This window comes from Gobio gobio (genome assembly GCF_949357685.1).
Source record: "Gobio gobio genome assembly, chromosome: 16".
Lineage (NCBI taxonomy): Eukaryota > Metazoa > Chordata > Actinopteri > Cypriniformes > Gobionidae > Gobio > Gobio gobio.
The window spans coordinates 28,411,727-28,470,445 of NC_137109.1; the positions used below are offsets into that span (position 1 = coordinate 28,411,727).

The 58,719-nt window shown below is 41.1% G+C and overlaps 1 protein-coding gene and 1 long non-coding RNA gene across 5 annotated transcripts; one reads left to right on the forward strand and one right to left on the reverse strand.

The window, feature by feature from the left end:
* Positions 1 to 25,416: 25,416 nt before the first annotated feature.
* Positions 25,417 to 58,304, reverse strand: mtnr1ab (melatonin receptor 1A b). 3 transcript variants are annotated; one of them, XM_079838418.1, is made up of 3 exons: positions 57,846 to 58,280; positions 34,227 to 34,394; positions 26,504 to 29,143 (listed from the first exon to the last, which is right to left on the reverse strand). In XM_079838418.1, exons 2-3 carry the CDS (start codon positions 34,297 to 34,299, stop codon positions 28,275 to 28,277), a joined length of 942 nt encoding a protein of 313 aa, XP_079694544.1. In that variant the 5' UTR covers positions 34,300 to 34,394; positions 57,846 to 58,280; the 3' UTR covers positions 26,504 to 28,274. The 3 variants fall into 3 exon arrangements, 2 of the variants coding, with proteins under 2 accessions (XP_079694543.1, XP_079694544.1); XR_013818128.1 differs by lacking the exon at positions 34,227 to 34,394 and having other exon boundaries at positions 26,552 to 27,057; positions 27,843 to 29,143; positions 57,846 to 58,187; XM_079838417.1 differs by lacking the exon at positions 34,227 to 34,394 and having other exon boundaries at positions 25,417 to 29,143; positions 57,846 to 58,304.
* Positions 52,308 to 56,161, forward strand: LOC307139428. Of its 2 annotated transcripts, none has more exons than XR_013818129.1 (5): positions 52,308 to 52,578; positions 53,367 to 53,419; positions 54,072 to 54,238; positions 54,795 to 54,965; positions 55,643 to 56,161. It is a non-coding gene; the product is annotated as an uncharacterized lncRNA (long non-coding RNA). The 2 variants fall into 2 exon arrangements; XR_013818130.1 differs by having other exon boundaries at positions 54,795 to 55,030; positions 55,643 to 56,159.
* Positions 58,305 to 58,719: the final 415 nt, after the last annotated feature.

The window sequence follows — 58,719 nt, forward strand, 5'->3', positions numbered from 1 at the left end:
ATATATATATATATATATATATATATATATATATATATATATATATATATATATATATATATATATATATATATATATAAAACTATTCTTTTTGACATCTTGGAGTGAAAACATAGACTGAACTTGAGGCCAAAGGTGATCTGCCTCCCGTAGCTCACAGACATCTTCCTCTGCTTCGGCCATCATCTTCCGACTAAACGTGCGCTAATTATAAGCGGGTGATGCGTAGCCACCTCTCGCGAAGCAGCCTCTCCAACATTTCACGAGACTTGCGAAAGTCATATTAACTTATTTTTAAATATATTATATAATTATTACCATTTGACAGTAGCGGAGGAACGCCACCGAATGTAACAAAGTAAAAGTACAGTTTTTTCACAAGAAATTTTTTTCACAGTTTTTGTACTTGAGTAAGAGTAAAAGTACCCATCTTTAAATATACTCTAAAAGTACAAGTTACCCAAAAAATTTACTCAAGTAAATGTAACGAAGTAAATGTAATTCGTTACTACCCACCTCTGGTACACATTGACTCTGCAGAAAGTTGGCGACGTCTGCGCACTGTGTGCCTCAGCATGCACTGACCCCGCTCTGTCATTTTACTTGGCCTACCACTTCCTGGATGAGTGGCTGTTGTTCCCAATTGCTTCCACTGTTATAATACCACTAACAGTTGACCGGTAAATATTTAGTAGTGAGGAAATTTCACGAATGGACTTATTGCACAGGTGGTAACCTATCACAGTACCACGCTTGAATTCACTGAGCTCCTGAGAGCGACCCATGTTTGTAAAAGTTGGCATGCCTAGGTGCTTGATTTTATACAACTGTGGCCATGGAAGTGATTGGAACACCTGAATTAAATGATTTGGAGGGGTGTCCCAATATTTTTGGCAATATATTGTATATTGGCTAAAAGGCATTTTACAATTAACAGCACTGGGACTGTTCACCGCTTGCATTACTCAGCTGGTCTCTGCGCATTCTACACAGGCTGCATTTCTCCCAGTGAGCAGCAATGGCGGAGGAGTGCTTGAATTGAATCAAGTTCCTGCCATTAGATTAAAAAAACAATTGGTCATGGTGTAGTGTAGAGATAAGCTGCATTTCATTGGGATTAATGCAGTGAATTAATATTAGTGGCATTGCATTACTAGCAGCAGTTTTTGTCTCTGGCGGAAGAAAGTAGTTCTACACAAACCCTTAAAACGGAGCTAAAAAGTACAGCCTTACCCATGGTAATATATATATATATTACCATGGGTAAGGCTGTAGTTTTGATGTTTATGAATCCTCATTGGCATATAACTCCTGATGGTTAGTGAGGTTAATGCATGCTGACTTCACATAAATGTCTCCTCTTCCAGCTGGGAATATGCCAGCCGACCGCCAGGCATCACGTTTTATTCTTAGCTGCCGCCTCTGTTGTTTTCTTCTCTATGATTCTCACCCAACTTTACTTAAACAACCCCCTATCTTGCTGTTGCTTTTTTACTTCACTTCTAAATGATTGATTTACATCTATCTGATCTTTTATATATATAATAATATAAGTTTATAATGCAATAAATTAGAAAAAAAAATAGCAAAAAAACAAACAAAAACAAATTAACCCTCCATCGAAGGTATGTCTAATGCGAGTGATACTGAGGGAGTGATGGCAAATTTGCTAATCAATCTCTCTATATTTTTCACCTCTTTTTGAAAGTCGTGGAAATGTTATCATGGATTTTTTTCTTTCTTTTGCTATTGGATCAAATAGGAATTAAAAAAAATGGCTGCCCTCTCCCATTCACCGCTATGGCAGTTTACCCAACCATGATAACTTCTGCTTCCAAGAACCCCGGTGTCATGACAAATCGACAGGATACTCTTAGCCTCAAAGAGTGTTCCGAAGCACTATTAGAGATAATGTGGATTTAATGTGCATTAAGTGTATAACGCTTTGGCATTTTTCAGAACTGGAACAGTCTTGTGCACTCACTTCCTGTTGGTAAACAAGCTCTCAAGTGGCCAAGACCACAAGTGTGGGTTTTTGTACCCAGCAAGCATTAGCCGTCATTTCATAGTCTCGGTTAGCTATAGACCCGGCTATGAGTAACCCACTTCTAGCCAAAATAACATTTGGTTACATGTCGTTTTTGCCAAATAAACTTGTGAGATGTATGATATTCCATCATGTAAGCAAAGTCAACAGTAAGTACAAGGTGTTTAGTTTCATTTCTTTGACATGTTCATGTTCTAGATGACTAGTCTATTCTTGGGCTATGGTTAGACCAGTGGTCCAGTTTATTTTGATATCGTCATTTTGTGTCATTTTTTGGCCAGAGGCTAGAGACTACAGCCAGTAGAACTGGAGCTAGTTCCGCATGTTTTCAACCCACCCATAGGGCTGGGATCTCACTCACAGAATGTAAATGCGCACGGCCGCTCGGGTATTCATAACGGAGCGGTGCGGAGCAAAGTCAGTGTTTCAACTGTTCAATGAATTCCTACAGTATGAAATTTAAGCTTCCATAGGCATGATCTGAAAACCCGCGAATGACTGCCGCGCTTACCTCGGCTCTGCTCAGCTCTTCACGCTCGTGATGAATGAAATCTGACTCCTGCTACGTTTGTGCCGTGACTTCCGTTCGGCTCACTCACACTTTACTGAAAAGACACGTTTAGTTCCCTTTCAGTCGGTCACGTTCGACGTACGTCGGAACTGACCGACGAATTGGGATCTGATCTCAGAGACCAATCTACTTCGAGTGTATTAAAAACGAGCCAATGGAGATTGGCATGCGATCCACGCATTCCACGCACCGCCCCGCAGCGCGGGTATAAATAAGGAAGTGGAATGCTTGATCATTGCCTTTTTTTTCGGAGCCGAACAGCGTCATTGCTGTGTCTACGAAGAGTGTTATTCGAGTCTCGTGAGAAGGATTGCTGTTCCAGTGCGGGTGTGACGGCGCTTTTCAGCGGGTGGCCGCTTCAGAGGAGATAAAGAGCTGGTTTTGTTGGTTGGCTGGGCGTTTCCATTTCTGAGTGCTCACGCAGGCTTGCACTATCTGAACTGCGTGAGCCGCGGTCATCTCCCTGAGTGCTTCAGCACTGAAAGAGCGGTTTTCCTTTTCTAAAAGAGCAACACGGTTTGACCCTGCGTCTTTTTCAAGATGTCATTCAAACCGTGTGTTTCTGGATGCGGTTGTTTCCTGTCCTCATTTGACGGCCACGATCTCTCTCACATATAAACATGTGTGATTGCGTTCGTGGGTGATCCATGCTCTCTCAGGAGAGCATGGTCACGTCGGCGCGTTGTTCGTCTCACCTTTCTCGTAAGGGCTCGAGCGTTCAGCGCGCCGTGTGCCGTCGAGCGCCGGCTGACAGCGGGTGTTGCCACGGCAACCCAGCGCGTCACTCGGCACTCTCAAGATGCGCGGTCCAGACTATGAAACCTCAAAGGGGGTTGAGTCCCTTTCCTTATTCCCTGATCTAGTTTCTTTTCTGGTGCATCAGAAAAGGACTACTTTAGCTAATAAGCTTTGGTGGACCTGAGGATTACAGTGGGGCATCCCCGCCGGGTACATCTCTTCGGGCCCCCACTCCTCTATCGCATCATGAGCATGCCGAGACTTTGTTCGTGGGTGGTTCATGTTCTCTCATGAGAACATGACCACGTCGGTGCGGTGTTCGTCTTGCCTTTTCATAGGGCTTGAGCGTTCAGCGCACCGTGTGCCGTCGAGTTTGACGGCCACGTTCACTGTTTCACATGCCTGCTGGTAGCTTACAGATGGGATTGCTGGTCCTTTTAAAACAAGGAGACCTAATGTTTCATTTGTGGCTCTGGCAGAGGACAGATGTCAATTGCTGCATCGGAGAGAGGGCTGTTATGCACTGGAAATGATGATGCTGAGTTTCCCACTATAATGGTGTGTGCTTTTGCTGAATCAGATTCATAGTTGACAGCCATGCTTTCCCGGGTGGCTGAGGCGTAGTGCAACGCTTAAATCGCCTTGCCTACCCCCGTGCCTTTTTTCCCGGATGGGCATTGGAAAAATTAGCAGTATGGAACTATTTGGTGTCAAAATATGGAACACCAAAAGGGCCGAAATCTGTATAAATTTTTCCCTCTCTCACTACCCTCTGTCCTGCATGTACGAGGGTAGTCCCGACCCAGGGGTTATGCAGGAACTGCGTGCGGTGGTGGACCTCGCTCTCTGGGCGACGGAAGTCACTGCACGCTCCCTGGGTCAGGCGATGTCCACACTAGTGGTCCAGGAACCTGGGGCTAAACCTGGCAGATATGCGTGAGTCCGACTAAGTTCGGTTCCTTAACGCCCCTGTCTGTCAGGCTGGCCTCTTCGGCGACGCCGTCGAGTACTTTGCCCAGCAGTTCTCGATGGCCTAGAAGCAGACAGAGGTGGTTTAAAAAAAAAAATAAAAAAAATCCTAATTCGCAGCACCTCTGCCTGCTTGTCGCCGAGGGCGCCCCCCCCTGCGTCCGCCTCTGCCCCTGCGAAACCCAGGCAGCAGCCTCCATCTGGGAGGCAGGGTGCCGGACGTAAGGGAGGCGCCCAACCCACTCAGGGCTTGCTAGTCTACAAGCAAGCGTAAGGGCAAGCGGCCCTGAGATGGGCAGCCCAGGGAGAACAGGAGCTGCTCCGAGGGAGCTGGTGTCCGCACCCCTCCCTCACCCCCCCGGAGGAGGACCGGGGGCCCTGACTGGTGTCAATACTCTGCCGCTGGCTCTCCGGAGTCCAGCGGTACCCACATTTTCAGAGCAGTTTCCTCTCTCCCTGGGCCCCAAGAGGGCCAGGTTGGCAGTGTGCGACGCCCCCGGGCCTTGTCACTTCTTTCCTCCCCTCCCTTCGCCAGGGGGCAGCAGTGTGGGCACCGAGAACGCCCCCGGGCCTTCTCACCCACACTCTGCCCCACCCTGGAATACTCAGACAACACTCCGGGCCGCCTCCGGGCCTCCCGAGTCGGGTCTGTCTATTCCGCCTCGCTGCCCCACCCCAGGTACGTCTGTGGTGCCGTTGGTCCCGCTTGTGTGGTCTCTGGGCTTCGGCCCCCAGGCCGTCTCGCTGGCTCATCCGTACCATCAGACTCGGCTACGCGATTCAGTTCGCTCACCGGCCTCACAAGTACAAGGGCATCCTCTTCACCTCCGTGCGAAGCAGCGATGCTCAGGTCTTGCGGTCAGAGATCGATGTCCTACTGGCGAAGGACGCGGTCGAGCCGGTTCCTCCAGCCGATATGAAGGCGGGGTTCTAGAGCCCCTACTTCATTGTACCCAAGAAAGGGGGTGGGTTACGGCCAATCTTGGACCTGCGTATCCTGAATCGGGCCCTGCACAAGCTCCCGTTCCGGATGCTAACGCAGAAACGCATCTTCGAATGCATCCGTCCCCAAGATTGGTTCGCAGCGATCGACCTGAAGGATGCGTACTTTCATGTCTCTATCCTTCCTCGACACAGACGTACCTACGTTTTGCGTTCGAGGGGAAGGCATATCAGTACAAAGTCCTGCCCTTCGGGCTGTCCCTGTCGCCTCGCGTCTTCACGAAAGTCGCAGAGGCAGCCATTGTTCCGCTCAGAGAACGCGGCGTTCGTATCCTCAACTATCTCGACGACTGGCTCATACTCGCCCAGTCTCGGGAGCAGTTGTGCGAACACGGGGACGTGGTGCTCAGTCACCTCAGCCTGTTGGGCCTTCGGGTCAACCGAGAGAAGAGCAAACTCTGTCCCACGCAGAGGATCTCTTATCTCGGTATGGAGCTGGATTCGGTCAGCCAGACTGCGCGCCTCACGGAAGAGCGGGTCCGGTCGGTGTTGAACTGCTTGAATTCGTTCAAGAACAGGACAGCGGTCCCACTGAAATTTTTTCAGAGGCTCCTGGGGCATATGGCATCTGCAGCCGCGGTAACGCCGCTCGGATTGCTTCATATGAGACCGCTTCAACACTGGCTCCATGGCCGAGTCCCGAGGTGGGCGTGGCAGAGCGGCCAGTACCGGGTCCCCGTGACTCCTTACTGCCGCCAAACTTTCAGCCCATGGTCCGACGCTTCGTTTCTCCGGGCCGGGGTGCCCTTAGAACAAGTGTCCAGGCATGCTGTGCTCTTCACGGATGCCTCCTCCACGGGCTGGGGGGCCACTTACAACGGGCATGCAGTTTCAGGTCTGTGGACGGGACCTCAATTGCATTGGCATATCAATTGCCTCGAGTTGTTAGCGGTACACTTGGCACTGCGCCGCCTCAAGGGGCCGCTACGTGGCAAGCATGTACTGGTCCGTACGGACAGCACTGCGGCCGTTGCGTACATCAACCGTCAGGGTGGTCTACGCTCCCGTTGCATGTTCCAACTCGCCCGCCACCTCCTCCTTTGGAGTCAGAAGCATCTGAGGTCGCTTCGTGCCATTCACATCCCAGGTGCGCTGAACCAGACAGCCGACGAGCTCTCTCGCCAGTCGACACCTCCGGGGGAGTGGCGACTCCATCCCCAGGCGGTCCAGCTGACATGGGACCTCTTCGGAGCCGCACAGGTAGACCTGTTTGCCTCTCCGGACTCGACCCATTGCCAGTGGTACTATTCCCTGACCGGGGGCACCCTCGGCACGGATGCACTGGTGCACAGCTGGCCCCGGGACCTGCGCAAATATGCGTTTCCCCCAGTGAGCCTTCTTGCACAGACCCTGTGCAAGGTCAGGGAGGACGAGGAGCAGGTCTTGTTAGTTGCGCCCTACTGGCCCAACCGGACCTGGTTCCCAGAACTAACTCTCCTCGCGACAGCCCCTCCTTGGCCGATCCCCCTGAGGAGGGACCTTCTTTCTCAGGGACGGGGCACTCTATGGCACCCGCGTCCAGACCTCTGGAAATTCCATGTCTGGTCCCTGGACGGGACGCGGAGGTTCTAGGTGGTCTACCACAGGCAGTGGTGGACACCATCTCTTCTGCTAGAGCCCCCTCTACGAGGCGCCTCTACGCTTTGAAGTGGAACCTGTTCGTTGAATGGTGCTCTTCCCACCGGGAAGACCCCCGAAGGTGTTCGGTTAGTGTCGTGCTTTCTTTCCTGCAAGATGGGCTGGAGCGAAGGCTGTCTCCCTCCACCCTCAAAGTGTACGTCGCAGCAATAGCGGCGTATCACGACGCAGTCGAAGGTAAGTCCATAGGAAAGCACGACTTAATCGTCAGGTTCCTCAGAGGTGCGAGGAGGCTAAATCCTCCTCGTCCAAACTCGTTATCCTCTTGGGACTTAGCTCTAGTGCTCAGAGCACTTCAGAGCCCTCCCTTTGAGCCTTTGCAGTCTGTGGAGCTTAAAATCCTGTCAATGAAGACAGTGCTTCCGACGGCATTGGCCTCCATCAAGAGGGTAGGGGACCTGCATGCACTTTCGGTCAACGAATCGTGCCTAGAATTCGGGCCGGCCAACTCTCACGTTGTCCTGAGACCCCGGCCTGGATACGTGCCCAAGGTTCCTACCACTCCCTTCCGGGACCAGGTAGTGAACCTGCAAGCGCTGCCCTCGGAGGAGGCAGACCCAGCCCAGGCTTTATGTCCCGTCCGCGCTCTTCGCGCTTACGTCGACCGGACTCAAAGCTTTCGGACCTCAGAGCAACTCTTTGTCTGTTACTGAGGCCAGCAGAAGGGAAAGGCTGTCTCCAAGCAGAGGTTAGCCCACTGGATAGTGGATGCTATCGTCTTGGCTTACCAGTCCCAAGACGTGCCTTGCCCGTTCGGGTTGCGAGCACACTCAACAAGGAGTGTTGCTTCTTCCTGGGCGCTGGCTCAAGGCGCCTCGCTGACAGATATATGTAGAGCTGTGGGCTGGGCGACACCTAACACGTTCGCTAGATTCTATAGCCTCCGTGTAGAGCCGGTATCTTCCCGCATCCTCGCCCCCAGTGGCCAGTAGCGCTAAGTGCCCGTTCTAAGTGTCGGCTTGCAACGCCACTCCCGCCCTCTGGGCCGGATACGTGCGTCTATTTTCTCCAGTTGTGTTCCCCGGAAACGGCTAACCCTGTCGAGCTCCTCCGTCACCCCTGCGGTGCCAGACGTTGCGGCCGTCTGACACCAGGCCTGCACCCGTATGCTTGTGAAACGTGTGTGTAGGCTGGGTTCCATATGTAGCGGTCCCCTCACGGCTACCCCATATGTGTATTCTTCCACGGTACCAGCTACCCTACTCGGCTAGCCCCGTGTCTTTCCCTTGACAGAGCCCGCTCTGTCGTCTCTGGGCGTGTTCTTTCCCCCCTGGGACCAGGCTGGAACCACCCCAGAGACTGCCATATGTTGCACTACCCTGCCAGGTTAGTCCTTATGTGTATTCTGCCACCTAGCCTTCTACGAAGGACGTGGCTCCGCAGCGTACCATCTCCCGAGACGGGCACGCTTTCCCAGCGTTATCCAATAGTCACACTGAGTGGGTCTTGCAGAAACAGCAGTGACTGACCTCCCTGCTTGGAGCCCTGACTTCCGTACCATCTAAGACGGTCCAGTGCGCTCAAGCAGGACGCTGGAAGGGCCAGCGCCCTGGCGTTTTGGTAGGGATCCCAATTCGTCGGTCAGTTCCGACGTACGTCGAACGTGACCGACTGAAAGGGAACGTCTCGGTTACGTATGTAACCCTCGTTCCCTGAAGGAGGGAACGGAGACGTACGTCCCGTCGCCAGGTGCTGTGCTTCCGCTAGGGGGCCGAGTCACTAGTTCGGCTCCTCAGCAGAAAAAGGCAATGATCAAGCATTCCACTTCCTTATTTATACCCGCGCTGCGGGGCGGTGCGTGGAATGCGTGGATCGCATGCCAATCTCCATTGGCTCGTTTTTAATACACTCGAAGTAGATTGGTCTCTGAGATCAGATCCCAATTCGTCGGTCAGTTCCGACGTACGTCTCCGTTCCCTCCTTCAGGGAACGAGGGTTACATACGTAACCGAGACGTTTTTAATTGTATTCTCTAACTGAATGAAATTATTTTATTACTATGAAAATCAAAACAACAGTGGGGGCGGTGTCATGGTGGGCAAGTGATAACCAGTAGCCGTGGCTTTGGGAGTGGGCTTTGGGAGTGGGCTTGTTGAGCAGCGAAGCAAGTGCATTCTGGGAGTTGTTGTCTTTCATCCACGAGACAAAAATACATTTTCTGTATTTTCTCTGTCTAGAAGGCATCAAATTCAAAAATAATTTCACATTTCTGCTACATACAGTAAGCTAAATGACCCAGTTTAAATACACATTCATCTTCCCAGCACTGAAGGACCCCTTTAACCTTCCCCTCCATGGCCATAGACTTCTAAACATATCAACAGGTTCTAAAGCTTATGAAACAGCTGCTTTGTGTCTAGTCCTGTGTAATGAGGTATTTCTGGAGTCAGCTGAAATGCCTGCCAAACACCCTTACGCTTTGATGCATGGCAAATAATGGCGGCTAACCCATCAGTTTATTTAATGGGTTTGGTGGTGATGATAACATGATGGTGATTTTGTAATAGTTTAGAGGTGCTGTTCTCTTGTTTATTTGCTGTTTAATTGTTTGGTAAATTCATATCGTCGTATCCATAGACAGTTTCATTGAAAGCTCATTTTGCTAGCAGTGAAGTACCCCTTTAAAGGTTTATGATATTTATGAGGATCTATTGACAGAAATGCAATATAATATACATAACTATGTTTTTAGTGCTGTATAAAGACCTTACCTAATGAATAGGACTGGGACAAAAAATCGATTCACCTAACTATCGCAATATTTTTGTTCACGGTTTTAAAATCGATTTTTTTAATCCCAGAATCGATATTAATTCAAATTAAATTGCTTTATTTTAGCCCTTGCTTGTAGACGAGGTAGACAGAAGTTACCCACTTTTCTTCCAACAGAGGGTGAAATGTGTCATTATCCATGAGTGTTAAGTGACGTAATATCCCTTTCAAGTTGACGCGTGAAAGCGATGTGAGACTGAATGCATTGAAAAGACCTCACACTACTTCATATGCTGAGAGAGAGATAAAACAGTAGAGCTGCACGATTAATCTGTAAAAGATTGGGATCTCAATTCAAACACCCATGCGATCTTATTTCAATTTGTCTAAATCATAACGCAACATTCAAATCTGTGTTGGTGCTGCCGCTGATCCAGAGAAAGTTATGTATGAAACGGCTTCACAAACAGTCTTGTCAACTTCATAGTATCATTATTTCTGAGATACAATAGTTCAAATTATCATTGTTTTATTTGAGCTATAAACTATGATGTCTATGATAGCAAATAAAATAGTTATCACATTTTGAAAACGGTGCTTCAAATAACTATTTCATCGTTTAGGTAATAGTTACGACTGTAAAAAAAAATTGACAGCTTATTTCAGAGAATGTACTGTATGATGTTTCATAAAACTCAGAAAGATGTGATGAATTGTTTTTTTTAAATATGACTAATCCTATACATCATGTACAGTATAAATGTATGATTGAATTTTTTCCCCATGGATTAGTGAAAAAAAAAATGGGGAAAAAATGCTTCAATATGCTATATTGAATCGCAATACTTGTTGAATCGTAATTCTTAAAAAATTGCAATACATATATCGTATCGGCACCCAAGTATCGTGATAGTATCGAATCGGGAGATGGATGTATCGTCCCAGCCCTACTAATGAACCGTTATGTTTTTATTACCTTAGAATGAGCCATTTCTATCTACATACCAGGTCCCCTTACAATGAAGTCACCATTTTGTTCTGGAATGTTTCTAGCCCTAAATGGACAAACTGCTCTACTCCCTGATGTCTCAGACGACATCTTTGTCCTGTGTCTGACACCGTAGCTTCTCTATATGTGCTTCGAAAGGGAGCGGTGAGCAGTTGCAATTCGCAATCTTGCCGCAAGATGCTACTAAAATTTACACAGTGCACCTTTAAATTAAATTGTATTAAGAACGATAGCACAAGCATACTTTTCATACATTTACTTGGTTTAAAAAATCGAGGTCATAAAGTGTCCATGTGATTAACATGTCCATGTGATTAACTACCTGTGGTTACTTTGATAGGACACCTGCGTGAATTCGAAGAAACTTGCCTTCACATACATTCACAAAAAAAAAAAACCTTCAGAACAGCTGATTTAAGGTCATATCAAGGCTAGATTGTTCTTAGAAAATGTTTGTTTTGTATGTAATGCAATGACATTCAGACGCATACGTGTCTGTAGGCCACATTTTTGGGCCACTGTATATATTTGTTTATGTTTTGCTAAGTCTTTAAGTTCAGTGCATATTTCCTCCAGTCTGGCCCAATTAAATTGTCATGCAAGCACATTGTGTGCAAGTCTAAAAATACACAGTGATAAATGAAATATGTCTTCTGCTGTTTCTAAATAATGTACTGTCTGGTTTAAGAACACTACATCCAAACACTTCATAGTGTGCACCAACTTCATTCATCAAACTCATGACCAAATAAAAGGCATGAACAAAAAAAAAAGAGGCTTCAAATGATTTTACAGATAATTAATGTCACCTTATGATGTTTTATGAATTTCTGGATCACCAATTTTCCATTAAACTTTTCCCTGGATTTTCTATACTTACTTGCAGATGCAAATGGCAGCTAGTTCTTAAGCCTCTAGATTAAAGTCGCCATGAAAAAAAAATTGGAATAGTCTTTTCTTCTCTATTGTAATGAAAAAAGTAGGGTGGGACTTGATTTTGTCCATTGGGAATTGATTGGCCGCAGTAAACGCCTCATCAGAGAAGAAATGTTGTTGCGAGAGGAAGGGTTTTTATTGATTAAAGATTAGGAGGGCACATGAATAAAACAAACTATGATGTTCACTGGTAAATCATTTATAATAAATGCAGCAATATTCCATAAAAAAATAAGAATCGTCCATTTTGATTACTTGGTGAACCTTATTGTTCTGAATGTCCAGTTGTTCTTCTCAGAATGTTCAATTGAATCATCTCACTTTGAGGTCAGATGAGCATCTGGTGGACCTTTGGCTTTCACGTGGCATTGTAGAGAATTTTCCAGTCATTCTGCAAACAATGTTAGATTGCATTAGAGATGAATGCCTCCACTTGATATACACAGTGTGTTAACACAGTGGTTTTATGTGCTCCAGTTCACACAACATGAACCTCAAATATCCTTGTGTAAAGATATTGAATTATTAATTTTGGTTTACCTACCGAGTACACTATTCATGCCCAGTGTTGAAAAATTAATAAAACATTGTAATATTTTCATTTCATAAGAACTGTGTGTTCTCTTCACCACAATGAAAGGATAAGTGTGTTTTCGCCTGCTGTGCTCATTCCTCCACTGTGCAAAATACATAAAACAAATATTGGCTTTGAAATCCGCAAAGCATGGTGAAATTAAAGAAGAGGTGTGGTGATGGAGCTCTACATGATTGTTTGCACTTGATTTCTTCTTGTTTCTGTGAAACAAAACAAATGAAAAATAAAAAAGAAATGTGGTTGAGTTTGTAATGTGGTTTTCAAAAGAATTTGAACTTGCATGTTTCAAAGCACATTACTTCCAATTTTTGGTAAGTTTTGTTGTTATATTCTCATTTGCTTGTATTCGGAGAGCTAGTCATAGATTGACAATATCTGAAAAAATTATATATATTATATATTGAAAAATCTTGAAATTTCCCCATTTATTGTTGTTGTTGATAATATAATTAAGTAATTTATTACTATTATAAATGTTAATAATAATAATTATATAATATATAAAATACTACATAAATAAAAAATATTGATTGTCAACATGTCTGTCAATATCCAGCAACATAAACAAAATATATTCATGAACAACACTGTGTTATATTACCATTCACATTTTCAGTTCAGTTACCAGACTGACAGGAATGTTATTGTTTTCACAGTAAATGTGGAGAATTAAGGGAGGAATTCCAAAGGAAAGCATTTAACTGTGAAATAACAGCAAAGTAATTGCATTTCACACTTGTTTCTTGCATATGCCCGGAAAGAGGCTCCATCCGCAGTTTAGGCCTTAAGATAAGGAGCAGGTTTGAAATTCTCGAGAGCCTAACACAACATGACTCTCTGAAACCCCTCTCCATAGCCAGACACAAAATGTAAATGTTGCTAACTCAGTTATTGTTTTCTGCTCTGTGGAATAGTAATCCATTGTTCCTTCAGCTGTCCAATGGCTTCATGCTGGACTGAGACTTGCTGATAGCAGAATCTTGACTCTGCAGAGAGACACAAAAGCATGCGTGCACAAAAAATACAAGGCCCTCATTTCCCTCGCCTAAACGCACATAAACAGTGGGCTTTATCAAAATGCTGAGCTCTGGACTTGAGCAGGTTCACAGTTGAGTCTCTCTGGTGAGTCCCACTCAATTGCCGCACACTCAGGCCCTGAAGGGAAGAAAAGTACTCATTGGCCACAGACACGCAGGTCCATGTGGCCATGTGTATGCATAAGGTCAACAAGATGCTTAACCCCTCTGCTGCTAAGGAAAATGATCACCTCAACATTCACGCAGACTACTTTAACCCTTAAACGCATGACTGTTTCGCCAATCATTCTTACATATTTGGGTCTTTAGTGACCCGGATCTATATCTAACACGGATGGATCTCTACCTGTCGTGATAATATAAAAACTCTCCTAAAATTAGATTAACAATTACTGAAGAATAAAAAGCATATGTTGTTACCTTTTGAGAATATGTTTGAGATCGTGAATATGAGCCCATTCGCAATCTCAAACTTCTCAAAACTATAATTTTCAACATCTTCAAAAATCTATATTTTGATCGCTGACAGCTTCTTCACCAGATTCACCTTCAAGTGACAGTGACACTAATATTTGATTGTGTTCAGTACTTGCTCGGCAGTAAATTGCTGAGCCATTTCAAGTTTTGCTGGTGATACTTCCTATTCTTTTGTTCCCTTTCGAAAGGGAACTCGCGCTGCGTCAGCTTGACGCTACGGGGAACGCCTCCAGCGTGACAGGTGTCTGAGCTACAATCGAATCACATCAGTCCTACTGACCGGCGACAGCCGATGATGTCATCAGGGTGCGACCAGGAAGTATATAAGGGCGCCTCTGCCAACATGACACCGCTTCTTCGTCTTCAGTGACTGTCTTGTCTGGTGTACTACATAGAAAAGAATCACGTTAGTTGAAGGATGAAGTGCGCACAGAAGACGCGGCACTTTAGAAAGTGCGCGGATCCGTGTCCGAGGTATCTGACGCCTGAAGACACGCATAATCTCTGTGTGTACTGTCTGGGGGAAGAGCACGCGCGGGAGGTTCTCGAGGGAGCCTCTTACGCGAATTGCGAGCGTTTTCCCATCCGAACGCTCCGCTCTCGCCTGGCCCTCTTCTCGAGGGAAGAGGGGCCAGCGTCTGGGGACGGTCCTGCTCACGCTGAAGCTGAGCGGCGACGTAGGTCCTGGGGTTCCCAGACGGACCTGGCTCGTCGCCTGGAGGAGGGTGTGGTCCTCACAGACGATCAGCCAGGTCGCGAGGGGCGGCTGGCGGAGGAGGAGTCGGATCTCTCCTCCTCGTCAGCTGATGCTCTTCCAATCGAGCAGAGGATGGCTGGGCAGGGTGGTGATGAATCGGTTGAGGCCGAACCCTCTCAGCCATCTTGCCCCGTGTATGCGGAGTTGATGGATGTTATGGAGCGCGCCACCAACAGGCTGGAGTTACATTGGCGGCGTGCTAGGAGAGAACCTGAGCGTCCAGGTCGACTGGATGATCGCTTTCTCTCTGGCCATAACCCATCACCTCTGGGGAGCCTTCCATTCCTCCCCGATCTGCACGGGCAGATCGTGGGGGCATGGAAGAACCCATACTCGGCCAGGATAATTCGGCATCAGCGTGGAAGCTTCGCTGATGTCGAAGGATTGGCCGAGTCTGGGTACGTGTCGATGCCTCCTATCGATGAGACGTTTGCGAACTATCTCGCATCGGGGAGGCCATCGACACTTAGAGCTCCCACCCTGCCGTCTAAAGCGATGAGAAACACCTCGCGCTTGAATGGCAGGGCGTACACGTCAGCGGGTCAGGCCGCTGCAGCACTGCACACCACTGCGGTGCTGCAGGCATACCAGGCCGACCTGCTGAAGGATCTTGATCAGGGGGAGGGCCTACCCCCTGACGCGATGGCTGAGCTCCGCCTCACCACAGATCTGGCTCTCCGTGCTTCCAAACAAACGGCGGTCGCCATTGGGCGCTCAATGGCGGCTATGGTAGCTACGGAGAGGCATCTGTGGCTGAACCTTGCGGACATCGGGGTGAAAGAGAAGGCCTTTCTCCTCGATGCCCCGGTTTCGCCCTCTGAACTCTTTGGCACCTCCGTCGAGGCGGTGGTGGAAAGATTCAGAGAGGCGAAGGCGCGCTCAGCTGCATTTAAATCATGCATTCCGCGGAGATCCGGGGCCGCACCCAGGCAGGCGGGAGGCCCTGGTCCGTCATGGCCCGAGGACCAGCGACAGGACCAGCGAGCCAGTGTCGCCTCTCGTGCGCCCCCTCAGTGGCGGAGTAGGGCGCAAAAGAGGCGGGACTCCCGCACTAGGAGTCGGAAGGACGCTGGAGAGCGAGGTCGGTTCCAGCGAAGAAGACCACGCTGGGACAGGTCTCCTCCCCCTAGGGCGCGCTGAGACTAGGGAGGCGTCCTTCTCCTAGTTCTTTCTCCCCAGGCGCTTTTACACCAGGCCGGGCGGGCCCATGATGAGCGGAGAATCCGTCAGACTCTGACGGCCTGCCTGGCTTGGTGCGTGAGTGCGCCTCCCTCAGCCCCGTGGTAGTATTACACCTAAGCATTCATATGGGAATAAAGCTTGTGGGTCGATATCATGGTGTGCCGCAGGAGAGTGGGTAAGTCCCCTATAAATGGGAAATTATTTCATATATTTCTGACTTATGCTCCCTGCTGAGGGCTTCGGGGATCGCTGGATATTTCTAAAAGGGCCTGTAGTTCCCCTGTTAGGTTGGCTAGAACGATTACCAGTTGCTTAAGCTTGGTATAATTGAGCTAGTAGTGCTAGTGGAGGCCAGCAAATACTATATATGCTACACGCTGTGTGTGCTGTACACCTCTTTATTTTTCCCAGTTCTAAAAATGCGTTAGAATTAACGCTGGGTTTGCTGCTTTTTCCTGAGGGTTTGTAGCGAAAAAAAAAAAAAAAAAAGAGGGGCTTGTTTTTCTGAGGAAAGGCTAGGCATTTTTTCTCCTAGTATTAAACTACTAACTGGTAGCGGCCTCAGGGTAAGGCGGTCTGTTTTTTCTCTCAGTATAAATTTCTGGAGAATGCAGGATCAGACTATGCTAGAACTACAGTTAGATCTAGGGCCAGATCTATGTAATGACTGGCACTTTACTCAAGTGCCCTTTTTGCTATAATGCAATAATAGTGGCCCTGTTCGGGATCTCGGGTATAGATCTAGATTGGCCTAGGCTTTCTAGGGATTACGGAGTCGCGCGCCAAGAAGCGCTAGCGCTCCGGGTAGCTGTTCCTTTTTTGAACTTAGCTTTATTATTTGTCCCTAATGCAGCCTCCTCTTACGCAGAGTAGTCCGGCCAAGGCCCGCCCCCTTGCCTGCGTTCTGGGGCCTTTGCTAGTAATGCAGGTTGGTGCTGTGCAGAATTGATAGCGACTTAGCCAGTAGTCGTGGGGCAGGGTTAAGGCGTTTTTTCATGCAAGTACGAAAATTCCGTATGCATATTCAACCCGGCCCTCCAGAGCTAGTGTTTAGAGGCCGCCAGTTTTTTGGCAGGCGCTGGCCTTTTTAATATAAATTTTCATGGCCAGTTGGTCGTACTCCCCTGACAAAGCAGGGTAGATTTGAGTACCTCCACATCCAGCTCTGTATCATTCTGCCTCACCCATGGCTCGGGTTGAGCAGCACTTCACAACCTTTTTGTTTATGTAGGTTTGGTTGTAAGCTCCCTTGTAGCCAGAGCATTTCCATGGCTGACGCCCTCACATGGTATGATAGGCGCTATTAAAGCTAGGACCTTCGTGAGGTGGGTGGCGTATGTGGTACTCCCCCCGTTTAGGGGGTACAGGGCATTTGGTTTGCCGAGTACCCTGCTATGGACAATGTGATTAGGTTCCAGTGTTTGTAGGCGCTGCCGATAAGATTGCACCATTGTACAGTTGGCTCCAGAAGGAATTGGAGGCCTTCGGGATGGGTCACCCAGCTAGGCTGGGATGATTTTTAGGCCAGCTGGCTGTGAGTAGCCAGCTGGGGCAGTCTTGGCAGTAGACTCCAGGTCAGGTGGTAGGCCTCAGAGTTAGGCCTCCTTGCGAGTGAGTCCCGACGTTTGGGGAGGTTGGCAAATTACTAGCTGCAACCTTGAACATAGGTAGTCAGCCTTGGTAGGCCTCTGCAAAGTTCGGCCCCTTGTGTACACTATATATATTACTCCCCAACGATGTCGGTTTCAAGTAGCAGTTCCCAACTATAACCCTTGTCAGCAGTTGGATGTTTATTTTTGTCAGCCAGCAGAGAAGCTACTGTCAGCCCAAGGTTATAACATTGCAGTTTTTCACTCCTGTCACCAGGAAGCTGTCCCTGCAGGCCTGCTGTGAGGTGGTAGGCCCCATTAGGCCTCCCTGGAAGCAGGCTCCCATTCGCCAGTCGCTGTGTCAGCTAGCATGGGCTGCTAAGCTGTTGTTGGGTGGTAGGCCGCATCAGGCCTCCCTAAGACTGGTCGTAAGGTAGTAGGCCTCACCGGGCCTCCCTAACGGCATGTTCCTGGGCTCCAGTCACCTGAGAAACAGATAGCACGGGTCGCTATCAGGTAGTAGGCCTCACTAGGCCTCCCTGAGGCTTGCTATCAGGTAGTAGGCCTCACTAGGCCTCCCTGAGGGCGAGTTCCCGAGTCAGGATACTCGGCTAGCTGGTGTAGCTTGACCTTCAGGTAGTAGGCCTTCACTAGGCCTCCCTGAGAAAACGAGTCTCCGTTTTCCAGCTACTTTGACAGTCGGCTTCAACTGCTATCAGGTAGCAGGCCTCGCCAGGCCTCCCTCTAAGCGAGTTCCTGAGCATGACCTCTCAGGCTTCTCTGGCATACACTGGGCCTCACTAGGCCTCCCTAATGGGGCTTTGGATCTCAGTTCAAAGACTTTTGACTGGCATGATGCTGACAGCTAGTGGTCACCCTAGCGCGACTGGTGTCGCTTCTGCTACTTGGTCCCCAAGGAGGGGATTTCAGCCTGCAACCTGGTTTACCTACCGGGCAGCCCCCTTTAAGCTCCCCTCCTTTCGGAAGGGTCATATGTGAGCCAAAGCTGCCTGGGCCTGATCGGGTGGTCGTAGGCCCCTAGGGTGGCCTCCCAATTAGATCAGTTTTTAGGCCAGTCTGGCCTCCTGAGTGTTTCTATCTGATAATAGCTCAGTAGATCCTAGGATTGAGCAGATTACTCCCCTCGCTGGCAAGGGTAGAAAGCGCTGTGCTGAGTGCTGCTCTCCGGGATTCCCGTCTCTGAGATCCGGTCCGAGGAGGCCACTGCCATTCTGCAGTCCCTGGGACTGGATGCCTCTTCAGGAGGCGAGTGTCCAGAGGCTCTGTTATCGAACAGACAGGGATGGCCCGGCTGAAGTGCCCGTTGAAAAAGGCACCAAGCTAGGCCTCCTTGGTGGCGGTAGTGGCTGGCTGGGGCGCCCTAGGGCCCCCTAGCCACATTCCCTTAAAGGAGCCCCCTTCTTTCGAATGGGTTGGATCCGGGCCTTTGAGCGGCCTGGGTAGAACTTCTCTAAGTGTTCGAAGCTTCCTACTCGGGCTTATAGCTTGGGCTATGACCGTAGGGAATGCTGTCACTGACAGCCTTATGTGACCAGAGGGGGAGTGGTTCAGGCATTTCAGTTGAATTTGTTTGTTCTGACAATGGTCACTGCCAGTAGGCATGCACTCCCCTCGGCATGGCGGTGTTGGTATTTCGTTCCCCGTAGCGTCAAGCTGACGCAGCGCGAGTTCCCTTTCGAAAGGGAACGTCTCCGGTTACGTATGTAACCTAGGTTCCCTGAGAACAGGGAACGAGACGCTGCGTCGCTTTGCCATGCCTCAGGGTTTGCCTGCCGGACAGTCCCTGAAGACGAAGGGCGGTGTCATGTTGGCAGAGGCGCCCTTATATACTTCCTGGTCGCACCCTGATGACATCATCGGCTGTCGCCGGTCAGTAGGACTGATGTGATTCGATTGTAGCTCAGACACCTGTCACGCTGGAGGCGTTCCCCGTAGCGTCAAGCTGACGCAGCGTCTCGTTCCCTGTTCTCAGGGAACCTAGGTTACATACGTAACCGGAGACGTTTTCTGCCTGCGGTAACTTGTGGAATAAATGTGAATTGCATTAAAGATTATCAATCAATTAGGGTAGAGTGGGGGAAAACGCCCCCTTTAAGGACTGTGTAACTTTTCTGTGAAACAAAAGTTAAATGTGTCTAGAATAGTTATCCTAGTTTTCAGTGATAATGACATAAATTATAAACCAAGTATGAAACCTATCCAGAGTTTTCATGTTATTAGATTTTTAATTAAATATTTTTTTAAATATAATGCATACCAAGGGGGTGTTTAAGGGTTACAACATGCCCCCCAGGGTGGGGTAAAATGCCCCCAGCCTGACGAAGCAATTTGCTTTATGTTTACAGCAAAACAGAGTACAAGCATGTTTTAGCTTACCAAAATAAATAGGAACATTTATTAATGAACCATACTGAAAATCAACCTTTTTAAAAATATTGTTAGCTGATGCTAACTGGCTGGCTAACTAGCTAGCTGATGCTAATTTGGGGTCATTTTTAAATATAAAGTCCAAATATTTTTATCCAACCTAGTTAGACTACATTTGATGGAAAAACAAAGAATGTGATGTTCAGAACATGGTAACTCCAGTAATTATGATGGGAAGCAATGCCTCCATTGGGGCATTTTACCCCAACTGGGGGTGTTTTACTATGCGTTTAGACCAGGGGTCTCCAAACTCGGTCCTGAAGGGCCACTGTCCGGCAGAGTTTAGCTCCAACCCCAAATAAACACACCTGAACCAGCTAATCAGTGTCTCAAAAGGCCCTAGTAAAACACCAACTGGTTCAGGTGTGTTTAATTGGGGGTTGGAGCTAAACTCTGCAGGACAGTGGCCCTCCAGGACCGAGTTTGGAGACCCCTGGTTTAGACTGTTTGAAAAAAAAAAGATGTAATTCTGAAAAGATAATTATATTTTCCTTAAATTGCATGTAATCCTTAAGTACAGGACTTGCTATTCTCATATCATATATAACTGCTTTAAAACACTTTTTTTTCTTACTGTTAAAATTATATCAATTTGTGAAAATCCGTGAAATCCGTTTTCTCTCAGGTACGTCACCAGTGTAAGCTTTGCAGTCAAAACTTCTACATCACTCTGGTCAACGTAGTCCATAGCAACAACAAAAATGCATATTGATTTTATCTAGTGGTTATTTTGGGAAAAATAGTAGGGAGGGATGGGGGGGGGGTTCATTTCTAAAGAGGGGGGTTCTAAAGACCCAAGGTTTGTATCTAAGGGTTAAAAGGTTGAATAGTGTCGTTGCTATATTGAGGAACCCTTAATTGACCTGTACAAGGAGGTATTATATAAAATCTTTGTTCATGGGACTGCAGAAGTTTTTGAGCCAATTACCTCAGCTACATATGTGACTAATCATTCTGAAGCTGTCGAAATTCAGCGACAACAGTGATTGGCTGATGGAACCACAAAACGTGAACAATTCCAATACCCTCATTAGTAACTATCTTGGGCTGTTTTTTCCATGTACTGGGCAATTTTGGGCAATTTTTCTTCCATAATATTTATTTTTTCAAACTAGTGGAAAGAAAACATCCAAAACACATTGAAGTTATTTTCATTTGTAGATTTTAAAGGATTAGTTCACTTTTTCACAGTATTTTACTCACCCCCATCTCATCCAAGGTGTTCGTGTCTTTCTTTCTTCAGTCGAAAATAAATTATTTTTTTGAGGAAAACATTCCAGGATTTTTCTCCACATAGACTTCAATGGCAACTAAAATGTTGAAGATCAAAATCAATCCAGTTTCGAAGGGCTTCAGAGGCTCTGCACGATCCCAGACGAGGAATAAGGTCTTATCTAGCGAAACGATTGATTGTTTTTTCTTTTCTTTTCTAAAAACAACTATTTAATTGGAAAAGATTCTTTTTGAGAACCAGTTAAGTGTGTAGTTACCAGCATCTACCAGCAGAGGCTTAGTGCATTATACTAACCAGGCAATCCTTGATCCTTGACCTAAAGAAATCAAGTTGATTCAACCATATTAAATAATATTTTTACTTCAATTAAACCACATGAAGCATTCCTGACTAAGCAGAAAGATTTATTTAATTCTGCATCTAATAAACTCACTGTATGACACCTCACATATCCTTTTTGGCATGATGTGCTGTGAAAATTACTATCAATTGTATTTCCCCAGTAGTGGTTCCTTTATATTGCCGGTGTATTGTGAAAATGATTTAATCACGCTTCTTTTCATTTGCGTTTGGAGGTGGGGATAGTCTCATCACTTCTTGAATCCCTCCTCTGAGAACCAGCCTGAGATTCAAATATGTCATCATAATGTAATCCAAAAAATAAATATATATATTCTTAGTAGGTGGGGGTGGCTAGTCTATGGCTCATCCTTTAAGATCATATTTAATCTGTTCAAGTTCATTAAGATGAAGGGTAGGGGAAGAGACGCCCGGGAAATGAGGGGGTGGGGGTTCTCAAAGGCTGCCTGATCCCTCGTCATGCTCATGCAGAGACATGCGTAATTACTTAAGCTTTAACCGTTTTAAAGGCACTTTTCGCAGAATGTCCAGAAATAACAATCCGTGGGCTCGTAAGCAGGTCAATGCAAACAGTCTCCGGTTTGCTCTGAAATAGCATTGTGTGATTCTGCTCAAAATATGCATTGGAAGAGCTGGATGAATCACAATGTGATAGGCTCATGTATGTGGCTGTGCATGATAAGTGTTTCTAGGGTAGAAAAACAAATGTTGTCAAAGCTCATTATGTGATGTGCTGAAATTTGAAAGCTTGAATAGCAGCAAACAGGATGCATATCAGTGTGTATAAGACCAGTGGGAAATGAATGGATGTTCTGTCTCTATGGAGGGTGTCCAGCAAAAACACTAAGGTTTTATTATTCCTGGGACTGGGATATGTTAAAATAATACTGAAATAGTGTTTAGTTAAAATATGTAATATTTGAACATCTTCATTATCCATTAGCATGATGGCAAAATCATGCGATCATAATTTTATTTTACAAGCCACTGAATCTTTAGCTTCTCAAGGTTTTAATAAAATATAAGTAGGATACTTAAAAGGGATAGTTTGAGTAAAATCCTCCAAAATGTAAATTCTGTCATCATTTACTCATAGTCAAGTTGTTCCAAACTTGTATGTTTTTCTTTCTTCTGCTAAACACAGAAGATATTTTCAAGAATGTGGCCTGGTATGGGTACCATAAACTGTTTGGTTTCCCACATTCTTCAAAATATCTTCTTGTGTGTTCAGCAGAAGAAAGAAATTCACAGGTTTAGAACAACTCGAGATTGAAGAGTGAAGCAAAATGTAGTTCCCTATCAGTCAGTCCTGTTCGACGTTACGTCGAATGAGTGACGCATTGGAGTCTTACTTGGGAGCCCCATCACCTTTTAGCGGATAACACAATGGGTCAATTGTCAAGTGAGATTTGCATGGTAAGCCACTCCCCTGGACATACAGGTATACAGTATAAGCTTACCAGCAACTCACTCATTCAGCTTTATGCTTTGGAGCCGAGCAGTTGTATCACGGCTCTCAGCCATTTTGCCTTCACATTGACTGGGAGGCGCTTCTTCAGTTGGAGAAAGGTGTGTTTTCACCAATGGTGGGGCAGCCAAGAGTCACCAAAGGGGCAATTTGAGCGGGTGTTGATGCAAGAACCAGGCTGGCCTCTTCGCCGACACTGTCAAGGACTTTGCCTCTGTCCATCATGGCCTCCTAATCATCCCCAAATACTGATTGGCTTCATCACTCTGTCTCCTCTCCATGCGACGGCAGCCATATTGTGCCAGAACACCCACCACACTCCAGCTTATTGGTGGAGAGGAGACAGAGTGATATAGCCAATCATTTTATGGGGATTATAAGGAGGCCATGATGGACAGAGGCCAATGGGCAAATTTGTCCAGGATGCCGGGGTTACACCCCTACTCTTTTTCAGATGGACATCCTGGGATTTTTAATGACCACAGACAGTCAGGACCTCGGTTTAATGTCTCATCCGAAGGACGGTGCTTATTGACAGTATAGTGTCCCTATCACTATACTGGGACGTTAGGACCCACACAGACCACAGGGTGAGAACCCCCTGCTGGCCTCACTTTTTTGCCCCTGCTTGCCTCGACACAGACCGTTCCTATGGTTTGCTTTTGAGGGTCCGGGTATGCCAGTACAAGGTCCTCCCATTCGGGGTGTCCCTGTCTTCACGAATGTCACAGAGGCTGCCCTTGTCCCACAAAGGGGAGTGGCCGTTTTACATTCTTTACTATCTCGACGACTGGCGCATTCTAGCTCGCTCTCGAGATTTGTTGTGCGAACACAGGGACCTGGTGTTCAGGCACCTCAGCCATCTGGGGCTTTGGGTCAACTGGGAAAAGAGCAAACTCTCCCCTGTGCAGAGTGTTTCTTTTCTATGGAGTTGGACTTGGTCAACATGACGGTGCATCTCCTGGACAAGACCTTGATGGCAGTGGCATATCAACTGCCTTGAGTTGCTAGCAGTACTGCTGGCTCTGCACCGGTTTCGACCATTGCTGCAAAACAAGCACGTTTTGGTTCGGACAGACAACGCTGTGACGTGGCATATATCAACTACCAGGGTGGTCTTATGTCACAACTCACCCACCATCTCCTGCTCTGAGGTCAGCAGGGACTCTGACGCTCCGTGCCATTTACATTCTGAGTGAGCTCAATCGTGCAGCCAACGCGCTCTCACAACAGCTCATGCTCCTGGGAGAATGGAGTCTCTACCCCAGCTGGTCCAGCTGATCTGGAGTCGATTTGGAGACACACAGTTAGACCCTCTGCACGGATCCACTGGCACACAGCCTACGCAAATATGTTGCCAACTCGAGCCAACTCGAACAAACACTGTGCAAGGTCAGGGAGGAAAAGGAGCCGTATTTGATGCACTCTACTGGCCCACCCAGATCTGGATTTTGGACCTGAAGCGCCTCACCACAACCCCTCCTTGACAGCCCCTGATGAAAGACCTGCTTTCTCAGGGACGGAGCACCATATGGCACCCATATACAAATCTCTGCATCCTCCATGTGTGGCTTCTGAACGGGACGTGCCAGACTTAATTGGCCTACCACCGGCAGTGATAGGCACTATCACTCAAGCCAGAGGCCCCTCTACTAGGCGAGCTTATGTCTGTTCATTGATTGGTGTTCTTCTCTCTATGTACCAATGTAATGCTTGATCAGCTCTGTGCTTTCCTTCCTGCAGGAAAGGATGGAGTGAAGGCTGTCTCCTTCCACCTTGAAAGTGTATGTTGCTGCTATTGCAACACATCACAATGCAGTAGACAGTAGGTCTTTGGGAAAGCACAACCTGATCATCAGTTTCCTGAGAGATGCCAGGAGACTTAATCCTCCTCAGCCATGCCTCATCCTCTATTGGGATCTCTCTGTAGTTCTTACAGCCCTGCAGAGAGCACCCTTTGAGCTGCTACAGTCAGTCGAGCTAAAGATCCTGTCTCTTAACATAGTGCTTCTCACTGTGCTCATGTCTATCAAGAGGGTGGGATACCTGCAGTCATTTTTGGACAATGAAACATGCCTGGAATTTGGGCCAGCTGACTTTCACAAGTCCCCGGCTTGGATATGTGCTCAAAGTTCCCACCACTCCTTTCCGGGACCAGGTGGCAAACATGCAAGCACTTCCCCGGAGGAGACAGACTCAGTCCTTGCGCTGCTGTATTTTGGAAGTATTTTCCACATATGTCCCTTTCCATCTGGACTCTGCACGCTTCTCCAGTGTTATCCAACCAGTCCTGCCTGCATAGGGTAAAACAGAAAGGAACAGCAGCTATCAACTTTCCCCTTGGAAAGCTCTTTCCTTTCGTCCCACCAGGTACAGAGGTTTGTCCAACTTACAGGGGGTGCTGGGAAGGGTCAGCAGTTGTGGCGCTTTCTATAGGGACCCCAATGTGTCAGTCATTGGACATAACGTCGAATGTGACTGACTGATAGGGAACATCTCGGTTACTGTTGTAACCGTCGTTCCCCGAAGGAGGGAACTGCAACGTTACGTCCTACCTGCCACCTGTTTGTTTGTTTGTTTATACTTTATTGATCCTTTACAGGAAATTACATTGTCATGGCAGCTTCAATACACAAAAACACAGCACCACTCTTAAGTCTTTTTTAACTCTTAACTCTGTACGATCTACAATATGAAAATTGAAAAGAAATAATACATACAAATTTACATGAATAAGAAATTAACATGAACACACCAGGATAACAAAGGTGGAAATGATGATATGAGTATGATACAAAAAGAAATGCTGAAATCCAGGACCCCGGGATCCCAGAACCCCCATCTCGACTCCTCAACACAAATCTGAATGAGTGAGTTGCCGGTAAGCTTGTATACCTGTATGTCCGGAGGAGGGGCTTGCCATGTAAATTTCACTTGCCAATGTCCATTGGCCTGTTTTGTTACTACTCAAGGTGATTGGGCTCCCAATTAAGTGTGACCCCAATGCATTCCTTCAGGGAACAAGGGTTACCACATTAACCGAGACGTTAGCAACACAAGTTTTAAACAAAAAGTATCCACATTGAAGCGGTTTGGTATCTTTTTAAATTCATAATTATCCGATGGTATGTTTCTTTTTGTACTTATCTATCTGGTGCAAAACAATGAGCATCTTGATTAGAGTCACAACATTAAGCTTAGACAGATTACAATAAATCCAACCAATAAAACGGAACAGCTATTATCCAAAACCCTGTGTGGCCTGCATGGCATCAGCTGAAAAGGAAAATTGTTGCAAAAGAAATGAAAACAAACAAGATTTTCCCCACCACTGGAACCGTATAGCCTTGTGGGCAGTGTTTAAGCCTGTGGTGCAGTTGCATTGTGGGTAACATGAGTTTGAGTCATGACTTGAGGTCATTTCCGGGTCATGTTTCCTTCTCTCCTCTCCCATTGCTTCATTGTCTAATAAATGCAGAAATGCCAAAAAATATAAAAAAGAATGTGCACCAATTGTTCACGAAAACCATAAACATGCAATGAAATTGTAAATAGGATTTATTTTTGATTAAATGTTGACTTTTAAAGCAGCTGAGCTACTGTCACGCTACTGAAAAATGTAAGTTAGTAGCGTCGCTACCTCCCTAAAGCTGTTTAATGTTGCTTTTAATGAACCTCCAAGTCTCAATCAACATTAAAAAAACAATAATAGTAAAAAAGAATGGAAAAGTTTAGCCATTTCTCTTCTTCTATAGCTTTTAAGCAAGCATACATCTTGTTTTCATCTCAGTTTATTAACATTGAAAATTCAAGGACAAGCAAATATGTTCCATTTTGTTGCTTTTTATGTTGTAAACAAGAAAGTAAGGTACTGTGTTGAACATCTGCCATTGATTTCACATCATAAAAATGGTTTACAATAGTATATTGAACTTGATCTAAAATATGGATAAGTTTTTTAAGATTAGACTTATATTGGTTGTCATTAAATGCACTCCATCCAGTAGTATATCAATGCAATCTGTTGAATAAATAAATCATAAGAGCTGTAACAGATGAATAAGATGCTGTTTTGCCACATGAATGTCTAAAATAAAAAATAATTAATTAACCATTTTGTTCACACTTCATTAGATATGCATGTTATACAAGCTTAAATCTGTCATATAGGAACTGAAAGACTTTCCTTTCAAATATGGGACAAATACTGTTTAACACATTATTTGTCCTGCACTGGCTATCTGACCATTTAAAACCAAGGCTATTAAGAACTAGCCTATACTTAAAGCTGCAGTCCGTAAGTTTTGCCTCTGTGTCGCCATCTCTGTTTGAAACCTGCAATTGCAGTTATTTGCAGAGTTATCATCTGTACGCCGATTAATCTAACGTTTTGAGGAGTATGTGCGGCTGGCTGGCTGGCTGTCAGTGATTGTCACTGCACCGGTGTGGATACTGTACTTCAGAATCACAGATTCTACGTCTTGGAGTATGACCTAAATAAGAATTTTCACCGGAAAATTTAATCTGAACAAATAAGTAACATGTCTACCACTTTTGGGACCACAACATAAATCGCGCTACCAATGGTGATTAAATCTAATGATCGCTCATATCACATCAAATTATTATTATTATACTTTGTTCTCAAATTGTTAATGTTAACAGCATTAGCATTGCGTGACTACGTGTATTTAGTGTTTATTAGCGTTACCTGTAGATTTCAGTTTCTGTTCAGTCTAATCTTTTGCTTTGACTACGGGTGAATCTCCAATTGTCACTGATGATGTCATTTGGACCTTTCTGGATTACAATCCGCCAACAAAATTATACATTTAATTATTACAGCTGCTGTGAGAAAAGGCTTTAAATGATCCGCTGAAGAACATGCTCCATGTATCCACCATACCACTCTAATTATAACACATTATTACAAGCTTACCGTTGTTAATGGGGCTAAGGTAAGGAGATCGTTTTGAACACTGGTTTGTTGTGTACTTGCTCGAAATTGATTTTGGATAATTTTTAACCAAAAAAAGTTACGGACTGCAGCTTTAAGTAAAATAAACAAAGTACAAAATATTATTTTGCAAATGCATTATTTGGCATGTGCTGCTGACAGCCTCTAAAGACCATTAGAAAATACCTAAACCTAAAAAAAACAATATGATAAAGATCATAAAATTACATTGTTGAGCACTTAACAGCTTTAAGGGCTATTCATCTGCTCACTTGGCACCATGTTTTTCCATGTATGACAGTGCATTGGTTTGTAGAAATAATTGTATAATGTCCTGGAAAAAAAAAAGATGTACCTGCTGTATATAAAAAAGCCTAACATTATGATCTAGTAAACACTGAGAAAAAGCAAGATATTTGCAATGCACCCTCTTGAAAAAACAACAGGTACAAAAAATACAGACTCCTGTAATCAGGTTATAAATATCGGTTATAAATAGTTGTAACTATTTATGCAGCTGAAATGCTTATTTGGTTTTTGTGTCCTTTTCATACCGAATCTACTTTGACTCGGTTGTTGTTTGTCATTAAAGGGGATGGCTTGCTTTTGACCCGGTCTGCAGCATCATTTGAACTCTCTGGGAAGAACATCCTCGCAGTGCAGAGTGAGATAATAATTTTTTTGTACTCTCTTCTGAAGTTCTGGTTCAGCAGTCCGTAGACTATGGCATTAAGGCAGCTGTTGAAATAGGCCATAAAGTAACTGGATACAAAAAACCACTCCGGGATGAGAGGCGCGACCCGCCCTGGGTCAATGGCGACCGCCAAGCCGATGAAATTGAGAGGGGCCCAGCAGACGGCAAAAAGAACAAACACCACAAACATGGTGACGAAGTTCCTTATGTCGTGCGGCGTGAGTTTGGGCCGAAACTCGGGTTTGACACGTCTCCTCACCTGAATCACCAAGATCCAGATCCGCAGGTAGCAGTATGACACAATCATGATTGGAAGAATAAAATGGAAGAACACCACAGCGATGGTATACGCTGAGCTGGCCGACTGAGCAAACGTACATGAGTAGACCCTGGGGTCGTACTGCAGGGAGCCTACGTAAAAGTTTGGCACTATAGCGACCACGGTCAGTATCCAGATGAGAAGGACGTAAAAAAGAGAGTTCTTGTCACTGTATATCTTGTCATACTTGAGGCTGTGACAGATATAGCAGTAGCGATTGATGGCAATGCCGGTTATGTTAAATATAGATCCAATCACGCTCAGTCCCATCAGGAATCCACTGATCTGGCAGTCGACAAATCCCAAGTTCCATCCATTGTGGAAAATGGAGACCAGCACGAGAGGATAAGGATAGACTGCTACAACCAGGTCAGCTACTGCCAAGCTCACCACAAATATGTTCCCTGCAAAACAATGAGATAAATGCAATTACAGGCACAAAGCGACATTGTAAAACTGGGGAAAACTTCCAAGCAAAACAGTTTATTACAATTTTCAAAATGCAATTTATTCGGTTATTGAATGACATGAGGGTAAAAAACAATATTGTAGCGAGAGGAAATAAAGAGGTTTCATATGACTGCCATGTGCTCGCCATCTCTGTATGACGACTTTCAAAAACAAAGTTTAGGCGCTTTTCAGGAAGGATGCCAGTATACTTTTGCAGCATGACCTTTATTGCATGTAATTAAATCATATCTTTCCTAAGTCCGTCAGCTGCTTTCACTATTAAAAGGATTTGGGTTGCATCTGTTATTGTCACATGACACTTAGCTCTCAAATGAATACCTCTTAGAACTTTTGGGCCCCATGTTAGAAGAGCTGACACTAGCTGGTTTTAAATATTCAATTTTCAGATGTTTGTCCTTTATTCATGTCAGGTATGTAGGCTTCATACATAATTACAAACATTTATACCACTTGAACTTAGTATGATTCACTGACTCTAATTACGCCAAGAACACCTTGAATACACTTGAGTGTACGCATCTTTATAATTAATTTATAAAATCATTTTCTTCAAAATAACTTCCTTACGTTCAAAACTTTCTTTCTTACGTTTTTAGGTACTTTTTTGTTGTTTTCAGCAATTAATATGAGACTTGTTTCTTCTGCGTATAGAGACTTTTGTTTTGTTTTTTTTGTCCCGGAAGGAAGGAAGAAAGAAAGAAAGCAAGCAAGAAAGAAAGAGAATCAGGCAACTATTCATTTAATGGCACAACAAGAAGCTTGGGTCCCACTTTGTATTAGATGGCCTTAATTACTATGTACTTACATCAAACAACAAGTACAATGTACTTATTATGTTCATATTGTATTACAAAACACTATTGCTGATATTGAGGTGGGATACGGGTAATGTTAAGGACAGGTGTGGTGGTATGGGCAAGTTTAAGGGTAGGGTTAGGTGTAAGGGAAGGATCAGCGCTGTAATTATAAATGTAACTACAGAAATGAACTACAGAAATGAACTACAGATTGCAGGTAATTTTTCACATGTAAGTCCAATGTAAAAACATGTATGTACGCAATAAGTGCATTGTATCAAATGATTAATTTAAATGTTAGTACATAGTAGTTAAGGCCACCTAATATAAAGTGGGTCCGAAGCTTGTTATACATAGGGAATAACACATTTTAAACTGTCTAGAAGTGTATTTTCTATTTTCATTCAATACTGTTTTCCTTGTGGCTCATTTAAAAAGAAAAGGCTAAATACTCTGATTGTAAATCAATCAAACTAAAAGGACTTCGAGTTCAGATGTGGAACACAGCACTCGAATATTGGCATTTTTATCTCATATGCTTGTGAGAACATTCTGTGCAAATCTTGGCCTGAAGGATTGCCAAATAAACACATTCATGATTTAGGAAATTGAACCCAATGTTAAGAGGAATCATCAGTGCAGAAGACCGTTCCAGAACATTTCTGTGACGTCTCAACGGCTTCTCTATTTTCAACTGTTGTGTTCCTGAAATTTTATTTGAACTGAGGACAACTAGCAGAGGGAGGGGAAATATGAAGCGAGATCTTGAAAGCCCAGCAGGGGCCCTGTAGCATGGACCACAAATCTTCCGGCAGAAGTCATCTCAGTTGTAGACTTCATGCGAGACGTCATTATTTTGAGTGCACAACTGCAACCAAGAATTCTGGATGCTTTATATGATTACAGCTGGAAGGAGACAAGTGTTCTGTTTTACAAATGTTGCTAAGTATCTGATCTGTTGTCAGTGTCAATGGAAAATGAGCTGTTTAATTACAGTGTGTGTATAGTCATGCTTCACCATGTCATAGTGAGATGGCATGCTAGTTGTTAGCTGAAATCTGAATTTTTGTCTGTAAGCACGTCAAACCGTCAACATGGTGTCATTAATAGTCATAATATTTGGATGACAAGTTCTAATTTGTTTGGACTGACACAACAAAATGCAAAATTGAAAATAATCATCATGTGATCTTGTCTGAGAAAAAATGATAAAAAATGTGCAAAAAATATAAATGCAGCACTGATCCATGTGTATCTGAATGCCGAGCCATTCCACATTAAGAGGCAAACACTCTGAGACTGTAGAGTAAAAGCCTTTACAAGCACGTCACTTCTCCCTGGAGAGTTTGTTTGTGCCACTAATGGCATCTATGCTGCAGGGCAAACCTTTGGTTATGATTCTTCCACACCACCTCACATACAGTGAGAGAAATTCACGGCCAGATTCATAGGATCCTTTGAGAGCCAGAAGAGTGCAAAGAGAATTTCTCACTCAGTTAACTCTTATACATCCAACTGTTTATGTGGCTGCTTTCTACCTCCTTTCCGCTGTGCACTATATGATTAAATTAGCTCGCGAGATTTATTGATTACATTTACCTTCATGCATTTGGCAGATTCTTGGCAAAGCAGCTTACATTTGAACAGTTCTTGCATCACCACTCTTGACTGTTTGAGCTACATGAAAGTAAGCAAAATTCAAGGGTTCTTGAATTGAACATTTTCAATCAGGAACATATGCTACCATGGGGTCAGTATGATCTTTTTTCTTTATTTCTCTAAATTATATTTCAGGAAGGGCACATTAAATTGATTAAAAGCGACAGTTGTAATGCTTAGTTTGTGCTTAAAGACTTTTAGTCCATATTACATATGCATTGCTTCACTTCACTTCACTCAATAACTTCCTGTGTTTGAGTTTGTTTTCTTAGTTATGGCGTAGTCTCACCTGCTTCTAGTTTAGGTCCTCGTTTTTGTTTATAGCCCTTTCATCAATATTCCTTTGTCGGTTCTTTTCTTACTATATCCTAAGTTTGAGATTGACAGTAAACTGTAAAACGGTTATTTTTGTATTGGATTCCTGTGTTCCTGTGTTTTTGGTTTGCTTTAATAAATGCAGCATGCGATTAGATACATGCATCAACTTCTCTTCTTCCACACCACTGCACCCTGACAACGACATTTAAAAAAAAAAAGACATTTATACTGTTCTTTTCATAAAAGATTGCTGAAAAAGTGTATCATGGTTTCCTTTAAGATATTAAAGGTCATACATTCTGTCCTTAAATACTCACCCTCATGTCGTTCCCAACCCGTAAGACCTTCATTCATTTTCTGAACACAAATTAAGATATTTTTGATGAAATCCGAGAGCTCTCTGACCCCTCCATAGACAGCAGTTTAATTAACACTTTCAAGGCCCAGAAAGGTATTAAAAACATTGTTACAATAGTCCATGTGACTCCAGTGTGTTCAACCTTAATTTTATGGAGCGATGAGAATAGTTTTTGTGTGCAAAAAACTAACAAAAATAATGACTTTATTCAACAATTTCTCCATGTCTGTGTCAGTCTCCGATGCTGTCAGCTCCTGTGTCAGCATCACAAGCATGCGTCGTGGTGCTCACGTGAACACCTTCGGCCAATGGTAAGCCGGCGTGCTGGTGTAGCTCTGATGCAACTTGGAAGCGATGTATTGTATTTACTACGTCAACAGCGCAGGAGACTGACACTGATGTGAAAAAAATTGTTGAATAAAGTCGTTATTTTTGTTTGTTTTTTGCACACAAAAAGTATTCTCCACACACTTCATAAAACTAAGGTTGAACCACAGTGTTAATTAAATTGCTGTCTATGGAGGAGTCAGAGAGCTCTCAGATTTCATCAAAAATGTATTTGTGCTCCGAAGATGAACGAAGGATTTGGATTTGGAACGACATGAGGGTGAGTAATTAATGACAGAATTTTAATTTTTGGGTGAACTAACCCTTTAAAGCAGTAAAACTGTTTTCATAGATAATAATTATACATGTTTGTTGAGCATATTAGAATGATTTCTGATGGATCATTTGACACTGAAGACTGGAGCTATGATGCTGAAAATTTAGATATGCCATCACAGGGATAAATTACATTTTAAAATGTTAAAACAAGTCTTTTAAATTGTAATAATATTACTGTTTTTACTATGTTTTCCTGCCTTGGTGAGCATAAGAGACTTCCTTCAAAAACATTAAAAATCTCACAAACCCCACATTTTTAAATGGTAGTATATAAAAGCAAGTACTTTCTTAGTTAAAGCAAACAAGTTCATAATATTTGATTAAGCACATAACAAAAATAGATGCAAAGCAATCAAAGAGCAGAGAAAGCAAGATGAGAAAATGCATTTAAATTGAATGAGCCAGTAGCCTGACTCAAATGACTTCCATCTGACTGTTGTCTGTGAGCAACCCCTTTTAGCTTGAAAGCACAAATTCACTCACTGTCTTGTGTTAAATAAGAGTGCAAAAGTTCCCATGCAGAGTGCAAAGAGATAATTACAAAATTTTTCATTGACTACCTGCAGTGTTTCATGCACCGCTATTTCCCCGCTGCTGAATCTACAGTAGCATGGCAAAATAAATTACTGTATATTTTATTAGCAGAGTCGTGAGCTTGCAGTATGAGTTGTGTGATGAGATAAATAAAAAGGACTGGGTACTGCAAAATTATGCCAAGACAGTAGGTCATTCAACTGTGCTATAAAAAAAAAAAAACACATGCAGCACAGCGTGATCACTGTCTGATGAATAACTCTTTAGCTTTGCTCAATAAAACACTGAAAAAAAGAGTATTTTACTGTGTATTTACTGTGTAAATTAGATGATTTGTGTCTTTTTTTTTAACCACAGTGTATCTTACTCGTTTACTCTTGTTTACATGTAAACAGATATTTCCTCTGAGCTGGACAGGCTACAGGATGCAGAGGTTAATGTATTTATAGTAGTTGGAGATGGTAATGAAGACTAAATGGTTACGCGCAACTTGTTCAGCAGGAAATGTTGTAGAACATGTTCACTATCAACACAGTGTCATTGAGATGAAATGAATTTAAGCCCCGTTAGACGCAGCTGGTAGATGCTGTAACTACACTATCTAGATCTAAGAAGCATCTTTCTCCAATGACAGCCGTTCAAAAGCAGCCATTCAGTATTCAGTATTTAACTCTTTTTCCAGACCATGATTTGTTTTTGTTGGGCTCTTAAAAGAGTGAAGTGGATTTATATTGTTCTCATCTGCTGCCTTTGACATCACAGCTCAGGTTAGTCACTAGTGAAGTGTTCATGTGGAGACATCAGTCAGTCAGCGTTGTCACATGACATTTGCAGTTCAGGTGATTCAGAATCCTGTGAATGCAAAACAAGGGATTCAACACTTCTGTGAACTCAAATACAGATGTCAGGGTTTGTTTATTCAGTGAAGAACTGGACATCAAATGTCACATTTCAAATAATCAGATTATATTAATATATTATGCACTTGTTATGTGTTAACTCCTCAATAAAACATTAATAGCCCAAATGCAAAGACTATATATTATTAAGGCACAACCTCGTGCGCATTCAAATGTTTGACGTAATTTGAGATGGAACAGTGCTAAGATGGGAACACAAACAAAAAGGAGCTGAAATCTCATGGTTTCGGGAAATAATTTAGTATTCAGGATGTTTCAGGAATTGCAGACAAGTTCTTTAGGTGTCTGTGACACCATGCACTGTGAATGTAACGGTCTGTCAGAAACTGGAAGTCTGCAGATACACATTCATTCTTCTTTTAAGGTAGAGACCATCAGTGACAGTGGCGTTTCTTATAAAGCACCAAATAAACTACATTAAATAAACATGAGAAAAATTCATAGTGTAGATGGTCAGGAGACAAATTTAAGTTTGTAGTGCAGCAAATTGGCACGCCAAGGGTATGCATACAGTATACAAATATAAATATTAATATAATAATTTTAATAACATAATAGAATGCATACCCTTGGCTTGCCAATTTGTTGCACTGCATACTATATAATGTATATACACAAGCATAATATTAATTTGAATACTGTGGCCTTGATTTATCAAGAGTCAAATACAGCAAAAGACAAAAGCATTGATGTGCATTTGCACTTTATCTTTATTCATAACTAAAAGAATAATTCAGCACTCATTACAAAGGACAATGATTTGTATTTGTTTTCAAAACTAAGCTTTCTTCTCTAGTGGAAAAAAACGGTAACGCTTTAGATTACAGCCCGGAAAGTACTGCGTAAGTAAAACAAATTTACAGCGTAACTTTCGGAAAGTAAGGTATAAGGGAACAACATGTAATATTTGGGGAATAAAGGGGTAACTACCAGGAAAATTAACAAATTAACAAAAGTATCTTTTAATTAAGGGGTAGTTACAGGGTAAGTGTGAATCTGGGGCTGTAAATTAAAGTGGTGTTTGTTATGTTTCATGTAGTTGCGGGGTAAGTACAATAAAAACATGCACAATCTTATATCACCTTTATTTGAAAACAACTTTCAAAACAGATTTACAACACTTATTGTTGATTTATCTTGCTTGGCTTCATCCTCCTCTTGTTCCTCTTCTTTTTCGTTCTTGCCACAGATGAATCTTAAGAAGGAATCCCATGTTTCTAGCTATTCTGTATTATGTATGAAAAGAAAATGAAGCTTATGCGCAAGTTCTGGCAGGAAGATTCAATGTTACGTCACTTATCACATTCAGACCTATCCAATCAAGTCATAATTCTCAGAGTATAAAAGATCGGTAATTAACACATGTCTGAGTTCACAGATGCTGACGCCAGCATTGCCTCCATCCTCCCCACCACCACCAGGTCGGTCCCTGTCTATACCTCCCGGGGGTCGGCTGCTCCCCAGCCTTCATCTTCAGACAGGAAATGCAGAGTCCGTTACCCTCGTGACGAGCGCTACGGACGGGGCCTACGCCAAAGAACCTCTAATTTAATACTTGCTGGTCTGTTAATAAACTAATGGTGTTATCATACTTTATCTGGTCTCCCGAGTCTTCCTGGTAGAAATACAGTACACCCAGAAATGTCCTCATCATTTACTGGTCTTTTACCCTCATGCCATCCCAGATGTATACGACTTTCTTTCTTCAGATGAACGCAGAAAAATAAATAATCTCTGCTAATGAAAACTCATTTGGGTTATTAAAAGTTGAAGCATCAAACAGCACATACAGCAATAACTACAGTAATCCATATGACCCCAGTGGATTAACCCCTAGAAGTCTGAGCTCTTTTGGGGCCCTTTAGAAGTTTTGAAATACTCTGACATTTGTGCTTTTTTCAGTTGCTTATAAACATATTAATGGCAAAAGTGTAATTACACTGTATTCAGCACAAACTGGGCTTTTGAGAGAATAATGTTAATGCGTGGTTTTTGAAAATTAAGGCCTCAAAACACACAATAGACATGTGTCCACAAGACTTTTGACTAATGGGTGTTGTTGCCTAGAGTTTTTGCTTCAAACTGATGCGAGAATCATTGAGCCTACTCATTCACATAAAACAATATATTAATTTAAATTTTTTAAGACATTTTTCTTAACAAAGGCCGTATGTGAGGAGGCGTGAAAGATCATGAATAATGCTGGGTATCACACTTGAGTAACATAATGACCGCATAATGACCTGCATAATGAATAAGCTTCAGGTATGTGACTGAGAGGGAGCAACAGCACAAAGGAAATATATTTTTTGTAATTTATTTAGAATGTAGTCAACAAAGGCCTATTGTATTTTAAATGATCAAAAGATTTGACTACACTGCAAAAAAATGCTCTTCTTATTTAGTATTTTTTCTTGTTTCCAGTCCAAATATTTAAAATTCTTAAATCAAGATTCATTTACTAGATAAGAAAAATTTTCTGGGGGAAAAAATCAAAATGAAGGGAGTTTTTGCTTAAAACAAGCTAAATTATCTGCCACAACAATTTATGATTTATTAAACCAATTTATTAATGTTTTTACAATGTCTTCTGAAGTGAAACAATAAGTGTTTGTAAGAAAAATACCAATATTCAAAACTTTTTAAACTGTAGACTATCCCTTCTGACTAACAGTCATCAGTGAGTGCATGAGAGGGTTAAGTGCATACTTGACTTAACTTACATGGATATGTTTTCTTTTTATTTATTTTTTATTAATGCTAATGACAGTATACAAACAATAACATTATGATAAAAGCAATGACAAACAAACAATATGCTTGAGAATGTCATGAAAGCTTGAAGCCTCACGTTGCTCTTTACTCATGCACGCACAGTTGTTCGAAAGTGAAAATATTAGTAAATAATGAGAGCATTTCTGAGTGTCCTTTTTTCTTACTTTATATTAGGTGGCCTTAACTACTGTACTAACATTTAAATTAATCATTTGATACAATGCACTTATTGTATACATATATGTTTTTACATTGTACTTACATTTTAAAAATACCTGCATGTAATTACATCTGTAGTTAATTTCTGTAGTTACATTTATAATTACAGCGCTGACCCTTCCCTTACACCTAACCCTACCCTTAAACTTGCCCATACCACCACACCTGTCTCTAACTTTACCCGTATCCCATCTCAATATCAGCAAAAGTGTTTAGCAATACAATATGAACACATTTTTGGATGTAAGTACATAGTAGTTAAGGCCACCTAATTCTTTAAATAAATATTAATACAGAATAGCAAAAGACATGGGATTTCTTCTTAAGATCCATCAGTGGAAATAATGAAAAAGATGAAGAGGAACAGGAGTAGCCAAGCAAAAGAAACAAAATGTATTGTTGTTTTTCAAATAAAGGTTTCTGAGTGATATCAGATTGTGTACGTGTTTTTATTGCACTTACCCTGTAACTACATGAAACAAGAAAATAACAAGCACCATTAATTTAATTTACAGCCCACAGATTCACACTTACCCAGTAACTATGGAATAAAAAGCACCACTTACCCTGTAACTACACAGATTATTACTCCTTAATTAAAAATATTTACAGTATAAATATTTTGTTAATTTTCCTGGTAGTTACGCATTTATTGCCCAAATATTACATATTGTTTCCTTATACCTACACATACTTAATTTATAGTTACACTATAATTACAGAAAGTTACACTGTAAATTCAGTTTACTTACGCAGTACTTTCCGGGCTGTAATCTAAAGCGTTACCAACAAATCTATACCAAAATGTATTTAAAATACATTTATTTCATACTAAGTATACTACAAATCCATTAACATAATATGACATATTGTTTGAGACTTACTGATATAAATATTATAATTAAACTTTATTTGGAGTACTTCTTTATAAGCCTAAAATGTGTTTTAATATCACTATTAGTAAGTATAGTATGATCTCTGTATAATATCAATGTATAATATGTCTTTAAATGCAAGATATTTAAAGTGTACCTAAAGTATACTTGCAATAATTCCACTTTAGCACAATCAAATATACATTTGTATACATTTAATCATTACATTTACTTAAAGCTGCAGTCCATAACTTTTTTTGGTTAAAAATGATCCAAAATAAATTTTTGGGCAAGTACATAACCAGCCAGTGTTCAAAACTATCTCCTTGCCTTAGCCCCATTCACAACGGTAAGCTTGTAATAATGTGTTATAATTAGAGTGGTATGATGGATTTCCACGGGAAATTCGAGCATGTCTTTGTGTCAATACGTCACGTCTGTATAAATCAGGGGTGGCGAACTCCGGTCCAGGAAAGCCTCAGTCCGGCAGAGTTCAGCTCCAACCCTGATAAAACTCACCTGCCTGTAGCTTCCTAGTAACCCTTCAGACCTTGATTAACTTGTTCAGGTGTGTTTGATTAGGGTTAAAGAAAAACTCTGCAGGACTGTGGCTCTTCAGGACTGGGGTTCGCCACCCCTGGTATAAATAAAGGAGGAGTCCAGCTAGTAGGCTATTGCATGTGAGGATGCTGCGAGTGGAGGATCATTTATAGCCTTTTCTAACAGCAGATGGAATAATTCAATTTATCATTTTGTTGGCGGATTGTAATCCAGAAAGGTCCAAATGACATCATCAGTGACAACTGGAGATTCACCCGTAGTTAAAAGCAAAAGATTAGACTGAACAGAAATTTTAATCTACACGTAACAATAATACAAATTAAATGCACGTATCGTATTCTCCGGACTATAATTCACACTTTTTTTCATAGTTTGGCTGGTCCTGCGACTTATAGTCAGGTGCAACTTATATATCAAAATTAATTCATACTGACTGACAAGAGAAAACATTTACGTCTACAGCCGCGAGAGGGCGATCTATGCTGCTCCTGTACCCTATCCCTGAAAAAATTAACTGAAAACAACTGAAAACTGGAAAAACGAACTGAAATATTAACTTGAAGAAAGAAAGACTGAACACGAACAAAATGCCCCCCAAAAAGAAAATCCTATTCTGCAAATTACAAACTGCAGGTAATAAAATATGCAGCCGTAAACGGTAATCGAGCAGCAGAAAGAAAGTTTGGAGTGAGTGAGAAACTTGTGAGGGACTGGCGAAAAGCAGAGGTTACTTAACTTTAATGAAGAAAACAAAGAAAGCTAATCGCGGACTGAAAGCAAGATGGCCAGAGCTGGAGGAACGAGTCCACAGATGAGTGCTTGAACAACGCTCTGCCGGGAGAGGCTCAGCTGCGCGAGACAAACGCTGCCAGTGTGAATGCACAGCGCGCGGCTCCCGCTCTCCATATGCACTGCTTCTGCCAACGCACTGCTTGTGCGTGCGGTGTGAAGCTGCCGTTATAGTCCAGTATAATGCGACTGAAGGTGATGATACATGGGGCGACTTTTTTGAGCAATGTTGCTGGGCAATGTTAAAAACGCAATTAGGGCTGCAACAACGAATCGATAAAAATCGATTATTAAAAGAGTTGGCAACGAATTTCATTATCGATTCGCTGTGTCGCACGACTATTATGCCCGCAAAGACGCGGAGATGTTTGAGTAAAAAAAAGCACGGTTGAGCGCAAAGCAGAGTGGAAGCGGGCGAGCTGTGCTGTACCCGTCGTACCACGCAGCGGAGAAGCGAGCCGAGCCGTACCAGTCGAAAAGCGCCATTAATAAATTGAAAAGGGGTGTTAATTGCAGCAAAAGCGACTCAACATGGCATAGGAGCACCACCGTGGTGATTCAGCACCTAAAACGAAAACATCTTGGAGTCCTTGATGAGGAGGAAGGTAGTTCAACAGCAGGCGAACGTTAATGCTGCCTTCACGCGCTCTCTGAATTATCGTAAATACGAGTTTCCTAGGCTCATGAACGCCCTCACATTTTGAAACTGAATGCAATGCGCTCGTAATCACGACTTCAGAAGTCGGAATCATCAAATTTCCGATAGCACGTGAAGGCAGCATTAGTCACTACAAAATCCCACTTTTGTTCCGTTTGGAAGTGAGGAGCGTGACGTCCCTCCAGTAGCTCTTCTGGTGCTTGTTTACTCGTTATCCAGCTTGACAAGCATGACAAGTTAGCGTTAGCTTGTTAATAACAGCAGTAAAGCAGGGGTGGTATAGTTTGCAAGACTAAAGACACGTTTTTATTCACTTGCCTTTTTTGGCCCATTCATTTTTCAATCTGTTGCTATGTTAATTTCGTTGACAAATAATTTGTCAGTATTTTAATCAACAACATTTTTCACAGACAAAAACGAGACGAAAATCAAAACCAGCTTTGAATGACAAAAACTATGACTAATATCTATTGTCATTTTCAGTCAGCATTCGGTCTTAAAGTGACAGTAGTCCATTAACCTTCTTCCAGTTGTGCTCTTAATATTAATCAAACAACAAAAGAGAGAGAAAATCACCTCTTTAGTTTTAATAAGGATTCATTATGTTTATTATACATTAATTATTTAATCCATATTTAATCTATTAATTGGAATGCATTGAAAATAAGACATGTCACCGCAGTTAAATCTGTGTCTGGATTTAATATCATTTATATTAATAGTTTAATACAGTAGATGTTTTCTCCAGGAGTATATAGTGAGTTTGGACATTTTAGAGAAATTCTTAATGCATTACAATTGAACTAAACCCATTAATTTTGTTTGTGAGTGTGTGCATCTGAGTGTAGTGTAGAGAACAAGTTCTAACATCCTGTTAAGTTTTCTGATTAGTATTTTTCTTTATTAAAAAAAAGAAAAGATTTATAGATTTATTGTAGCAACCTGTGCACTTTCTCAAGATTTTTTGCACTGTGAATTTGCACTGTCAGTTCTGTTTTTGAATAAAGGATTGAAAATTAATGTTTTTTCCCAGATTCATCGATTAATCGAATAATTAACCAACAGATTAATCGATTATTAAAATAATCGTTAGTTGCAGCCCTAAAAGCAATGTTGCTTGGCCACTTTCCCATTGGGAATGGGCAACACATTTCTATCTGGATACTTTAGATTGGTAATTTGACGGCAACATTGCCTAGTAACATTGCTCAAAAAGTTGCCTGGAGTATCATCACCATTATAGTCCAGTGCGACTTATATATGTTTTTTTCCTCTTCATGACGCATTTTTTGACTGATGCGACTTATACTCTGGAGCGACTTATAGTCCGGAAAATACGGTAGTCACGCAATGCTGATGTTGTTAACATTAACAATTTGAGAACAAAGTATAACAATAATAATAATTTGCACGGTTTGATGTGATATGAGCTAAGCAATCATTAGATGTAATCACCGTTGGTAGCACGATTTAATGTAATGCTTTTTTTCTCACTTGGTCAGAACAAAATTGGCAGACATGTTACTTATTTGTCAGATGATATTTTGCTGTGAAAATTCTTATTTTGGTCATACTTCCAAGATGTAGAATCTGTTATTCTGAAGTACAGTATCCACACCGGTGCAGTGACTGAAAGCAAGCCACACATACTCTTCAAAACATTAGATTCATCCGCTCTGAGGAGCCGTGGCGATGCACAACCCACGTGAAGACGATAATTTCGCAACTAACTGCAATAGCAGGTTTCAAACAGAGATGCGACAAAGAGGCAAAACTTACAGACTGCAGCTTTAAGTATATCTTTAGTTGGACTTTAGCAATATTTCCGGATAACTAAAATGCATTAAGTACAAAACTGGTTGTTCCAATTAAGCAGACTTTAAATATATAAATGTATTATACCAAAAGTACAATTGCAGGGTATTTATATTAAGTACATACATATGTTAATGTATTTGTAGTATACTTATCATAAAATTATGTATTTCAAATAATTTTTAGTTCATATATTTTTCAGGGTTGGCTTTAACCAAAAGATTTTTGGTCTTGTGTAGGCATCTGTTATATTTATTCAATATCCCTTTAATGAAGCCTCTCCACATCTAAGTCCCAGATATTAAAGCGAATACTGTGTCAAATTCTGGAATGCTGGCTTCTAATCAGTCAATGCTGGGTATTGAATATTTTAATTGCAGCCTTTTCAAAATAAACTTTGATATCATTTTGTCACCCCTACTGAGTAAAAATACAGCACTAAAGGGAAGCTCCAGACTAACCTTGAGTTCACAGAAATATTATGCTTAAATCAATATTGTATTGCTTTGGGATCCTGGAGGGCAGTTTTAAATGATACTGGAGTCTTGTCAAACAGAACTCATCACTCACATCCTTCTGCTTAAAGGGTTAGTTCACCCAAAAATGAAAATTCTGTCATTAATTACTTACCCTCATGTCGTTGGACACCCGTAAGACCTCCGTTCATCTTCAGAACATAAATGAAAATGAAGATATTTTAGTTGAAATCTGATGGCTCTGAAAGGCCTCCATTGGCACAATGCACGGTACACTCTCAAGACCCTTAAAAGGTACTAAAGACGTCGTTACAAAGTCCATCTCACTACAGTGGTTCTACAATAACTTTATGGAGTGACGAGAATAGTTTTTGTGTGCAAAAAACCCCTAAATAACGACTTATATAGTGATGACGATTTCAAAACACGGCATGAAGCTTCGAAGCGTTATGAATCAGTGAGTCGAATCATGATTCGGATCGCGTGTCAAACCGGCAAACTGCTGAAATTTGGCGATCCAAACTGCTGAATCGACTCACTGATCCATAACGCTTCGAAGCTTCATGATGCTGTGTTTTGAAATCGTCATCACTATATAAGTCGTTATTTAGGTTTTTTTTGCGCACAAAAACTATTCTCGTCGCTCCATAAAGTTATTGTAGAACCACTGTAGTGAGATGGACTTTGTAACGACGTCTTTAGTACCTTTTAAGGGTATTGAGAGTGTACCGTGCATTGTGCCAATGGAGGCCTTTCAGAGCCATCAGATTTCAACTAAAATATCTTCATTTGTGTTCCGAAGATGAACGGAGGTCTTACGGGTGTCGAACGACATGAGGGTAAGTAATTAATGACAGAATTTTAATTTTTGGGTGAACTAACCCTTTAATACAAATAAAGACAAGCAGAGTGGTAAAATACTGTATCCAGCATGTATTTAGCTCACAATTGTGCACAGATTTTGTTAAAGGATCAGCACAATAAAATGTGCCAAATTCGAAGGTACTGACTTGTTTTATATTAGGTGGCCTTAACTACTATGTACTTACATCAAAAAAATAAGCACAATGTACTTATTGTGTTCATGTTGTATTGCTAAACACTTTTGCTGATATTGAGATGGGATATGGGTAAAGTTAGGGACAGGTGTGTTGGTATGGGCAAGTTTAAGGGTAGGGTTAGGTGTAAGGGAAGGGTCAGCGCTGTAATTATGAATGTTACTACAGAAATGAACTACAGATGTAATTACATGCAGGTATTTTGGTAAAAATGTAAGTACAATGTAAAAACATGTATGTACACAATAAGTGCATTGTATCAAATGATTAATTAAAATGTTAGTACTTAGTAGTTAAGGCCACCTACTATAAAGTGGGTCCGTACTGACAATTCCTTGATAAGGTAAACATGGGAAATAACCAAATGTACTTCTAGGAGAAACAACTGACAAGAAAAAAAAACTAATTGGAAACCTCCGAAGGTGTTTATCTAGACCTCAAAAGAAAAAAAATTATAGAGCCACAGCAACAACATTTATTCATGAAGATCATTCCTCACTATAGATAATGAGACCATTATGAAGCACAATCAGAGGGTGATGTGACATTTGATATTTAATCATCTGCCACAGTCAAACGCAAATAAAAGGCCACAGTCTGGCCTTGCAGAAATACTGAACAAATCCATTCAAAGCCAATAGCAGCACACTGAACATCAGTATGCCTGAGTGTGGATATTGCTTCGTCTGCATTATAATACTTCCATGTTTTGTTATAATACCACTAACAGTTGACAGTGGAATATTTAGTAGTGAGGAAAGTTCACAAATTAACTTATTGCACAGGTGGCAACCGATCACGGCACCACGCTTGAATTCACTCTTCACACTGATATCCTGAGAGCGACCCATTCTTTCACAAATGTTTGTAGAAGCAGTCTGCATGCCTAGGTGCTTGAATTTATACACATGTGGCCATGGAAGAATTCAATTATTTAGATGGGTGTCCCATTACTTTTAGCAATATAGTGTATTTCTATGTAAAGTATGTTAATTTGGGTAATCACTCCATACAATGACTAAGTTTGACTCTCAAGCAGAAGAATAAATAACAATGTATAATATATAAAAATAAGCAACAACCTGGCCTGACAACACTTTTAAAAAGTGTTCTTTAAACAAGAGATTGAGGGATTTGTCAATTGTGATTAGTGGTCATTTATTTAGTGATCACTTTTTTGTGACCACTAGAAAGCCTCAAAACATGACTGTACCTTTTTTAAATGAACCAAATAACCTACAGGTGAACATATTTATAAGATTTACAGTTGGCAGATGCTTTTATCCCATTCAATTTTCATTGCTTCATTGTTCAAAGTTACACATTCTATCAGTTCATGCATTCCCCAAATCCCTTGGTGTTGCTACTGTAGCTCTATTTTGGAGATTCAGAAATGACTGTCAGCAACTTCATGAAAAACTAGCCCAATAAACAAACATGGCTCTGCTACTTCAATTATTTGGAGTATTGCAAATGTATTTTTTTTTTCTCTTTACATTTATGCCTTTGGCAGACACATTTATCCACAATGCATTAAGGAAATTACATATTTTCATGCATGCTTTAGCTTTTAAATAAGCAGGACAAAGAAAAGAGTTTTCTATTTTTTGAAAAGCAGTAAAAAAAATTGTATGGCCACAGAAAATTCACAATGTCTGACATTTGATATACTGTAGACCCTATTGACATGTCTGACACTGTGGCAGACCAGGCATTTCTGACTGTTTAACAGTGGATGAGCCAAGAGAGAATCTGTAAGTCTGTAAGTAAACACAGCATCAGAACAGTGTATCAGCAATTGCCCATTCATTAAGGCATCGAAACCAGCCCAAGGGCAGGCCGAGGGCCAGCGAGGCAGGAGTGAGAACGTGGACTTCTCTAGAATAAATAATGCTTCATCTCAAAAAGCAAAAAATTAAGAAGTTTACCACGAGGCATCTATCTATCTATCTATCTATCTATCTATCTATCTATCTATCTATCTATCTATCTATCTATCTATCTATCTATCTATCTATCTATCTATCTATCTATCTATCTATCTATCTATCTATCTATCTAACCAATTTTGTTAAAAATAGCAATGAGGACATTTAGGTGTGTGACATTAAATTTCACTAACTATCCATTTAATTTGTACATTTAACATGGCAACATTTTTAAGATTTAAAGGGGTGGTAAAACACATTCTTTCGAAGGCTTGATTGTGTGGGGTGCACTGTAACATGTGTTCATGCTTCGTTTTTAAAAAATTGCATTATTTTTTCATATATTTTACCTTTATTCTAAACTGCTCTGTCCCTCCTTGAAAAAACGGTCTGATGGTTTCCGGGTTGTATGAAGCCAGTCCCTCAAAAATACACAATAGGCTCAGATTGGTTAGCTGGCCCAGTGTGTTGTCAATAAAACCATACCAATTTGAGCCCGAATCGGACCCAGACAATTTTAGTGAAGATGATCGAGCAGAACCTGTTCAGTCCTCAAGAGTAAAGACTGCGGATCTATAGTGATCGCTACTGAATGGCACTGTTACTTTTGCATTTTTTGAACGATTATAGCCAAATATCTGTCGCAAGAACTATTAACCCAAAACGAACACTAACCATTGGCTTTACTAGTAGCCAAATCAAACACAGAACCATTTTTAGCATGCCTGTAGATAAACAATACATAAAAGCTCTAATCAAAGAATAATTTACACTAATGCCAAGTTCGCTGTTGAGATTTTAAAAAAAGTTTGTAACATTAGGTGTTTATCGGATAACGTTAAGTATGAATAAGCATTTAACAAACTGGTTTGCAGAGCCAAACAGCGTTGTCATCTGGTTACTTCCTTGCTACAACGTACAATTAACAATACGAACTATTACAGGAAAACACATCGACGAAAAATAAATCATACTTACAGGTTGTGGCCCGTAAACAGCTTCTGTTTTTTAATCCATCTTTCGGGACAAGCCGTTGTGCGGATCCTGCATTGAATTAGCAAAGATTGTGGAAGCTTTCCTCCGTGAAATGTGCAGCGGGAGCAGCGCGCGCCCATTGTGGATTCACACTGGCAGTGTTTGTCTCGCGCAGCTGAACCGCGGCTCGTGAATTGCATATACAGATGAATATTGTCCATTATGTCACATTTTCCGGTCTTCTCCTCCGACCCCTGTCTATCTCGTGCTTTGATTTATGATGGGCAGCATACCTATATCTGCTGCAAATGCAACCTGTTCCCCTCTGTCTCATACACACATTCATATAACATGTTGTATGTTAAGCGCGCTACAACTAGGGCTGCTCGATTATGGAAAAAATCATAATCACGATTATTCTGGTCAATATTGAAATCACGATTATGTAACACGATTATTTCACATGACTTTGGGAATGTGTTGCATTTATTAAAAATACACCTTTCAACAATTCAATTGAAATTGTAACATTTGTTGTACTTTTTGAACTATTAAAATAAATAATATAACATATATTCAAATCAAAGTATAAAAGTATTCACGTAAAAATGATAACCACAAATAAATAAGATCAACAATATGGTTGGGCTAGATATGCTTTTCAGGTATGTCTAACATTAGTTTTCAGGTACAGAAATGTATCAAATGTAAAATAACATTGCATATTTAAGTGCATAAATTAAAGATCAATCCTATTAAACTTACAAAAGCTATTCAATCAAGAGCGGTGAGTGATGTCCTTGTCTTTTGTTGTTTGACATTAAACAGACGGAAGTGAAGGCTACTGCCCCTTTAAGACCTAATGGTCGGATATGCGTCGTCTTTCTCGACTGTATAAAGTTCACTTAAGGCATATACAGACTATGTCTGCTAGGATACTCATCAAGATGGACATGTTGACATACGTTTTGTGTGAGTTTGTCCGTTCAAGAGCAAGACTTGAAAGAGAACTCAATATTTGCGCGCTGTGAGACGCACATTTTCTCACAGCGCGCGCGTCTTCTCATTCGCGTCTTCTGGCACTAAACCCGGGTGAAGACGGCGAAATGGCAGCACTCGCATGCATTGAACAAAGTTTACAAAGAGAGAATTATTTGAAAAATATGAAGGGAAAAAAAGGACGTTTACACGGCATCCCTGCTCTCGTCAGTTTTTGTTTCTATATTAGATTGTCATAGATCACTCTGTGTTTAATTTTCAAGTGGTTAAACAAATTCGTGATGTTCCCTTGCGTTGCAGCCACCACCATGTAGCAAATCTTGCACGTAGCATGTTTCTGCTCGTCGTCTGATTCCTCGAAGCCAAACTGTTCCCAGACAACGGAGTTGGTTTTGCCTTTTTTGCTCACCAAACGCTGCTGTAACTGCCCTCCTTCTGCCATCTTTACTCGCGCCGAGTTTTTAAATTCCAGCGGATGATATGCTCACGAGACTCACGACCTGAGAGAGATTTGTGGCTTTGGGAGGGGCGGACGTGCGCGTGCGCGTTTCATTCAGAACGCAAGACAAAATAAGAGTGTTCTTGCAAAACTGAACATGGCAAAATAATCGTTTTTTCTCGATTGTACTATTTTGGTGATCGTTGGGAGGCAAAATCGAAATCGAAATTCGATTAATTGCATAGCCCTAGCTACAACGCACCCCCGTCCCTAGGAAGGCTGAACAAAGTGGATCTGCAATCTGGATGAAAATAACAGCGTTTCGTCGGCATTGCGGCAACAACACTCCAGCCTAACTATACCGCAACAAAGCTTCCCCGCGTCGAAACAAAATGGCCTCGCCCCCCCTTATTTAATATTCTCGGAGGAGGGGTTTATGTAAATATTGGGGCTGGTGATGTCAGCAACCCTGGAGGAATGTCTGTAGTAGAGACTGTTTTATTCATCCCGCTCCCGCCCGCACCCGCCGAATTTCTGACCATTACCGCCCGCTCCCGCAACGTATGTGTTACACTCCCGCCCGCTCCCGCAATATGTATGTCCACTCCCGCCCGCACCGCAATATGTATGTCCACTCCCGCTCGCACCCGCAAAACTCTGAAAATGTATTCCCGCACAATAATAGAGATGCATTGATTTTGTGTCTTCTCCCGTCCCGCAGGAAAAAAAACCCACGTATTTGTATTGGTATTATTAAAGAGATTCATTGGGTTGTTTGTTTCGTTTCCCTGGCCTGCATGTAAAAAAAAAAAAAAGACAAATACATTCAAATATAATTTTGTTTTTATCAAAAACTTTGCACATAAAAATAGACTGCTTTGCAAAACAGAAAAACAGATTGAGAAACAAAAAACAGATCCCAATTCGTCGGTCAGTTCCGACGTACGTCGAACGTGACCGACTGAAAGGAAACCTGAGAAAACATGCTTCAACAGAATGTAATGTGAACACAAAATAGCAAACGGACATTTAGAAACAATCCATTTCCACTCACTAAACTTCTATGTATTGTTTGTCAAAAACACCAAACAGTCAACTTGACCTGCAGGGAGTGCTGAGCGTTTTTGGTGAGGTATGATCAAGTAGCTATGTATTTGCCAGCTGCGCAATATGTGGATACATATAACGTTATACCGCATGATTTTGCCTACCAAAACAATTGAGAAACTTCTCCAAATGTCAGACTTTCCTTGCTTAGCTTTTGTGCTGTAAATACCTCGTTTGAGGTTCTTTTCTACATCATCTATTGATATCTTCTCCATCATGTCGTTAGGCAACCTCCCTATCCCGCCGATTCCCGCTGTGCAACATTACAAACTAGCTAAAGTTAGAAAAGTGAAATCGTGGTTTACCACCCCTTTAAGAATCAACAGATTTAAGAATCACATCATGGTTCAGTTAAACCTGAACAATAACTTTTAAATCATCAGTAGTATTATGTATATACTTATACATGTATACACTTTGATTGAGACTTTTATATGCTGTTGTTTGAAAGTACTACTGTTCAATAAATTTGCTATATCCTATGTATACTAAATTTGCTATATCATATATATATATATACATATATATATATATATATATATATATATATATATATATATATATATATATATATATATATATATATATATATATATATATATATATATATATATATTAGACATGTGCCGGTAAACGGTAATACGATATACCGCAATAATGAACATGCACAATATTGTTATCGTGGGCACTTCAAAATACCGTGAATAATTATTTATTACGAATTATTCAGATTTTTAGAATGTATTTTAAGAATACTTTACCCATCAACCGTTTAAAATGAACAGAGCGTCAAAGAGGAACGTGCACTGATGTAAACAGACCGTTCATGAGTCTAGCACATGGCGGAAGGCGTGAAGACGCACTGAAGTGCACATTCACTTTCAGACAGCAGAGGGCGCTGATGGAAGAGCAGAAATACAGCCGTTTCCCCAGTAACCATAATCCGGTGCTCGTCATCACATAACCTAATACTTAAAGAATTAAAGTCATTTTCAAACTTAATTTTTTTTTTTTTAGTTTTAAATTACATGCCCTAGATATTGTTTGAATATATTCTGACTGTTGTTCAATCACACTTTACAATATGGCTCCATTATTTAACATTAGTTCATTCATTAACAAACTGACAATGAAACATACTTCTAAAGCATGTATTAATCTTAGTTAAATGTACATTTCAGCATTTAATAACACATTATTAAAATCAAAAGTTGTAACTGTATTATTTAATGGACCTGAGCTTACTCTAACTAACAGTTGCTTTTTTAAACTAACATTATCAAAGAAGAATAACTTCTGTAAAAATGTAGCTATTCGCTCTTTGTTAATTTTAATGCATTAACTGGCGAGACATTATTGTAAAGTGTTAACTATTGTTCTTTATAATTCTTTAGCACTTTAATCTGTTTCAAATATTTGTTTACTTTATACATTTTTTGTGTATTGCTTTATTGTATTTAAATGTTTGGTTCTTTTGTTATAAGAAAGTTTTTTTAACCTGTTATAGTATGACAACACTTTTTTTGCAACTTTTTTTTATAAATATCGTGATAATACCGTATACCGTGATAAAAGCTTCAGCAATTAATCGCAACATGAAAATTTGATACCGGCACATGCCTAATATATATATATATATATATATATATATATATATATATATATATATATATATATATATATATATATATATATATATATATATATATATATATATATAAATCAATATATTCTTTAGAAAGGTTCTGTCCTCGTTCCACCCATGTAGAGCCTGCTGAAAGAGCCCTTCTTCCACTCACACAGCCTCTGTGAATAATTGGTAGAGGAGAGTTCCTCTTGAATGAACAGTGAACTTCATCTAATAAGACTGCCTTGGGCTCATAAGCAAAGTCAGTGAAACTAAAAAACAGTAGTTAGAGATGAGAGCCGCACAGAGAAGACAGGCTCTGTTACACTGAAAAATGTAAAAGGGGAGCAAGTGCCTGTATGGGGTTCTTGTGACTCAACTGGTAGTGCATGACATTCACAACGCTAAGGTCATGGATCCGATGTCCAGTGATTATATATACCTTGAACTCTACAGGTGGTCCCATATCCAGATATAACATGCATATAGTAGCCTACTGCATATCATTGCTAGCTCTCAGGTAGAGATGCATTGGCAGTTTTATGATGTAGATACACAGTTGAAATGAGGCTTACCTAACAGCAGGGAATGGTTGGTCTGAATAATCTAAACAGACAGTGGTGCCACAGCAGATAGAGTCTTTGAGGTTGAGTAGCTTAAATAAAACAGATAGACCACAATGGGGAGGAGCGGAACCACTTTGTTTCAGCACAGAAGAACAATGAGGAGCGAATGTGTGTGTGCTCATGTGACCGCGCATATATGCAATTTATGAATCACTATAGCTTTGGATATGTGGTGGAATGATTGCTAATTGAATATTCACACTGGGTCAGTGGTCTTGGAAATGGGCCATGGGAGGTCCTCTCACTAGCAAGGCACATAATGAAGCACACATCATGGGAGGCTAATGGAATAATTACTGGGTTAATTTGACCCAGTAATCAAAGAACATGGTGCACTGTACTCAGTACAGGAAGAAACAAAAACAAACATGTATATATATTATTAAACAAATAAATAAAATGTATTATACTGATTGAAAACATTACAACAATGATGTTGTACAACAATAATGAATTAGGTCAAAATGAACACTACAGTACAAAGTGCACTAAATTTCAGGGAAACGTCTTACAATTTACATAGTTATGTCCTTAATTCTATTGTTATTTGGGGCACTTCAAAATATTTAGAATAAAATTCTAGATACCTTGTTTTCTGAATACACATTAACTTCTTTCGACCGGTTAAAATTTAAAACACTGCATGTATGCTGCATGATGGGCTTAACGAAAATGCAAATTCACAATGTGACAGTAGGTGTCGCTTATGAAAAGCAGAAATACAGCGGTTACCCCGGTACACAAAGCAGCACTGTGTACTTTCTAACAACTTTCTACAGTTTCTAACCCCCACTTGTTACAGAGAAGAAAAGGAAATCACACTGTTAGACATTTCTGTAATTTGTACAGTTATTTACTATATATCACCCAGTATAATACTGTAAATTCTCTTTACAGTAAATAACTGTAATTCCCGTTGCATCATGGGTATTTTCTATGACGTCAAACACCAAATACAGTGATTTCCTGTATTTTTTAAAAATAAAGTATAATACTGTATTTACCACAACGGCCTATTTGGCACAATTGGGATCGACAGGATTTGCTTGAGATTTATATTAGGAACCATCAGTGCAGCGTTGAAAGTTTCACCCGAGGAGAGAGCTCACGGTTCCAGAGAACATATGAGCTGTGTCCGGACACCCTGCGAAGATTTTTTCATCCCCCGTGAGAACGGCAAACAAGCAAGGTAAGTGTGATTTGTACTATCCGCGGTTGTCTGCACCCCAATTTTAGCTTGTCAGCATTGGTGCTAAAAACTGAGGTAAACCTAACGTTTTATGAATTTATTGAATTAGATTAGGAACCGGTGCAGCGTTGTAAGTTTTGCCCGAGGAGAGAGCTCACAGTCCGGACAACATACTTTACATAACGTTAGGTTATCATTTGCTTAAACTTTGCTGCTAAAACTGAGGTAAACCTAACGTTTTATTTTAAAAAAATGAGTATATTGAATTAGATTAGGAACCAGTGCAGCCAGCGTCGTGTGTAACGTTACTGCCCGAGGAGAGAGCTCACGGCCCGGACAACATACTTTATAACGTTAGGTTATCATTTGCTTAAACTTTGCTGCTAAAAACTGAGGTAAACCTAACGTTTTCTTTAAAAAAAAAATGAGTTTATTGAATTAGATTAAGAACCAGTGCAGCCAGCGTCGTGTGTAACGTTACTGCCCGAGGAGAGAGCTCACGGCCCGGACAACATACTTTACATAACGTTAGGTTATCATTTGCTTCAGCTTTGGTACTAAAACTGAGGTAACATAAACCTAACGTTTTATTTTTAAAAAGACTTAACGTTAGTGAGTTTATTGAATTAACTTTACCAATACAATGAAGATTTTGTTTATCGAGCATATTAAGCGTACATTAGGACGACGTTAGTTAGTAAATTAACGTTGGCCACTAGTTGCAAAAAATAATGTCGTTAACAAGCAAAGTTTACATTTGGATTGACATTATTTATTTAACATTTTAGATAAGAATACCAGGAGCCTGCCTGTGCTGTGCGACACTGGAACTCATACAACGGTTAGTAACGTTACCCCTCTTTGTTTCTCCACATATTACTGATAATTCAAAGTTTTTCTTGTATGTTTTAGTCGGGTCTGTTTAACTGAATCACAAAATTATTTAGTTTTTCCACCTCTTTTTAGCTGTAACTAGCCATGTACCATGTTTTTTTTTTCATAAATTATATTATACTAAAATAATCCAAAACTGTGTTTGTCCAGGACTGACAGATTATAATTTTATTTTCTGGAATTTAAGCAGTCCTGGACAATTTTTGGATGATTTTGGCAGATGAAATATAATTTATGAAAAAAACATGGCAAAACTTTAGAATAATGTTGCTCAAGTGCAAACCTGAATACATTTCTGAACACAAAAGAAGATGAAGAATGTTTGTAACCTAACAGATTGAGGCACCATTCACTTCTATAGTAATTTTTTCCTACTATGGAAGTGAATGGTGCCTCAAAATTATCTGGTTACAAACATTCTTTAAAAGGTTTAGAACTACAGGGCGAGTAAATGACAGAATTTACTTTTTTTTTTTGTGAACTATCCGTTTAATGACAGACCATTATTCTAAAGTGTTACCAAAAACATTTTAAGCAAAGGCACTAAGGTTGATGAAATTTAAAATATCTTTATTCTCTTAATTTTCTCTTGCTTTAAGTTTTTTTCGTGAGGAAAAACCCAGCGGTGGGAACAAGATGCACCACCTAAACCGGAGTGAGTCGGAAGACCGGGGAAGTTGTGAACAGGAAGACAACTGTAATCAACAACAGAGTGTCATCCTTCCTTCGCCACCTAATGGAGTTTGAATGGAAAAACTTGGACTAGGTGAGACACTTTTTTAATAGGATATGTAATGTACACAGACACTTACGCTGCATTCACACAGGGCGTCATGCCGGTTAGAAATTTTGTCTGACCTGACACAGCGCCGACGCCACGTGACAGTGACGTATGGCATCAAAGCACCGCGAGAGCGATTCGAGAGCAGTCAGCTAATACAGCCGGTGCAGTTTCTCCAGAGCGACTGCACAGACTTTGATGAGGACACAGCTGTTCCACGATTGGCCAGATTCTCCGCATGACAGCGATCACATGTGTTTCGTGTTTATTCTAAAACCTTCAGTTCCTCTAATGTGCACAAATCTCTTTTTTAAAACAGTTAAACCTCTTTTCATGTAGTTGCGATGTTATATTGTCATGTTTATCAAAATAAAATAGATGAAAAATGTAGACCCCCACTTCATTGATAGTTTAGGCTTGTATGTTAACTTTATTCTTGTACAAACACACGCTGTATTAATCAGTGCATAAAGTATTACATGACAAAAAATGTCTCTGAAACATCTGTGTATTGACAAATATTGCATTTATTTCACTTCAGCTGATAAAGTGTCCAAACACCGCGCGAGCGTCACTGCGGGAAGCAGAAAGTGTCCGACTTCACGTCTCCGTTTGCAGCTCCTCCCCGCCTGTACTCGGCTACTCTCGCCGATTGGTTGCATCCGGCCACAGCTGATGTCCATCACGCCTTTCAACTTCTGCTGCTAGCAATGTGAGTAAAGCGACGCGACGGAACCCACAATTCAGTTCAGCAACGCATGACGTCACCCATTCAAAGTAAATGAGAAGCGTTAACGCCGGCGCCCCGTGTGAATGCAGCATTAAGTTTGAGGATACCTTACTAAAGCTAATGCAGTATACATGTAATCCATCCTGCAATAAAAGGTTACATTGTTGTTTTTGATTAAATAGTTTGTGAAATCATGTTGAGGTGATTCAGTAATATTACTTTTTTGGAGCATATAGTTTGTGCTGCTGCTACTATTATGTACTAACAGTTTTCTTTAGTTTTTTACTCAATATCAATTTTGTTAAGCTAATAACAGAGACACCTCTCTAATATGCAATCAGGTTCAGCATCACTACAAAGTACATTCTTCAAAATATTCATTACATTGAATCACCAGCTAAAACAAAAACTGAACATTTAATTTCACATCTTCATGAAGGCATTGCAGGACTGGATTAGACTAGACAGCATACGTTGAGCTAGGTGCACCTCAAAATGTTAACTGTCTATAAAATAGTATTTTACCATTATGATGAATTGTAATGGGATTATTATTTTTTATTAAATTCCAACAGTGTAAAAAGTTTGTGTATACTCAAATTGTATGACTAACTTCATATCATTCTTATCTAGAGGGACTTCTTGCCATAATGGAGCAGAATCCTGGTTCCTGTTTGAAATCATCCAATGTGGAAGATGGCACAGATCGGTACAGACATGAAACTTGTGTTTGTGTTTGTGTTGTGATAACTTGTTTCAGAATTAATTTGCTCTTTGTTTATATTTTATTCATGTATATGTGTATTTTGCACCAAAGTTACAGTATTCTTCAACCAACTATTTACAGTATTCTACCAACTATTTTCTGCAGAGTTTTTAAAATTGTAGCTCAAACAATAGTGTGTGGTGCTAGCAAGGTCATGGGTTCAATTCCCAGGGAAAGCAAGAACTGACAAAATGTAAAATGTGTATCTTGAATGCAATGCAAGTCGTCTGCCAAATGCATAAATGTAAATTTAAATAATAAGTGATATTGAATGTAATCTGATTACTTTTATACATGATTTTCTGAAAATAAGATTTGATTCGAGGATGTTTTAAAGTGAACTTTTTCCACACATTTAAATGTTTAAGTTAAAGCACTTAAAATGTTTTAAATAAAGAATTTTATATTTCATAATAATTGTCTGTTTGGATTACTTCTGTAGGATAGATTAATGTAAGAATTAATGTAATTCAGTAAGTATTAATGATTGAATAGGATTAGGATTAATGCACTGTTAACCAAGGTTTACAGTAACGGTACTGTATTACAAAATTACAGTAACATGTAGTTACTGTAAACTGAAATGCGGTTCTTGTACTGTAAATCTCAAATACAGTAACTTACTGGCAACAGTGTTGCCAGTAAGTTACTGTAAAATCTCTTATAAATGTCTAACAGTGCATTCAGTATTTACATGTTTTCAAGTAGGCAGTACAAATTTTTGATATGGTGTTATTAAAAAAACACCAAACATTTAAATACTTAATGTTTATTTTTTACACTATGACATTTTTATCTAAAACATGCCTGTCCAGAAAACATACCTAGATATTGATTGAAAATATCAGCAATGTTAAAATGAGTTAATACATCTTTATTATGTATTGTTTTATCGTATTTAAATGTTAAAGGTTTGCCGTGTTATCGTAAAAAAATGAGTTATTAAACTTGTTATTAAGAGGACAATACTAAAGTTTGTTTATCATATCATAATAAAATCTTCAACAATTGTCATGATATAAATATTTGATATCATCACATGCCTATACCTAATTTTAACAGCAACATGTTCCACATACTAATGCATATTTAGGTATATTTAGTTCATTAGAGTTGCTTTGTACTTAATGTAAACATGTACAAGTGTATGCTACATTTTTGTCCAAAACCTATTTTCAAACTGATGTAGTTTTCAAACTGGTGCCACAAACTTCACAGTTGAGGAACAACATAAGGTCTCTGTCTCTATTGGCAGAGAAATGTGGCATATGGGTCGGTGTGACACCGGTGATAAGCACTCCATCCACTCACAGGAAAATGACTGGTCTGTTCAATTTTGTTTGATATTGGGCCAGTTACCTGAAACCTCTAAAAATAGTTTGTTACTGTCCAATACAGGACAGTAAAAAAAAAAAAAAGATGTATGATTCTAATGCATTAATGAACTCTTAAAACTCACTTTACTGTGTACACTGTCTGTTAAACAGTATGATGTAATCATGTCAATATTTGATATAATGTAATTTAAACACCCCATTAACTGGAATCCTGGTGCCCAAATCCTGCTAGTAAGATGTTAATGAACTTTAAAGACTATAAAGATTCTGACCAGTAATTATCTCAGTTAAAAAAAGCAATTTTAGTGAGATAAGAAGCTTAACTACAAATCTAATAGATAAATATGAAGTACAATGAAAGCTGGAAACAGTACTGAGACATAGCTATATATGTATACTTATCTGAAGCTGTATAATTTTATAATAAAATGAATGGCAAAAATTCAACGCATTTAGTTCCTTGTCACATACTGAGATAGTTACTAATAGAAAAGGAGTACTCACTAGAATCTAAGGAGTAAGTCCTGGTGACTAATTGAATAAACGTCAGTCACTATTTTGTAGTATAATAGCCTACTAGTATAGACTGAATAGTTACAGGTGAAAGTGAAAAGGAAAAAAAAGATATTAACATTGGATTATCTGCTAGCAATTAATATTAAGCACTGTGGGATAATAGTGACAAAAATAATACTAGGTTCAAATGAATAAATGTTTAAAAGGCTTGCCATAGGTTATTTGGTTTAAAAACGATCTTACCTGCGTTTCTAAGTTTCTTGTTTCTGCACACGGAGAAGATCACCAAGAGGTTCCCCAATATATCAACCACGATAGTGAAGATCAGAAAGCTGCCCAAAGTTGTGGCGACCCAGGGAGGGCGATTCAGCGTGATCTCGTAAGGGCTCAATGAAGAACTGTTCATCAACCGGCTGCCATTTATTTTCATTGTATCTTCACTTCAGTAATCCTCGCCATAAATTGTAGGATTTTATTCCATTGGAAAATCATGTGTGGCTGTTATTGCGTTTACGTAAACGTGAGTAAAAATGAAGGTCTCTTATCGTGTCATGGTCCTCGGTGGAGCGCACGCCTTCATGGTCTGCGCGCGGACATGTGTCCGCACTTTTATAGCTTTCTGTCTACATCAGATTGTTGGTATGTGACAACCGACAGCAAGTTAAGTTCTTCTTAAATGCCCATGGATGGGTGATGCTGTCTGTAGATCGCTGTAACGCTGCCCCGCTGTGGAAGACAACGAAATCGGCTCGGAATTTTGGTTGGAGAATGTTGAGTTGCTAGTTGCTTCTTTCACCTTTCACATCCAATTGCGATTATGCATATGCTTGTTCATGATATTGTGCATTGCATTGTTTATTTACACATTCACGTAGTTTAATCAAGCGTCGTGGGTAAAGACTTGAGCTTAAATTTGTCAAACACAGCAAAAGGGGATCACTTTTTGGTAATGCCTTTAAGCAAGACACTTCGCCCCAAGTTGCTTCATGACTGTTTCTGTATTAGGTGAACTGTAAGTCCCCTTGGACAAAATTTCTGATGATGTGCACTTGATAATACCTGTATACGTTCAAAACTAAGACTAGAGAGGCTAGTTGTTTTAACTTTTTACTCCTGT

Coding starts and splice junctions, on each gene's coding strand:
- mtnr1ab (XM_079838417.1), bottom strand. CDS start 58,032: ATGAAAATAAATGGCAGCCGGTTGATGAACAGTTCTTCATTGAGCCCT. Junction 29,144..57,845: donor CAAGAAACTTAGAAACGCAG/GTAAGATCGTTT, acceptor ATTGTTTTGCAG/GGAACATATTTGTGGTGAGC.